We start from the raw sequence: 72,089 nt of genomic DNA on the forward strand, positions 1-72,089 counted from the left end.
CTCCGAGACTGTGATAGGCAGTGAAGAGTGAAATCAAAAATTTACGCCCTTAGAAAGCCTGAAGGCGGTGCTTGGTTTTCGGGGTCCCATACGCGGCTAGGCTCCCAAAAAGTCTCGCACATGTGGTATCCCCGTACTCAGGAGAAGCAACAGAATGTATTTTGGGGTGTAATTTCACATATTCCCATGGCATGTTTGAGCAATATATCATTTAGTGACAACTTTGTGCAAAAAAAAAAAAAAAAAAAAAAATTTGTCTCTTTCCCGCAACTTGTGTCACAATATAAAATATTCCATGGACTCGACATGCCTCTCAGCAAATAGCTTGGGGTGTCTACTTTCCAAAATGGGGTCATTTGGGGGGGGTTTGAACTGTCCTGGCATTTTATGCACAACATTTAGAAGCTTATGTCACACATCACCCACTCTTCTAACCACTTGAAGACAAAGCCCTTTCTGACACTTTTTGATTACATGAAAAAATTATTTTTTTTTGCAAGAAAATTACTTTGAACCCCCACACATTATATATATTTTTAAAGCAAATGCCCTACAGATTAAAATGGTGGGTGTTTAATTTTTTTTTTTCACACAGTATTTGCGCAGCGATTTTTCAAACGCATTTTTTGGGGAAAAAACACACTTTTTTACATTTTAATGCACTAAAACACACTATATTGCCCAAATGTTTGATGAAATAAAAAAGATGATCTTAGGCCGAGTACATGGATACCAAACATGACATGCTTTACAATTGCGCACAAACGTGCAGTGGCACCAAAATAAATACATTTTTAAAAGCCTTTAAAAGCCTTTACAGGTTACCACTTTAGATTTACAGAGGAGGTCTACTGCTAAAATTACTGCCCTCGATCTGACCGTCGCGGTGATACCTCACATGCATGGTGCAATTGCTGTTTACATTTGACGCCAGACCGACGCTTGTGTTCGCCTTAGCGCGAGAGCAGGGGGGACAGGGGTGCTTTTTTTTTTTTTTTTTTTTTTTTTTTTTCTTTATTATTTTTTTGCTTTTTTATCTTATTTTAAAACTGTTCCTTTCATTTTTTTTTTTTTTTTTAATCATTTTTATTGTTATCTCAGGGAATGTAAATATCCCCTATGATAGCAATAGGTAGTGACAGGTACTCTTTTTTGAAAAAATTGGGGTCTATTAGACCCTAGATTTCTCCTCTGCCCTCAAAGCATCTGACCACACCAAGATCGGTGTGATAAAATGCTTCCCCAATTTCCCAATGGCGCTATTTACATCCGGCGAAATCTAAGTCATGAAATGCTCGTAGCTTCCGGTTTCTTAGGCCATAGAGATGTTTGGAGCCACTCTGGTCTCTGATCAGCTCTATGGTCAGCTGGCTGAATCACCGGCTGCATTCTCAGGTTCCCTGTTGAGACAGGAGAGCCAGAGAAAAACACGGAAGACGGTGGGGGGGGGGCATTCTCTCCCACTGCTTGTAAAAGCAGTCTAGAGGTTAATTAGCCGCTAGGATTGCTTTTACATGAAAGCCGACCGCTGGCTGAAAAGAATGATACCAAGATGATACCTAAACCTGCAAGCATCATTCTGGTATAACCACTCAAAGTCGTGAATGCTGTACCTGAAGACAAAAAAATGGTTAACAATAAAGCACAGTAAACGGTAAAGTATAAAAAATTGCATACCTGAAAAGCAAACATGATAAAACATAATACCAATAAAACATTGCAGAATAGAATACAGTAAAAAAGAGCAGAAGAATAGAGAGAGAGAGAGAATAGAGAGAGAACAATAAAACGACAACTATTATTTTTTATTTTATATTTTTGTTTGTGTTTTTTTTTTTTTTTACACTTTTTTTGTAACTAACTTTTATAACTGTAACCGGTTCCAGGTTCGGGTCTCTCAAAATGCGATGGCATCTTGGGAGACCCTGTGAAAGTGTGCCTAGTCTGTGCAATGCTGTACCCTACGCTAATACTCAACTAGTGAATGGTAGCGTTCAAAACATTCACCAATGCAAAGACCAGGATTGTCAGGACAGGAGGGACAATAATAGCGAGTGTCACGCCTATATCCGCGTTTGCTGCAGACACAACATCTTTTTTGGGGGGGTTCGTTGGGTAGGGGTACTCGGGAGGACATAAAAATGGCTCTCATGCAGCCGACTGCATTTGGTTGGGGATGTGAATGGGGGAAGTACGGGCGCTGCAGAAGTGGTGGGTTCCCAATTAGGATTGGCGAATGCAGCAGGAAGGGCATTATGGGCACGACGGGCCTGTGTTTGTCTTCTTGGTGGCAGCGGGACACTATTTGTGCTTGCCACCTCACCAGCTTGAACTGCACTTATGGGACTCGCCACGTCACCAAGTGTTACTGCAGTGCTGGTTTGACTACGACTGGGGTGTACTAGGCCGCTGGCGCTTACCAGTTCACCAAAACGTTACCAAAAAAACTGTTAACGATCGCAGGGATCAGGCCTGACTCTGCGAACGCTGCAGTTATGCGTTTAGTGTTTTGTAAGTGACAGTGATCGATCGATACTGCACTTGGGTGGGCTGGGCCGAGCCGGGCGGAGGGGCAAAATGCAGGTGCTAGCAGGTATCTGGGCTGATCCCGCTAACACTGCGTTTTTGGGAACCCTAAATTGCTGGGGACGCTAGTATAGATCTGATCGGATCAGATATTGATCCGTTCAGATACTATACCACTAAGGGAGGCGTATGCTGCGTGCGTGCGTGGGTGTTAGCGGTACTGGCGCTAATCTGACGCTGCCTGGGGCGACGCATATCACCGCCGGGCGATCAGGGGGCTAAATCTTTATTCGGTAATAAACGGCGGGTGCCCTGACACTATAAAAAATAAACAAACTAACCAGCGTCACCCGTAACGGTTATACAGTGATCAGTGGTGAAAGGGTTAACTAGGGGGCAATCAAGGGGTTAAAACATTTATTCGGTAGTATATGGGGGTCCCTGTCGCTATAAAACGCTGACGGCGAACCTAAATATTTACCTCACTAACTAGCGTCACCAGCGACACTAATACAGCGATCAGAAAAATGATCGCTTAGCGACACTGGTGACAGGGGGTGATCAAGGGGTTAAAACTTTATTAGGGGGGGTTAGGGGGGTATCCTAGACCTAAAGGGGGCATAACACTCACTGCCCTAACACTGTAACTGTCACAAACTGACACCAATACAGTAATCAGAAAAAAAAAAAAAAAAAACAGCTTGGTGTCAGTTTGTGACAGGGGGGGGGGGTGATTGGGGGGGGATCGGGGGGCGATCGGGGGGGGGATCGGGGTGTTTTGTGTGCCTGGCATGTTCTACTGTGTGTGTGTGTGTTGGTGCACTCACATTGCAGTCTTCTCTCCTCGGCCCGGAACGGAAAATACCGAGCCGAGGAGAGATGACATAATTTCCTCTGCCTCTGTGTACAATACAGAGGCAGGGAAATGATCCCATTGGCTGGGAGCGATCGCGAGGGGGGGGCCACGAATGGATGGCCTCCCCCTCACCACCGATCGCCGTGGGAGATTTGCCGACCGCCGCAGGCACCGGGGGGGGGTCCGATTGGACCCCCCACCCACGGGCAGGCAAGGACGTACCTGTAAGTCCTTTTGCCTGCCCGTGCCATTCTGCCGACGTATATAGTCGTGCGGCGGTCGGCAAGTGGTTAATTTGCCTTTTGCTGTCACTTTTTAAATAGCTTTTTTTTTTTTTTTTTTCTTGTTTCATCAGTCTATCAATTAAGGGGTGTGGTTAATTGCTCACAGGTGCCCATTTAACTTGTTGTAGGACTCAGTCTGAGCGTGCTCAGTTTGAAGCTGTGGAGCTTGGTGTAAGTGGAGCTGGATTAAGTGGGAGTTAAAAACAAGTGTTAGAGTATACAAGTCTTGCTGTCTGTTGGTGTGTGTTGCTGTCTGTTGGTGTGTGTTGCTGTCTGTTGGTGTGTGTTGCTGTCTGTTGGTGTGTGTTGCTGTCTGTTGGTGTGTGTTTGCTGTCTGTTGGTGTTTGCTGGGTTGCATTTTGGGGACTTTTCCTTTTAGTTTTTAATTTGCCTTTTGCTGTCACTTTTTAAATAGCTTTTTTTTTTTTTTTTTCTTGTTTCATCAGTCTATCAATTAAGGGGTGTGGTTAATTGCTCACAGGTGCCTATTTAACTTGTTGTAGGACTCAGTCTGAGCGTGCTCAGTTTGAAGCTGTGGAGCTTGGTGTAAGTGGAGCTGGATTAAGTGGGAGTTAAAAACAAGTGTTAGAGTATACAAGTCTTGCTGTCTGTTGGTGTGTGTTGCTGTCTGTTGGTGTGTGTTGCTGTCTGTTGGTGTGTGTTTGCTGTCTGTTGGTGTTTGCTGGGTTGCATTTTGGGGACTTTTCCTTTTAGTTTTTAATTTGCCTTTTGCTGTCACTTTTTAAATAGCTTTTTTTTTTTTTTTTTCTTGTTTCATCAGTCTATCAATTAAGGGGTGTGGTTAATTGCTCACAGGTGCCTATTTAACTTGTTGTAGGACTCAGTCTGAGCGTGCTCAGTTTGAAGCTGTGGAGCTTGGTGTAAGTGGAGCTGGATTAAGTGGGAGTTAAAAACAAGTGTTAGAGTATACAAGTCTTGCTGTCTGTTGGTGTGTGTTGCTGTCTGTTGGTGTGTGTTGCTGTCTGTTGGTGTGTGTTGCTGTCTGTTGGTGTGTGTTTGCTGTCTGTTGGTGTTTGCTGGGTTGCATTTTGGGGACTTTTCCTTTTAGTTTTTAATTTGCCTTTTGCTGTCACTTTTTAAATAGCTTTTTTTTTTTTTTTTTCTTGTTTCATCAGTCTATCAATTAAGGGGTGTGGTTAATTGCTCACAGGTGCCTATTTAACTTGTTGTAGGACTCAGTCTGAGCGTGCTCAGTTTGAAGCTGTGGAGCTTGGTGTAAGTGGAGCTGGATTAAGTGGGAGTTAAAAACAAGTGTTAGAGTATACAAGTCTTGCTGTCTGTTGGTGTGTGTTGCTGTCTGTTGGTGTGTGTTGCTGTCTGTTGGTGTGTGTTTGCTGTCTGTTGGTGTTTGCTGGGTTGCATTTTGGGGACTTTTCCTTTTAGTTTTTAATTTGCCTTTTGCTGTCACTTTTTAAATAGCTTTTTTTTTTTTTTTTCTTGTTTCATCAGTCTATCAATTAAGGGGTGTGGTTAATTGCTCACAGGTGCCTATTTAACTTGTTGTAGGACTCAGTCTGAGCGTGCTCAGTTTGAAGCTGTGGAGCTTGGTGTAAGTGGAGCTGGATTAAGTGGGAGTTAAAAACAAGTGTTAGAGTATACAAGTCTTGCTGTCTGTTGGTGTGTGTTGCTGTCTGTTGGTGTGTGTTGCTGTCTGTTGGTGTGTGTTGCTGTCTGTTGGTGTGTGTTTGCTGTCTGTTGGTGTTTGCTGGGTTGCATTTTGGGGACTTTTCCTTTTAGTTTTTAATTTGCCTTTTGCTGTCACTTTTTAAATAGCTTTTTTTTTTTTTTTTTCTTGTTTCATCAGTCTATCAATTAAGGGGTGTGGTTAATTGCTCACAGGTGCCTATTTAACTTGTTGTAGGACTCAGTCTGAGCGTGCTCAGTTTGAAGCTGTGGAGCTTGGTGTAAGTGGAGCTGGATTAAGTGGGAGTTAAAAACAAGTGTTAGAGTATACAAGTCTTGCTGTCTGTTGGTGTGTGTTGCTGTCTGTTGGTGTGTGTTGCTGTCTGTTGGTGTGTGTTGCTGTCTGTTGGTGTGTGTTTGCTGTCTGTTGGTGTTTGCTGGGTTGCATTTTGGGGACTTTTCCTTTTAGTTTTTAATTTGCCTTTTGCTGTCACTTTTTAAATAGCTTTTTTTTTTTTTTTCTTGTTTCATCAGTCTATCAATTAAGGGGTGTGGTTAATTGCTCACAGGTGCCTATTTAACTTGTTGTAGGACTCAGTCTGAGGGTGCTCAGTTTGAAGCTGTGGAGCTTGGTGTAAGTGGAGCTGGATTAAGTGGGAGTTAAAAACAAGAGTTTAAAACAGGAGGTTATAACAGGGGTCATAGTACCTGTGTAGTGTGAGTATCTGAGTGTTGTCTGAGTAGTGTGTGTGTGGATCGTTAGTACTTTTGTATTGTGTACCTGTGTATTGTCTTGTCGTGTACCTGTGTATTGTCTTGAGTATTAGTGCCAGGAAGCTAGTTGTTAGGTAATTTGGACAGGGTAAAATCCCTAAATCCTCACCAAATTTAATAGGTACGATGCCCGGCGGGTGTGGAGAGGCGACTCTTTGTACATCTTGCCGCATGTATGCATTCCTTGATCATCCGATCGAGGGCGAATACTGCTGTGCAAAATGTAAGCACATTGTTTCCCTGGAAGCCCAGGTTCTGAATCTGGGGAAGCAACTGTCAGCACTGAGAAGTCCCTCCATACTAAAGGTGAGCCAGGAACGTACACGGCAGGTGCCGGCAGGGGCCAGCACAGAGGCGGGTGGAGACAAAGAGGTGCAGGCACTAGCAAAGAGTAGATGGGTGACAGTCAGGAGGGGTAGAGGGGGAAGTGCCAGGGAGGCCGATCCAGGACTGGAGCATCCCAATAAGTACGCTCCATTGAGTGACATTGGTGTAACCAGTCAGGGACCAGCACTGCTGGAGATGAGGGACTCTCCTAGCTGCCAGGGGAAGAACTCCTCCAGTGAGAGTGGGGGGGCAGCAAAGGGAAAGGAAAGACAGATTCTGGTGGTAGGGGACTCAATTCTTAGAAGGACAGAGAGGGCAATCTGTAACCAAGACCTGAAGCGCCGAACAGTATGTTGTCTACCAGGCGCTCGGGTTCGGCACATCACGGATCTTGTGGACAGATTACTGGGAGGGGCTGGGGAAGACCCGGCTGTCATGGTGCATGTTGGCACCAATGACAAAGTCAGAGGCAGATGGAGTGTCCTAAAGAACGATTTTAGGGACTTAGGAGCTAAATTGAGGAAAAGGACCTCCAAGGTAGTGTTCTCAGGAATACTACCGGTACATCGAGCCACACCAGAGAGGCAGAGGGAGATTAGGGAAGTAAACAAGTGGCTGAAGAGCTGGTGTAGTAAGGAGGGGTTTGGGTTCCTGGAGGACTGGGCCGACTTCTCAGTCGGTAACCGGTACTATAGAAGGGATGGACTGCACCTAAATGAGGAGGGTGCAGATCTGCTGGGAATGAAGATGGCCAAAAAGTTAGAGGGGTTTTTAAACTAGGCGATGGGGGGGAGGGTCCAGAGACAGTGATAGCCAGCGCGGAAGATATTCCAGAGGGTAGTATTGGGGGCATTAGTGGTAGGTTAACCAAAGCACAAAAACACAAGGTGAGTATAGTAGCAAGTCCAAGTTGCAATCTTGAAACACCCAATACGAGGACAATATGCGACCGGTCTAAACTATGTGGCATGTTCACCAATGCCAGGAGCCTGGCGGACAAGATGGGTGAACTAGAGATACTGTTGTACAAGGAGGATTTGGATTTTGTGGGAATTTCAGAGACCTGGTTCAACAGCTCTCATGATTGGTTGGCAAACATTCAAGGGTATACCCTATACCGCAAGGATAGAGAGGGTAAAAAAGGGGGAGGGGTATGCCTATATATCAAGAATAATGTACAAATGAATGTGAGAGATGACATCACTGAGGGGGCTAGGGAGGAGGTGGAATCTTTATGGGTAGAGCTCCAAAGGGATGAAGCTAAGGGGAAAATAATACTGGGAGTATGCTATAGGCCCCCTAACCTGAGGGAGGAAGTGGAGACGGATCTCCTATCACAAATTGGATTAGCAGCAAGGATGGGAAGTGTTATCATAATGGGGGATTTTAATTATCCAGACATAGACTGGGCGGAGGGAACCGCGCATTCATTTAAGGCTCGCCAGTTCCTTAGTGTCTTGCAGGACAATTTTATGGGTCAGATGGTAGACGCACCAACTAGAAATAAAACATTACTAGATCTACTGATTACCAACAATACAGACCTGATAACAGATGTGGAAATACGGGGCAATTTAGGTAACAGCGATCACAGGTCAATTAGTTTCAGTATAAATCACACAAATAGGAGACATGAAGGGAACACAAAGACACTGAATTTCAAAAGAGCCAACTTCCCTAAACTACAAACCTTGCTAAAAGGCAATTGGGATAAAAGGCAAATTTGGGATAAAATATTAGGAACAAAGAATACGGAGGAGAGATGGGTTTGCTTTAAGAGCATATTAAATAAGGGCATTAGCCAATGTATCCCATTGGGTAATAAATTTAAAAGAGCGAACAAACATCCTGGATGGCTTAACTCCAATGTAAAAATGCATATAAAAGCAAAGGAGAAGGCCTTCAAAAAATACAAGGTTGAGGGATCATCCACAGCATTCAGAATTTATAAAGAATGCAATAAGAAATGTAAGGGTGCAATTAGGATGGCTAAGATAGAACATGAAAGACACATAGCGGAGGAGAGCAAAAAAAATCCCAAGAAATTCTTTAAGTATGTAAACAGTAAAAAAGGGAGGACAGACCATATTGGCCCCATAAAGAATGAGGAAGGACATCTGGTTACAAAGGATGGGGAGATGGCAAAGGTATTGAATTTATTCTTCTCCTCAGTCTTCACGAGTGAATAGGGGGGCTTCAGTAACCAAAACTGCAGTGTTTATCCTCATGACACAACACAGGAAGCACCTACATGGTTAACAGAGGATGGAATTAAAATTAGACTTGAGAAACTTAACATTAATAAATCACCGGGACCAGATGGCTTGCATCCGAGGGTACTTAGGGAACTCATATTAGAAATGATAGAAGGGTTTGGCGCTGTTCCTATTTAGTTTCCTATCTCCATATAGGTTACTAGTTTAAAATAAATTCTTAGGTGCACCGTGCATATATCAAATATTAAATACATATATCAAATATTAAATACAAATTATTAAATACAAATTAACAAATTAACAATATGGATTCCCAAGTATACCGTGCATGTGTCAATTAAATATTCTGCTACAATATTGTGCAATCATAGGTGATACATAGACATAACTTAACTTTTCCATTTAAGTTATGTCTATGTATCACCTATGATTGCACAATATTGTAGCAGAATATTTAATTGACACATGCACGGTATACTTGGGAATCCATATTGTTAATTTGTATTTAATATTTGATATATGCACGGTGCACCTAAGAATTTATTTTAAACTAGTAACCTATATGGAGATAGGAAACTAAATAGGAACAGCGCCAAACCCTTCTATCATTTCTAATATATCTCAGCTGTCCCCATTTTAGGGTGACTGCCTGTTGGGAGGCAGCAGTTCCAAACTTTACCAATTAAGTCTTTATGTCCACTGCGCGGGTTCAGCATCCCTTTACTTAGGGAACTCAGTCAGGTGATTGCCAGACCGTTGTTCCTAATTTTTACAGACAGTCTATTGACTGGAATGGTACCAGCTGATTGGAGAAAAGCCAATGTAGCACCAATATTTAAAAAGGGCCCAAAAAACATCCCTGGGAATTACAGACCAGTTAGCCTAACATCAATAGTATGTAAACTCTTGGAGGGGATGATAAGGGACTATATACAAGATTTTAGTAATAAGAATGATATCATTAGCAGTAATCAGCATGGATTCATGAAGAATCGTTCTTGCCAAACCAATCTATTAACCTTCTATGAGGAGGTGAGTTGCCATCTAGATAAAGGAAGGCCCGTAGACGTGGTGTATCTGGATTTTGCAAAAGCTTTTGACACAGTTCCCCATAAACGTTTACTGTACAAAATAAGGTGCGTTGGCATGGACCATAGGGTGAGTACATGGATTGAAAACTGGCTGCAAGGGCGTGTTCAGAGGGTGGTGATAAATGGGGAGTACTCAGAATGGTCAGGGGTGGGTAGTGGGGTTCCCCAGGGTTCTGTGCTGGGACCAATCCTATTTAATTTGTTCATAAACGACCTGGAGGATGGGATAAACAGTTCAATCTCTGTATTTGCAGACGATACTAAGCTAAGCAGGGCAATAACTTCTCCGCAGGATGTGGAAATCTTGCAAAAAGACCTGAACAAATTAATGGGGTGGGCGACTACATGGCAAATGAGGTTCAATGTAGAAAAATGTAAAATAATGCATTTGGGTGGCAAAAATATGAATGTAATCTATACACTGGGGGGAGAACCTCTGGGGGAATCTAGGATGGAAAAGGACCTGGGGGTCCTAGTGGATGATAGGCTCAGCAATGGCATGCAATGCCAAGCTGCTGCTAATAAAGCAAACAGAATATTGGCATGCATTAAAAGGAGGATCAACTGCAGAGATAAAACGATAATTCTCCCGCTCTACAAGACTGAATGACCGCAATATACAGGGATATGTATTGTAATACTGACACATAATCACACACATAGGTTGGACTTGATGGACTTGTGTCTTTTTTCAACCTCACCTACTATGTAACTATGTAAGGACCAATACTGGCTGGCAACCCTCCTTGATCCACGTTACAAGGGTAAGGTTGCGGACCTTATCTTGCCGTTGCAGAGGGAGCAGAGGATGAAACATCTTCGGGAGGCCTTGCAGAAAGGTCTGTGCAATGCGTTCCCAGAGACTGGGAGGTTACAAACTCCTGTTTCTGGACATTGTGTTGCTGAGGCTTCGGTCAGTCAAAGAAGGAGCGGTGGAGAAGGTGGCCGTCTGACCTATGCGTTCAGACAATTTTTTAGTCCGCAGCCCCAAGGTATGATCGGTTCCAGCAACCATCGCCAGCATCTGTTTTACATGGTGCAGGAATACCTAGGGGCAAGATCTGACTTGGACACCTTTCCCACCGAAAATCCTCTGGGTTACTGGGCCTTGAGGATGGATCACTGGCCAGAGCTTGCACAGTATGCAATTGAGCTACTGGCCTGTCCTGCATCCAACGTTCTTTCGGAACGCACATTCAGTGCTGCTGGAGGCGTGGTAACCGATTACAGGGTGCGTCTGTCCACCGACTCGGTCGATCGACTGACCTTCATAAAAATGAATCAGTCTTGGATCACCACCAGCTACCAAGCACCTGATGCTGATGTAACTGAATCATTTTTTTTGAAATCTCAGATCCCTTCAAAGACTGCCTATGCTGATGCTGAGTGAATATCCTGAGTAATTATCCTCTTCCTCCTCAATGATCACTCTGATAGCTTGTAAGAACATTTTTGGTTCTGGGCGCCACCACCAGTGCCTAAGGCCTAACTTTTCAGCCCCTGTTTAACAGGGCCGTGTAATTACAATTTTTGATGCAATACTTTGCAGCAGGGCTCGTTCCTGCGTTCCAACTAGACTATCTGTGAGGGGTTGCAGTGTTGTGGCACCAGTGCCTAAGGCCCAATTTTTCTGCCCCTGTTTAACAGGGCTGTGTAATTACAATATTTGATGCAATACTTTGCAGAAGGGCTCGTTCCTGCTTTCCAACTAGAGTATCTGTTAGGGGTTGCAGTGTTGTGGCACCAGCACCAGTGCCTAAGGCCCAATTTTTCAGCCCCTGTTTAACAGGGGCGTGTAATTACAATTTTTGATGCAATACTTTGCAGCAGGGCTTGTTTCTGCGTTCCAACTAGAGTATCTGTGAGGGGTTGCAGTGTTGTGGCACCAGCACCAGTGCCTAAGGCCCAATTTTTCTGCCCCTGTTTAACAGGGGCGTGTAATTACAATTTTTGATGCAATACTTTGCAGCAGGGCTCGTTCCTTCGTTCCAACTAGAGTATCTGTGAGGGGTTGCAGTGTTGTGGCACCAGTGCCTAAGGCCCAATTTTTCAGCCCCTGTTCAACAGGGGCATGTAATTACAATTCTTGATCTAATATTTCACAGCAGGGCCCGTTTCTGCGCCCACCAAGAGCGAGTGTTGTGGCACCAATTTTTGATGCAATACTTTGCAGCAGGGCTCGTTCCTGCGTTCCAACTAGAGTATCTGTGAGGGGTTGCAGTGTTGTGGCACCAGCACCAGTGCCTAAGGCCCAATTTTTCTGCCCCTGTTTAACAGGGCTGTGTAATTACAATATTTGATGCAATACTTTGCAGAAGGGCTCGTTCCTGCGTTCCAACTAGAGTATCTGTGAGGGGTTGCAGTGTTGTGGCACCAGCACCAGTGCCAACAGGGGCATGTAATTACAATTCTTGATCTAATATTTCACAGCAGGGCCCGTTTCTGTGCCCACCAAGAGCGAGTGAGGAGTTACAGTGTTTGGGCACCACCACCACCAAAGGCCCAATTTTTCTGCCCCTGCTCAACAGGGGCATGTAATTACAATTCTTGATCTAATATTTCACAGCAGGGCCCTGTGAGGGCTTAAAGTGTGGTGGCCACAACAACACCTAAGGCCCAAATTTCTGCTGAGTATATAGGGCAGGCCTCTACTTTCAAAAATTCAACTTACAAACAACTCCTACTTGCAAACGGAAGAAGACAACAGGAAGTGAGATGAAATCTACTCCTAGGAAGGGAAATTCTCTCCTGTAAGAGTTAATATGGGAAAAACATTTCTCCTTTCCCACTGATGCTTTATCACCAATCCTTGTTTCACAAAAAAAAACAAATTTTCAAAAAACATTTGTCATTGGGACAAAAAGTGAGGTGAAATCTTCTGAAGAGGAGCACAGACAGCAAAACAAATGTCACAGGAGTGATAACCCTTCCATATGTTTTCCAAAAAGCTTAAAATAGATTTTTTGGCTGGAGCTAAACATGTTAAAAATGTACCAGTTCAAAATTACAAACAGATTCTACTTAACAACAAACCTACAGTCCCTGTCTTGTTTGCACCACCTGTATACTGCTGTTCAGAGTACAGAGCCTGTATACTGCTGTTTCTTTTTTTAATTTGGGTGCGGGTTTCCGCCTAATATCCATACAAGACCCAAAGGGCCTGGTAATGGACTGGGGGGTACCCATGCCGTTTGTCTCACTGATTTTCATCCATATTGCCAGGACCCGACATTACATTAAAGCCGCAAGCAGTTTTAAATGACTTTTTTTCCTTTAAAAATTACATTTTGTGCAGGGACTGTTCTAAGCACGGGAAACACGTGCCACTTTACAGGCATACTATAGACACCCCCCAAGTACGATATTTAAAGGAATATTTCACTTTTTTTTTTACTTTAAGCATCATTAAAATCACTGCTCCCGAAAAACGGCCGTTTTTAAAAGTTTTTTTTGCATTGATACATGTCCCCTGGGGCAGGACCCGAGTCCCCAAACCCTTTTTAGGACAATACCATGCAAATTAGCCTTTAAAATGAGCACTTTTGATTTTGAACGTTCGAGTCCCATAGACGTCAATGGGGTTCTAACGTTCGTGCAAATTTTCGGTCCGTTCGCAGGTTCTGTTCCGAACTGAACTGGGGGGTGTTCAGCTCATCCCTAACTGTGAGCTGTAGGGTCTTATATAGACAGGTGTGTGGCTTTCCTAATCAAGTGCAATCAGTATAATCAAACACAGCTGGACTCAAATGAAGGTGTAGAACCATCTCAAGGATGATCAGAAATAATGGACAGCACCCGAGTTAAATATATGAGTGTCACAGCAAAGGGTCTGAATATTTAGGACCATGTGATATTTCAGTTTTTCTTTTTTAATAAATCTGCAAAAATGTCAACAATTCTGTGTTTTTCTGTCAATATGGGGTGCTGTGTGTACATTAATAAGGAAAAAAATGAACTTAAATGATTTTAGCAAATGGCTGCAATATAACAAAGTGTGAAAAATTTAAATCGGGGTTCCACCCAAATTTTGAACATTATCTCTATGCATTCTCTTCCTTGCCTAGATGCTTACATGCTGTGTAAAAAAATTAAAATCGTCGTAATTACCTTTTATTTTCTAATCTTCTTAGCACTTCCTGGTTTTCCTCCCATGGGAGTAGGCGTGTTTCTAGCCTCTCCCCGACCTCCCACAGTCCCCTGGGAGCTAGTCTCAGGCTTCCCAGCATGCATTGTGCAACAGCGTCATCACAACATCTCGGTGAATGCTGGGAGCACAGCATTCACTGCATCCAGGAAATACATGCTTGTGGGCTTCAAATGCCCACAGTGAAGATGGAAACCGCCTTCAGTGAATTTTATAAGTTATTCTTTACAACGAAATTGGACACAGGCGGACTTATTACACAGAACATGTGAGTAGATAATCATGAGAAGAAAAGTTTGTGAATGAACTCCAAAAAAAAAAAAACGATAGATAGGTGGACTCCCGCTTTAAGGGGGTCTGAATACTTTCTGTCCCCACTGTTTTTATATATATATATATATATATATATATATATATATATATATATAAATTGTGGTTTAAGATTGTAGATCGGGAGGTGCAGGATAGTTAGGTCAGTGCGGTGGGAGTATATTGTAATGGATATGGAACATGGGACACTTGGCATGTATGCTGCCACTGGGATTAGTCCTCCTGCTTTTCCCTTTTAGACACCCCACATCAGTCTCAGCACCTGCCTATGCCTGCTGCGCTGATGTTATTGATAGCTGTCAGCATGCTCTGAGCCTGCCACTGATTCCCTCAGCTGGAGTCTGTCCTGTGCTCAGCCGGAGTCTGTCCTGTGCTCAGCCGGAGTCTGTCCTGTGCTCAGCCGGAGTCTGTCCTGTGCTCAGCCGGGGTCTGTCCTGTCCTCAGCCGGAGTCTGTCCTGTCCTTAGCACTTACTTGCCGAAGGAGGCAGGCAGCAAGAAAGCCGAGTGTATCACTCCGCCAGCAGCAGGAACTGTGAGCCAGGACTTTATGCAAGTGCGGCACTGGTTGTTGTGTAAGTCCGCCTGTGCTGAAAAGGAAAAAAAAAGTCCCTCTATCCTGCAGTCTCCCGGGCCCCTCTGGATGAACTGAATGCCCCCCTCCCCACCCAGGGAATATGATTTACCACCAGTGGACCACAGGAGAACATTACTTGTTCACAGTATGTATGCCCATGTATACTACATTATGAAGATTGAAGCTGCCGGCTCCACCGTTAAAGTGATGGGACTGGGCCCCCTACAAGAGGCCCGATGGTACCCCCATCAGCAGCCTTGGCTGCAGACACCCCACTGGTCTGATGGGGGGTGTTTTTTCTGCTGGACACAGCTATGTTATATATACATATATATATATAGCTGTGTATACAGTATAGCTGTGTCTAGCAGCACTCCCCCCCCTCCGGTTATCAACTATATTATATACAGGTATAATGGAGGGGGGTGCTGCAAATGCACAGCTATATTATATATTATAGATATACATATTATTTACATATATATATATATATATATATATCTGTGTCCAGCTGCACTCCCCCCCTCCCCCCCTCCCGGTTATCAGACCGTCTCAGGGTGGGCAGCTCAGCCACTATACCTGTATATAATATAGTTGATAACTGTGGGGGGGAGCTGCTAGACACAGCTATATATATATGTATATATAATATAGCTGTGTCCAGCAGTAAAAACATCCATCCCCCTTTTAGCACTCCTCCTTCCTACCACAGCAGCTGTGGTCGGCTCAGGTGTGACTGGGTGGCAGACACGATGACACCACCCCCCATTGCAAGAGGTAAGAGCTTACCTTGGGCTCAGGTGGCGGAGGACACCCCCAGTTCGGGGCCAGGGCGGACGGCTCAGGTACACAATACACTCGGGCGGCAGCTGGAGATGACACACAGCCACGCCGCCTGGGCAGAAAAAAGAAGCGACAGGCTCAGGTCAGCAGAGCAGTAGTGAGAGGGGAGGACTCGGAGGAGGAAAACAGAGACCAGGAGCAGCCCCGGCACGCACCGGATGTGTTCAGGCAAAAAAAAAAGAAAAATGCCAAAGGGAGCCAGGGCTGTCTCCACCCTTGGGATGGTGTCACCCGCCCCCCCATAGCGACGCCACTGACACACAGTTAGTAGGTCTGTCACTCAAAGTAAACATAGCATTTTGAAGTGTTCCTGAAGGCAATTTTTTTTAAAATAAAAATAAAGAACATGTTATACTCACCTGCTCTGTGCAATGGTATTGCTGACAATCTCAGCTCCTCCTCTTCTCCGTGTGCCCCCATAGCAAGCAGCACGTGCATGCTTCCAAGTTGTGTGTGTTTATGGAGCTGCGCTCTATAGACACACCCAGCGCTACTTGACCTCCACACACACACACACACTTTCCTATGTCTCTTGCTGTTACTGAAGTCCTTTTGTGAGGATGAAGAATTAAGGAGCGAAGAGATCCAGCCATGCAAAGTGCTGGATCAGTTGAGGACTCAAGCAAGTATTTACAGAGGTGGGGGAGGACAGCAAGCTGTAAAACATTTTCTACCTTAATGCAGGCAATGCATTAAGGTAAAAAAAAATGTGTTGGCTTTAGAACCACTTCAACTTCACTGCAAAGTGCAAACAGTAGCAACCTGCTCTGTTCAAATGTTTTCCATCCCTAGCTGCTTCAGGACTGTCCAACACAGAGTAAGCGTTTGTGATTCAATGCACATATAGAAGTTTTGACTAATAAGCAACAACTAACTCTCTTTGCAAACACTTTGTGATCTGTAGCTAACTACTCCATATCTTCCCCAACACACACTGATAAAAGACTGATGGGAATGGCCTGCCACATAAGAACCCCCATGATGTGGCCCTTCTAAGCCACCCGACCACAGTTCCGAGGCCAGGAAGTTTATTGTTAACTATAGACACAAACAGCCACTGCAGTTCACCACAAATGACACAGGTTTGTGTCAAGCTCATGTTCAACCCCAACTGGAAGCTCATCCCTAGTATTAAGTGTTTAGGTGACCAGTAATGAAAGGAATAATATGCATATAGTTGAAGATGAGGCCTTTCTTTTTTGTGTCAGGGGCGTCTGCTAGAAATGACCTCTGCTTCATTAATTTTTAAGCCAGTAAAAATCTTCTCAGCAGCAGGTCTATGCAGTGGGAATTTATTCCTAGCTGCCTGACCTTTTTTAATAAACATAGAATTATTGACTATCAAAGATTTGTGTTGAGGCAATATGTAAATAATAAATGAATACACCACTAGAGACTGTTGTGTGCATATAGTTTGTTCTTTTTTGCTTCTTGCATGACCTTCGGCAAAAGGTAACAGTGGACATAATTTTGTTTACATGAAAATTAAACCTCAACGTCCCTGTATATTCACAACAGGACTTTGACTAAATTATGCATGTTTGGATTGCCTAATATTTTTCAGGCTTTCCAGCTACTTGGATTTGAGCTTGCTTTTATAATATTCAACATGCATTCCGCAGCGTAATGTTTTTACTTTCATCTATCTCATCGTGGCTCCTATCCCCTTTAGGCAGTGACCTTATTCCACAAACAACCTACAGAAGTTTCTGTTAGCTACTAGTTTATAAACTGCCCACAGACTGATTGCCCTCCGTTTGTGGTCAAGCATCTCAATATGGATCAAAGTTGTAAAATAGAGATTATCTTTTATTGAATGTAAATTTTTTTATTAAACATATGTCATGAAAAAAGTACTTGCTAAAGACATTGCTACAGACATACCAAAAATTAAAGCGAGCCACCAACATATGCTCTGGCATACAGGTAATTACTAAGTAGGTTATGTAACAAGTTTAAAAGTTCACACCATCGAACAGGCAAATAAACAGTTGTGATATGGAGTTCAAACTCTGTATGTCAGTAGAATTAATCTAATGCCACGTACACGCGGTCGGCTTTTTTGTTCGATAGGAGCTTGTTGTCGGAAATTCCAACCGTGTGTAGGCTCCATCGGATATTTTCCATCGGAATTGCCCGACAAACAAAATTTGAGATCTGGATCTCAAATTTTCCGACAACAAAATCCATTGTGGGAAATTCCGATAGTGTGTACACAATTCCGACGCACAAAATTCCACGCATGCTCGGAATCAAGCAGAAAAGCCGCACTTGCTATTGAACTTCATTTTTCTCGGCTCGTCAGGCATAGAGTTGTGGTGTGGTGAGGGAGTTTCTTCAGCTGTTCTGTGCAGTGTTGCCAACCATCAGTATTTTTACTGGCAGCCAGTAAAAAATGGGTACTCTTCTCCTGCCAGTAAATGCCAGTAAAAGGGAAATGTTGCCAGTAAAAAATATGGCTGTGACACTCAGCTCATAACTGCACATGCTGAGACCATCTGAGTGCCTACTATAATGTATTCGGGCAGAGCATGGCGGAGTGCGGGTCTGGCAGAGGTGGTGCCTGAGCATGTCATGTGATGTCATGGTGCAAGGGGGCAGAGTGGCTGGAGCCTCTTGTGCGGGTCTGTGGGACAGGAGCAAGGCAAGCCAAGAGTGGGACTGTCTGTTTAGACTGGAGTGGAGTAAAGGGATCACCTGGCGTTGAGAAAGACTGTCACTGTGACTCAGGAGGGGACGTGTCATGTTGGTGAGGTGTCATCATTATCTGTGCTTAGGGTTGCCACCTGTCCGGGATTCACCCAGACAGTCCGGGTTTTAAATCATGTGTCCGGGTTTCAGTCCACCTGAAACCCGGACACATTATTCAGACAGTAATGTGGCTCAGAACAGGACATGACAGGAGGATGAGGGAGGCACTATGTGTGCCGTGTTACTATTCTCTTTGGAGTGCCCAAAGGTATCCCAGGTCTGTTACATTCCCATAGTGTATATTAAAAAAAAAATAGCTGTGAGCCGCTATAGTGTTCAGGTTTGGCTTGAATAAAAACCCTATCTGTGCTGCTGCATACTGCTGTCAGTGTCACTGTGAGAATCCATTTCATGTGTGTGCCTGACCATTCTAATTTCTTGCACTCCTGAGTTTTGTCCCTGAGCTACTTACTATGGTATATCACAAATAGATCAAGAAATATGTTATATGCCTTAATATTTACCTTAAATCACATTGCTAATTGCATACTGTACTTGAAGAGGGGGATGGTTGGATAGTCCTCATTATGACACGGCACCTCATCCCAATAATTTAAAGTGTATGGAATAGGGATGCGGGGATTATAGCGGTGCCATAAAACCAGAATATAATTAGATAAAAAACATGAAATTTTTATTAACAAATTTTAAAAGGTAATAAATTTGTAAATTGTTACATAGACAAGGTGTGCATCAACATACAAGACATTTAAAACCATTTGTAGCGAGGTTATTACAGGATTCGGCCTAAAAGTGTGGCGGCCACTCCCGTGGATGGGTATTTGGGGGTCCTACATGTTTCGCCAGAAGTGGCTTCCTCAGGGAAGTTGGTTATACCTATGCCGCTACTATATGATCTATAAAGAAAAATTAACAATCAGAAAACAATATATATGATAATCGATTACAGCAATGTAAAATCAATTACATCAGAAACATTTTTTTTTTTTTTTTTTTAAACATGAATAAACATTTAATATGTTTGCGAACTGTTAATCATGATCCTGCAAACAGCACCCAAAGCGCAACATGGGTACCATGGTGTCCACCAGTGAGCCAACCCATCCTCCACCCACTCACCCATCCACCCAGCAAGCAACCCAAGCTACCCACGATGGAAAATGACTACCTGCAAATCACCACGGGCAGGCGCAGAGAGCCTCTAGAGTGGAACCAAGGGTCGGGGTACAGTAAGCAGCTGCAGGGGGCAAATAAGAGGACCTGGCGGAGAATACATACAGTGTGAAGCAGATATGGTGGTTTCAGTGGGTCAGGGTTCACAAATCTACCAATATATATTGGACTAACATAGTCTCAAAGTAATACTTACAAAATTTATATATAGTGCTTATAAACGCAGGACACCAGAGCTCACTCCGATTTTAGCATCAAAAACGGCCACATATAAGATGATGGAATCTGGACATGAATTTTCTACAAATAAATGGTAGGGGTAAAACCTATCAGCATCAGTAAGGCATGTTAGATGATGTACAGGTGAACAGCCAAATGTCATCATATATACACTAATGAAGGCATATGCAAAGGTCCAGATGTATTGATGCACTTACCCAAAATGGATAGTGCTGAGGGCTGGATAGATGGCTAATCCAAAGGATAATGAGTTGGTTACAGCACAGCCTATTGCACTAAGGTAAAAATAAAGGAAAAAAGGGATGCGCATATAGATTTGCTAGAAAGCGACACTTATCATATAGAAGGGTTGCAAGACTTTAATGAGCTTACCAGAGCGGAGTAAACATAGAGCATCCGTGTCCTACTATCCTTGGCGGTGCTGTGGCCAGGGATGCCGGCGATCTTATGCCCCCCAACACGCGTGCAGCATCTGACGTCACTGCATGTGTGAGCGGACAAGAGAAGCCACTGTGCATGCACAACTCAGCAAGGCTCCCAGGCCTACAAGGACCAGGAGACTTAGCGGCAGTGTCGAAGGTCACATGTGTAAACACGCTACAGACACAGCGCTGTATTATGCAGTCACTGGGAGGCGGCAAAACACAATACACTGGAGATGAAGCGATCATGAGATCACCAGATGTGAGTGGCATAGAGCGGGCAGTTGCTGGATTGCAATGCCCTTGGGTGTCCATGCAGCCAGGGTATCCCCATGAACTCGGATACCTGCACCAGAGTGGACCCACACCGCCTGTAGGGACCCAATATGGAAGCCATTAGGGGCTGCTATGGGAAACCACACAGGGCGGAGAGGGGGAAATGAGAGAGGAGGGGAGACAGCACAAAAAGACTCCATGGGAGCGCAGTGGGTGAATGAAAGCAGGTGGGAGCAAGCATAGGACAAATATGGAACTCCAAAACGCCCTGTCACGTACCTGGTAGGTTGTGAGCCTGAAGTGCAGGAAAAGACCTCCCTTACAGCTCCCACTTCCGTTCCCCTGGAATGGAGACAGAGGGCCAGGAGTGAAGAGTGGTATGGGTGCCTGGCAGGATCAACAGTTGCTGAAAGTCCAGTAGTGGTGGCACCCTCTGGAGTCAGTAGTCTGAGGAGTAGACTGAGGACAGAGACTGGAATGCAGGACTGGAACCAGGAACAACAGCAGGTAATAGCAGACTGGAAGCTGGACTGGAACAACAGCAGAAGATAGCCTGGAACACTGGACTGGAACCAGGAACAACAGCAGGTAACAGACTGGAACGCTGGACTGGAACACAGCAGAAGATAGCCTGGAACGCTGGGCTGGAACACAGCAGAAGGTAGCCTGGAACGCTGGACTGGAACCAGGAACAACAGCAGGTAATAGACTGGAACGCTGGACTGGAACACGGCAGAAGATAGCCTGGAACGCTGGGCTGGAACACAGCAGAAGGTAGCCTGGAACGCTGGACTGGAACCAGGAACAACAGCAGGTAATAGACTGGAACGCTGGACTGGAACACAGCAAAAGATAGCCTGGAACGCTGGGCTGGAACACAGCAGAAGGTAGCCTGGAACGCTGGACTGGAACTAGGAACAACAGCAGGTAATAGACTGGAACGCTGGACTGGAACACAGCAGAAGATAGCCTGGAACGCTGGGCTGAAACACAGCAGAAGGTAGCCTGGAACGCTGGACTGGAACCAGCAGAAGGTAGCCTGGAACGCTGGACTGGAACCAGGAACAACAGCAGGTAATAGCAAACTGGAAGCTGGACTGGAACCAGGAACAACAGCAGGTAATAGCAGACTGGAAGCTGATGAACACAGCGGAGGGTCAACAAGCCGGTGGTCAGTAACGTTCGGACAGCAGAGGTACCAGGGGTAATGCAGAGGGATGGTCAGGCAAGCCAAGAGGGTCTGGTGCAGGCAGATAGCAGGATCGTCAAACAGGAAGCCGGGTCAGATAACAGGAAACACAGATCAGATCAGGTAACACTCACAGAATGCTGTAGAGCAGACAGCGGGGATGGAGTGTGACAGGCAGGTTTAAATAGCCCGCCTGACACCAGCGGGAGTGCGCGCACGCGTGCCCGTGTGTGACCGCACCCGTGAACGCGCGCACATGCGCAATGGGACCCGTGGCCGGGTTCCCGTGTGCCTGGGACGCCAGTTACTGGTAGGATCTTCGTGACACGCCCGCACACAATAGGGCGAAAGGGGGGGGAGGGCCATGTCCACAGCGTGTTACCCAATAAAGACAGGACTGGCAATTTGCAAATTACAGAGTCGCATATACATATGTAAAAACATCAATCCACGACAGAACATCACAGAATAATAAGCATACAGGTAATGCATACATTGCATAAAGGTAATTAATGATATTGTGGGCAAAGATGTTCAATGAAAAAAAAGAAGTAATTAAAGTAATAAAAATAATAACAATACCAACCACAAGCTAAATCTTGAACAGACAGGGCCGACCTCTAACGTGGGGAAGAAAAAAGATGGGAGGAACAATAAGGTGGTATCTAACCAATATTTCAATTAGATCAATGAAAAAATATTTAAAGCAATAGCTTAAAGCTAATGTACGCATTGAGCCCTGGGTATTTGGTAGCATCCAGGGTGTGTATCCATTTTGTCTCCAATTGGAGACATTTTTGATCGATATCACCACCTCTGGCGTGTACAGGGACATGTTCGAGAGCCGTAAAACCCATAACATGAGGGTCATAATTGTGTTGATCTGCTATATGTCGGTTAATAGAAGTAGATGTCTTGTGCTTATACAATGGTTTTTTATATGATCGCGAATGCGTACATTAAATGGACGTTTGGTTTTCCCAACATAATAGCAGCCACACATGCAAGTGGCCAAATATACTATGCCTACAGATTGACAAGTAACTTTTTGTTTAATTCTGTGTATATGACCATTTGGAAGCGGAATTTCACGTGAATCGTAGACAAAATCGCATATGTCACAATTTCCACAAGGAAATGTACCAGAAGTCATCAGTATAGATTCTGATTTAAGTGAATGATGGCTGACTATAATTCTGTCTCTTAATGATGGAGATAAGTAATCTCCGGATGGGATTTGATATATTTCTTGATAGTGTTGTCTGCAGTAAGAAGAGGCCAAAATTTATTTAGAATATCTCTGACTTCATTGTGATGTTGTGAGAACTGTGTTATCAAACGAACTGGCTGAAAGGTGTCCATATTTTTGCTAGAGTAAATTAGTTTTTTCCTATCAAGTTTTTTGACTTTATTGAAGGCCTGCTTCAATAGTCTGTGACTATATCCTCTTCTTTTTAGTCTCTGATATAAATCACGAGAGGCCGAAAAGAAGTCATTCTCATGCGAGCAGTTTGATGTGGAGATACTGACTATACGGGATACTATTTAAGAGTGGTTTTGGGTGGGCACTGTTGGCATGAAGAATAGTGTTTCCGGATGTCTCCTTACGATATAAAGATGAAAAAAGGTTACCATTAGGATCCAGTTGAATCTCTAGATCCAAAAAAGTTATTTTCTTCTGGCTGCACTCCATCGTAAATTTAAGATTGTACGATTTGGTAGCTAAAGTGTCGACAAATTTCAAAAGATGTTCTCGAGTACCAGACCAGAAAAAAATCAGGTTGTCAATATACCTGTGCCACGACACCATGTGGCACAGAAACTCGGTAAGGTCAGGATTGGCAAAAAGTTCTCTTTCCCAACCCCCCAGGTACAGATTGGCGTAGGTTGGTGCCCATAGCTACACCCTGTACCTGGAGGAAGTGGGAAGAGCCGAACATAAAATGGTTCCGCTTCAAAATGAAACTTAGAAGGTCAATAACAAATTGGCCATAGGCTTCAAATTTAGGGCCTCTTTCTTCTAACAGTTTGGAGATTACTTTAATGCCATTGTTGTGAGGAATAGCATTATAGAGACTCTCTACATCTAACGCCACCAACCAAACGTTGGGCGGTAGATGTAGGTCTTCCAAAATGCGAAGGAGATGTATAGTATCTTTGACGTAGGAGGGGAGTGATACAACGTGTGGACTCAGATATTTATCCAAAAGAGCGCTGGCGTTTTCGGTAAGACTCTGGCATCCTGACACAATGGGACGGCCAGGAGGAGACTTAAGGGATTTGTGAAGTTTTGGTAGAGCGTAAAATGTTGGTATTTTAGGGTCTTTTACATTTAAGAATTTCCAAGTATTAACATCTATAATCCCTTTTTGGTAGGCAGAGAAAATAAGTTCATAGTATTCAGTAGCAAAATTGTCAATGAGCAGTCGTGAGATAGGTCGGTACCAGTCTTTGTTGTCAAGGATGTTGCGGCACATGGATTCATATGCTGCAACATCCATAACAACCAGGTTCCCACCCTTGTCTGACGGTTTTATTACCAGCCCGGGGTGGTTCTGTAACGCTTTAAGGGCATCCTTATGAGCGAGAGATAAATTCGACGGATACGAGATAGAAAATTCATGGTGTTTGATGGCATTGGTGATTTGTTCTACAAATGCCCAAATATTTGGTTTAGCAGAAAGGGTAGGAAAGGATTTAGATTTAGGTTTGAACGAGGATGGAGGGGGGAAGGAGACACCGGAGACTACAATACCACAGCCATCGATAGATGGCTGGTATTCGTCTTCGGTACCACCCTCTTCCAAAAGCGTTAGCAAATCCTCAAAGGCCTGAATTTTGGCCAATGTAGGAACACTATTTTGTGATGATGGCTCAACGGCTTGGGTTTGCGAGGGTTTGTCATAGATGACCTTATACATGAATTTTCTCGCAAATAAATGGATGTCTTTAATGAATTGAAATTTATTGAACTCGGCAGAGGGACAGAAAGTGAGACCTAGTTGGAGTACCTTGATCTGTTCTTTAGTTAAAGGAAATGAAGAAAGATTGACTACATCTAAGTCGTGGGTTCATTGTGAATGAGGGCTTCTGAGCGCTAAAGTGTGGGACTCTGCAGAGAGTCCAGTGCCTGAGATAAAAAAAGGTGCGTCGGATAGAATCCGTTGAGGTGGTGGGTAGCTCCCCCATCCTTTTTTTGGGGATCCTGTCTTGTGATAGATCACGATATGTAGTAGATGAGCTAGAAGAAAATGAAGTGGAGAAAACATTAGGTACTTCATTGTTATTTCTAGGTACATTTTCAGAGCTAGGTTTGGTGGTAGATTTTTTGGGGACACTCCCGTCCCATCTATAGGCATAGCCATTAGTGTGAGCGAGTTTATCCCGTGTGGCCGTTTTTGATGCTAAAATCGGAGTGTGCTCTGGTGTCCTGCGTTTATAAGCACTATATATAAATTTTGTAAGTATTACTTTGAGACTATGTTAGTCCAATATATATTGGTAGATTTGTGAACCCTGACCCATCTGCTTCACACTGTATGTATTCTCCGCCAGGTCCTCTTATTTGCCCCCTGCAGCTGCTTACTGTACCCCGACCCTTGGTTCCGCTCTAGAGGCTCTCTGCGCCTGCCCGTGGTGATTTGCAGGTAGTCATTTTCCATCGTGGGTAGCTTGGGTTGCTTGCTGTGTGGATGGGTGAGTGGGTGGAGGATGGGTTGGCTCACTGGTGGACAATGAATTGAAATTTATTGAACTCGGCAGAGGGACAGAAAGTGAGACCTAGTTGGAGTACCTTGATCTGTTCTTTAGTTAAAGGAAATGAAGAAAGATTGACTACATCTAAGTCGTGGGTTCATTGTGAATGAGGGCTTCTGAGCGCTAAAGTGTGGGACTCTGCAGAGAGTCCAGTGCCTAAGATAAAAAAAGGTGCGTCGGATAGAATCCGTTGAGGTGGTGGGTAGCTCCCCCATCCTTTTTTTGGGGATCCTGTCTTGTGATAGATCACGATATGTAGTAGATGAGCTAGAAGAAAATGAAGTGGAGAAAACATTAGGTACTTCATTGTTATTTCTAGGTACATTTTCAGAGCTAGGTTTGGTGGTAGATTTTTTGGGGACACTCCCGTCCCATCTATAGGCATAGCCATTAGTGTGAGCGAGTTTATCCCGTGTGGCCGTTTTTGATGCTAAAATCGGAGTGTGCTCTGGTGTCCTGCGTTTATAAGCACTATATATAAATTTTGTAAGTATTACTTTGAGACTATGTTAGTCCAATATATATTGGTAGATTTGTGAACCCTGACCCATCTGCTTCACACTGTATGTATTCTCCGCCAGGTCCTCTTATTTGCCCCCTGCAGCTGCTTACTGTACCCCGACCCTTGGTTCCGCTCTAGAGGCTCTCTGCGCCTGCCCGTGGTGATTTGCAGGTAGTCATTTTCCATCGTGGGTAGCTTGGGTTGCTTGCTGTGTGGATGGGTGAGTGGGTGGAGGATGGGTTGGCTCACTGGTGGACACCATGGTACCCATGTTGCGCTTTGGGTGCTGTTTGCAGGATCATGCCTGACAGTTCGCAAACATATTAAAAGTTTATTCATGTTTAAAAAAAAAAAAAAATTCTGATGTAATTGATTCTACATTGCTGTAATCGATTATCATATATATTGTTTTCTGAATGTTAATTTTTCTTTATAGATTATATAGTAGCGGCATAGGTATAACCAACTGTCCCTGAGGAAGCCACTTCTGGCGAAACATGTAGGACCCCCAAATACCTATCCACGGGAGTGGCCGCCACACTTTTAGGCCGAATCTTGTAATAACCTCTCTACAAATGATTTTAAATGTCTTGTATGTTGATGCACACCTTGTCTATGTAACAATTTACAAATTTCTTACCTTTTAAAATTTGTTAATAAAAATTTCATGTTTTTTATCTAATTATATTCTGTTTTTTTGGCACCGCTATAATCCCCGCATCCCCATTCCATACACTAGTTGCATACTGTACTTGTTTTAAACTGAAATACTGAAATTTGCACTTAAAAAAAACTGTAATTTTGTAACTTTTGTAAATGCCAGTAAAAATTTGGCGGTGCCAGTAAATTTTGGGTGTCATGTCAGTAAATTTCAAACTCGTAGGTTGGCAGCACTGGTGCTGTGTCATCCTTCTGTCCTTACAAGCTGGGCAGTGGTGTTGCTTCAGTCCCCAGTCGCTCCAGTGGCGTCTGCAGCTCCGAGGCTGGAGGGTGTCCCGGCTGGCTTGTCAACAGGCAGCTTCCACAAAGCACGTCAGACGCTGAGAGTGGGTGGGCGTGGCTATAGAGCTCGCGTTCAGAGTATGCGTACTCCGGAGTATGCGTTCTTCAGTCCCCAGTCACCACTGGAGCGTCTGGAGACTGAAGCAACACCGCTGCCCAGCTTGTAAGGGCAGAAGGATGACACAGCACAGCTGAAGAAACTCCCTCACCACACCACAACTCTACGCCTGACTTTCACTGACATAATGTGAGTGCATTGTAAAGCAAATTAAAAGCTGTTGTTTATTAAGTTAATACACTTAGAGCGGCGCTGCTCTCTCTCTTTTTTTTTCTCATAAGCCCCCTGCCCGCAGACCCCCACAACCACAGCCCAGGGCTGTAGGGAAGAGGCCCTTATCCCTATCAACATGAGGACATAGTTGAGGGCATGTGGTTCAGGGAGGGGGGGCGCTCGCTCGTCCAGACCCTTTCCTGACCTGCTGGGCTGCATGCTCAGATAATGGTCTGGTATGGATTTTGGTGGGGACCCCACGCTGTTTTCTTTTTACATTTTGGTGTGGGGTTCCCCTTAAAATCTATACCAGACCCAAAGGGCCCTGGTATGGTTTGGGGAGACCCCCATGCCGTTTCCTTAAACATTTTAGTATTTCCGTTAATGGTATTGTATTTCCGGCAATTTAAATGTCATTTTTTTTTCTTATACACGATACAGAGCCACTTTACAGGTAGACTAAGGGGACCCCCAGGCACTATATTTAATGCGGTGCATCTGTACTGTACTGTCTATAATAATTGGAAAATAATAAAATTAAAATAGAATAGAAAATAAAAGAATAGAAAAGAGTAGAATAGAAAAAAAACAATAGAATAGCATAAAATAGATTATAACCATTTTATGAAATTTGAATGTCGAAAAGAATGAATTTGAATTTGAATAGAATAGAATAGAAAATAAATAGAAAAGAATAGAATAAAATAGAAAAAAAACAATAGAATAGAATAAATTAGAATATAACTTCTGAACTTTCCGAAATTTGAATTTTAAATAGAATTAATTTGAATAGAATAGATTTGAATAGAATAGAAAATAAGAGAATAAAATAAAAAAGAAAAGAATAGAAAAAAACAATAGAATAGCATACATTAGAATAGAACCGTCTTCAGAAGTTCAAATAGAATGAATTTGTATTCAAAGAGCATATATTGGAATAGAATAGAATAAACTAGAAAAAACAATAGACTAGAATAAAGTAGAATATAACTTCCAAAATTTCCTAAATTTGAATTTCAAATAGAATGAATTTGAATCAAAGTAGAATAGAAAATAAGAGAATAGAATAGAAAAGAATAGAAAAAAACATTAGAATAGAATAACTTAAAATAGCACCATCTTCAGAAATTAGAACAGAATGAATTTGAATTAAAATAGAATAGATTAGACTAGAATAGAAAATATTAGAATAGAATAGAAAAAACAATAGAATAGAATTCAATAGAATAGAATCAAATAGAATATAACAATCTTCCAAAATTTGAATTTCGAATAAAATAAATTAGAATTTGAATAGAATAGAAAGAACAATAGAATAGAAGTCAATAGAATAGCATACATTAGAATATAACCTTCTTCTTAAATTCTAATTTCGAATAGAATAAATTTTTATTCCAATAGAAAAGAATATAATAAAAAAAGAGTAGAATAGAAAATAGGAGAATAGAAAAAAAACAGTAGAAAAGAATAGAATAAATTAGAATATACTTGTCTTCTGAAATTCAAATAGAATAGATTGAAATAGAATAGAAAAGGATAGAAAATAATAAAATAGAAGAAAAAAGAATAGAATAGAAAAAAAACAATAGAGAATAGAATAAAATAGAAAAAAAAAATAGAGAATAGAACAGAATAAAAAAACAAAGAATATAGCCATCTTTAATTCAAATTTCAAATAGAATAGATTAGAATAGAAAATAATAGAATAAAAAAGAATAGAATAGAATAAATTAGAAAGAATATAATTCTCTTCCGAAATTTGAATTTCTAATAGAATGAATTTGAATTAGAATAGAATAATAAAAACAATAGACTAGAATTTAATAGAAAGAATATAACCATCCGAATCTTCAGAAATTAGACTTTTGAGTAGAATAAATTTGAATAGAATAGATTAAAATAGAATGGAAAAAATGGAAAGAATACAAAATAAGAGAATACAAAATAATAGAATATAAAAAAACAATAGAATAGAATAAATTAGAAGGAATGTAACTGTCTCCCGAAATTCTAATTTCGAATAGAGTGAATTTGAATAGAATAAATTAGACTAGCATTGAAAATAATAGAATAGAAAAGTATGGAATAGAAAAAACAATAGAACAGAATAAATTAGAATATACCGGTAACCATCCTACAAAATTAGAATAGAGTAGAAAATAGAATTGAAAAAACAATAGTATAGAATAAATCAGAAAGAATATAACCATCTTCTGAAATGCGAATTTCCAATAGAATAAGTTTGAATAGAATAAAAAAAATAGAAAATAATAGAAAATAGGAGAATAGACTAGAAACATGTAGAATAGAAAAAAATAATAGATGAGAATAATTTAGAAAGAGTATAACCATCTTCCAAAATTTGAATTTCGAATAGAATACATTTGAGTTTGAATGCCACTTCAAATTTGATTCAAACTTTTCTAATTCGGTTGAATTGAATTCAATTCGACTGAATTCGAAAAATGCTAATCGAATTTGAAAACTAAACGAATTACAAAAACAAATTAAATTAATTTAATGAATTTCAACTAAACAAAATTATTTAACGAATCTAAACATTTGTTTTTTTATTCCGCATATGTCTATTCTGCATTTCCACTGTGCTCAGGTTCTATTTCTTGTTCTCTCCTGGATATCAACTGTGCCATTATCCTCAGGTTCCTTTGCCTAGGAGTCATGAAAATCCCTAGAAATGTCATAATTTCTCCATCCAATGAGAGAACCCTTATTGTTCACTAAGACACTTTAATTTAATGGAGGGTGGCAGTATGGGGCTAAATCCCAACATCCCCAAAGTCAAATCAGAATCAGATGTCTTTCCAGAAGAAGCTTCTCTGTCTACAAAAGGTAATAACTGGAATATTGTGGTGTCTTTTCTTAGGCAGCACTTATATTTTTAATGTTTTAAATGGCTGATGAATTCGCAATAAATTACTCATAAATTTAGGCCTTTTCATGAAAATAAGTGGATGGCTGTTTCCTAAGCTATACCATTATTATTAACTTTTTATTAAGTTATTTCAAGTAAAGCCAAGCATCACTTTGAGTTCCACATCAAAACATCTAATCCATCTTGCAGGTTAGAGGTTAAAATAGCACTGGTGTAACTTACTGATAGCGTGCCAAAGCATGTTCTGCAGTTTATCATTACAGACAAATACGATGGAAGTTCAAAACTTATTGATTTCGGTACATATTGGTGACTAAATCCCTTAAAAAAAAGTTTGTCCAGATGTAGTCAGATTGTGCATTAAAGAAAATTCTTAGCAAGGAAACAAATACCTAAGCAATACACACAGGTTCTGTCCCTTGGCTCAGTTTCACACACATCATAGATATCCTAAAACCTCCGTAGAATGTCTCATATATCACAATCACTTCTAGACTTTGTGGTAACAAATTACTTTGAAAAAGTTTGTACTTGAATGAATGGATGGCGAGAATGTTGGTTAAAAGAAATATGGTAACCAAATATCTTGCTTCCACTGGGACCAATTAGGGCACCATCAGATTCAGAGGAGGGATTTTTGCATGATACACCTGCAGTAAAACGTTAGGGTAGCTTAAGACTTCATGTGGGTATCACCGTCACATATTTCTGTACACAAATGCCTATGACATATCCTCTCCAGATGTATTAGGAACATGTGGGTCTATTTTTTTTTTTAAGAAATAGCTTCCATATGTAAACACCCTATGAGTGCCCATCAGCACTGATCAATGGTCACAGCTGGACGTTGAGCTGGGACCTTTACTCGTTATGCGTCAATCTGAATTTTGCTACACTCCCAATGGGAGACTTAAATAGCATGCATAGCAATCTGTGCCAAAGTCAGACATGCTGCAGCTGTCTATGAAAGATGCTGTTGCTGCACTGCTTTTTTTCTCCATGCAAAACCAGAAGCTAAACACTCTGACATGTATAATCCTTTTCTGTTACAAAACAGGATTCTTGTTTTATGGAATTTGGAATCACTAATGTGCTTATGTAATTCTATAATGCGATATCTTACATTTTACTCCAGTATTTCCTTGGAGTCTCAAAGAATGCAAAGATCTATGAACATATGAATGAATATATTTTCTAATGCATTACCTGCTAGTCAATACAAGATGCCTTAAAGCTAGATAGTGATGGCTTAACCAAGCCCCAGTAGATTACATTTCTCCACTAGTTCAGGATTCTGGACAAGCCTTGATGGATCTCGCTTGAGGGAAGGGACCAAACTTATTATATTAGTTAAATGGAGCAATGGCTCGTTATGTATTTTGTTACCACCCCAGCTTGACACCAAACGCCATTGAAATACTAGTCTAGGTTTGGGGTGGACAGCCATTTTAACCTGAAATTCATAGAAAATAACAGGGTATCAACTCGTTCCCGTCTGGCCTATGGCATAATGATAACAGGGCTGGCCTCTCCTCCCCCCTGGTGGACATCACATCATATCATATCCTCCCAGATCATGCCTCTCACGGCCTGCGGGAGACACAGCTGACACAGCCAATGACTGATCACTGTACCAGCCCACTACTGGTACCATGTGAACGCTGAAACCAGCCACAGCAGTTCACATGACAGTTTCAGGCCATCCATTGTGTACAATTGGGTTGCTAGCTGTGATTGGTCACAGTGATTACATGGTACAGACTGGGCCAATCACAGCCCATCTGTGCCATGTGATCAGCTGTGACCAGCCACAGTTATTCACAACAAAACAAACTGAATGAATTAATTTCATTCAATAAATTGCTTGCATATAGCAAAGAAATTCATTTCTATAAGCAAACATAATGTGTACAAAATGATGCATATATATTCTGATCACTTCCTCAGAGTAGTTCAATGTTACTATGGTAACATTATACTGCTCTGCTCAAAGTGTGTTAAAAAATAGTAAATAAATATATATATATATATATATATATATATATATATATATATATATATATATATATATATATATAAATAAATTAAAAGCCACCAGTTAGTGTCCCTGATCACCACCTGACCAGTTATATGATGACATTGTACTGCACTTGTGACAGAATGTAAAGAAAAATAATTCTTAAAGTTCCAAAATATTATGACAAAAAAGTAAAAAACTTGCCATGCCTATTACTAAATACCTTGGACTGTCTACCCAAAAAGGGTATTTTGTGGGATATTTGTACTGTCTTGACATTTTTGGACCTCAAGAAATGAGAGCCTGTCAGTGTGTCAGGATTGATCAATTTTCAGATATACTGTAGTATATACCATAGTTTGGGGACTATATACATTTCCTACAGACTAAATAATATACACTGATGTGGGTTATTTTCTCCTCAGGAATGTAGCATTTTGTCCTAAATTTATGAAGAAAGATTATTTGTTGGCAAAAAAATGTAACAGAAACAAAGAAAAACATGTTTTTTTCAAAATTTTCAGTCTTTTGTGGTTTATTAAAAAAAACCCAGTGCTGATTAAATACCACTAAAAGAAGGCACTATTTGTGTGAACAAAATTCTAAAAATTAAGCTTGAGTAAATTGTTTGCATAACCGCGCAATTGTCATTCAAAGTGTGAGAGCGCTAAAAACTGGAAATTGGCCTGGGCAGGAAGGGGGTAAAAGTGTCAGTTATTTAAGTGGTTAAAGCATAAAGTGTATATAAATATATATATATATATCTATATATAGATATATATAGATATATATATATCTATATATATATCTATATATATCTATATATAGATATATATATCTATATATAGATATATATCTATATATATCTATATATCTATATATATATAGATATATATCTATATATCTATAGATATATATATATATATATATATCTATAGATATATAGATATATAGATATATATATCTATATATCTATATATCTATAGATATATATATATATATAGATCTATATATATATATATATATATATATATAGATCTATATATATATATATATAGATATATATATATATAGATCTATATATATATATATATATAGATCTATATATATATATATATATATATATATATATAGATAGATAGATCAAATGTAACTCGTAGCCCAGGCAAAATGTAGATTAGCTTTTAGTAGATTATTATTACTTTTAATACTATTTTTGTCTTTTACTTAAAGTGGTTGGACAGGTAAAACGTTTTTTACCTTAACGAATTCTTGCATTAAGGTGAAAAACTTTTCAACAGCTGCACCCCCCCCCCCAAACACTTACCTGAGTCCAATCCAGCACTGTGCCCAATAGCAGCAGCTCTTCTCTGCTCTCTCTTTTCACAGGAGACCTGGTAGCAGCTGGAGCCATAGGCCAAGCCTGTGAGGAGGGAGTGGAAGTAGGAGTGGAGGGAGTGGAAGGTACACACAGCCCGGCTTGGGATCAAGCCAGCGCTTGTGCCCCCATAGCAAGCAGCTTTCTATGGTGCATTTAGAGAAGAGGAGGAGTCAAGACCGCCAATGGGGGACCCAGGAGAGAAGGTTCGGGTCACTCTTTGCATAACCATTGTACAGAGCAGGTAAGTGTAATATGTTTGTTTAAAAAAAAAAATACATTCACTTTAAATTCGTCAGTTATGGGAGTTATATTTTAGTCACAAGTGGAGCCTCAGCAACTGAGCCAGTACCTGGCTTCTTAAATGTCTCGGATACTCCAACAGTGAAAAGCTTAGGTAGTTTCTTTCCCCTTGCAGCTGAGGGGGTTCCTATCCACCTTTTTCTTTTCCAACTCCTCCTTCTGTATTCTCAATATTATAATTTTTTTTAATCCAACATAGAGGGTTACTACAGCAGTTGTGCAGAAGCAGAAACTTAAACTCAAATCTCACCAAAACAATCCCCAAGTTACTGTAGATAATTTACATTTATTTTGCCGGAATTTACAAAAACAGAAATATCAGTTTTGGGAGGATTAAGACTTTACCACTTGCCCACCGGGCAAATTTCAGCACTGCTCTCCTACATAAATCATAATTTTTTTAGCTACAAATTTACTCAGAAACTTCAAACATTATATATATATATTTTTTAGTAGAGACCCTGGCGAATAAGATGACAGTCATTGCAACTTTTTTTGTCACACTGTATTTGCGATTATTCACTTTCATGAAAAAAAAAAACAGTAATGTGAGCCCAATTTTTTTGTATAATGTTATCTAATGTAACAGATGATGATATGTTGATTAAATAAATAAATCTCCATAGGCGACTCTTTAACATTTTTTACAGGTTACATGTTTAGAGTTATAGAGGAGGTCCAGTGCTAGAATTATTGCTCTTGTGCTAATGTTTGTGGTGATACCTCACATGTTTGGTTTGACGTTGTTTACATATGTGGTTCTGCGTGCAAGCTCGCGGGGACGGGTGCGCTTTAATTTCTTTTATTTTAGTTTTTTATTGTTTATTTTATTTACTTTTTTTATTTTTACACTTTCCCTTTAAAAAAATTGTTTTGATCACTTTTGTTCCTATTACCAGGAATGTAAACATCCATGGTAATAGGAATGGTGCCCCACATCTCTCCTCTAGGCAGGAAAGGCTGAGATAAAAAAAAAATCATGATCCCAGCTTTTCCTGCCTAGTGCCCGTTTTTTTTTTTTTCTTCTGCCGGCCCAGACATGACATCATAATGTCACACCCGGGCATCCGAGTCATAGAGATTGACGGGGACCATCTGTCCCTCGGAAATCTCTATGGCTAACTTCCTCCAGTGGTGGATTCCTTCTCCAGTTCGCCGATCATACGGACGACCCGAGAGAAGCACCGGAGGCCTGTGGGAGGGGGGATGTCCCCTCCTGCTGCCTGTAAGAACGATCAAGTGGCCAAACAGCCACTATGATCATTCTTACGGTGAATGGAAAAGATTGATATCTGAATGATGTCTGTAGCTGCAGGCATCATTCATATATCACCACTGAAAGCCCAGGACGTCATATGACGGCCAGTGGTTGGCAAGTGGTTAAAATTATTTATTTTAAAGCTTTGTGAAATACAAAAAAACTGAAGGTGTACATAATTACATACTTTACATTGGGCATTATGATATAATTACAGATAGCACTTATAACATATTAATTAGTAAACAAGCAATGCTGCCTTCTTAAAGCTTTATAAAAAAAAGAATATAAAATTATGAACTTAAAGGAGTGTTTTTATCACTGCAAAATTCTCCCATCATTCACCTGCTTCTTTCCCACTTTCTTTCTACCAATTTTCCACATTCACGCAGTGTTTTTTGTCCATTTTTAAAGGTATTTTAAGCTGAACTCCTGGGAAAAAAATAAATACTTTCTTGCAGTCCACATTGCAAGAGTAAATTTTCATTCAAGTCTAACATAAGAAGGAAAGCATCTTTACTTACAGGCACCTCCACTCCCACAGGCTCCATGCTGCAAGACCAGCCCCCATAGCCTCTTTTACACGTCAGCAATCACAGGTCATCTGACATCATGTCTAATGCAGAGTCCATGGCCCTGCTCTGGACATCAGGACACCAAGGAACAGTCTACTGCCAGAGTGCCAGCTGCTGCGGGAGCAGAGTATCAGATAAGTAAAACTGCCTAAACAGGCATTTTTACTTGGATTTTTTGCATATGGAGTGTGCTGAACCTGTGATGTTAATATAGGCTCAGAATTTCATGCTTGATCGTTTGTGTGTGTGTGTTTTTTTATTCTTAAAAATTAGTTCCCCCAGTCTTCCTAGTGCCAACCAGGTATCCCCATAGCAAATTAGCAGCATGCATGCATTACCTTCTTATGCTGATACCAGCCCATATGCCCTTCAGCTTTGAGTGGGGATCATTTAAGAGTGGTTTCTGCATTTGGGTAACTTCCACACTTGAAAAATACATCAAATGAGTATTCGTTGGTAAATGCAGATGCAAAGAAGCATCAGTGTTTACAAGCGTATGTCCCTGTACAGCCATTCAGTTATGTGGTACCATACACGGCCTGGTGCAGCTCCTTGGCCATGTGGAAAGGCAGAGAAATTTACTCTAGGTGCATGAAGCACCTACAGTACACATATCCCCTGCCTGTTGGTGATGTGAAGAAAGTGAAGGATCCCTTCTACACATATTTTGAGATTGTCCCAAATTCCGACCCTTCTAGAGCAAACTGAAGAGGCCTATAGACAGAGGTGGTTCTTCTGGTTAGAATATACATGCACAGAGAAACATAAAGAAATAAAGAAGAATAAAGAAACATAAGCCTATCTTTTCAAAGGGTTGAGGTAATAATACAGCATTACCTTTCTGAATACACTTAACAACAGGGCTGAGACACCCAAATTGCTTCCCTTCTTCCCTCAACCTCCATTTATTTATTTATTTTATTTATTTATTTATTTCAGGTACTTATATAGCGCCGTCAATTTACGCAGTGCTTTACATATTCATTGTACATTCACATCAGTCCCTACCCTCAAGGAGCTTACAATCTAAGATCCCTAACTCACATTCATACATACTAGGGACAATTTAGACAGGATCCAATTAACCTACCAGCATGTCTTTGGAGTGTGGGAGGAAACCGGAGTACCCGGAGGAAACCCACGCAGACACAGGGAGAACATGCAAACTCCAGGCAGGTAGTGTCGTGGTTGGGATTCGAACCAGCGACCCTTCTTACTGCTAGGTGAGAGTGCTACCCACTAGACCACTGTGCCGCCCATCTCTTCCCTACCTTCCCCTATTTTTATACTCCCACTCCTGAACGAATTTCACATCTCAGTTTTTGTTTATTACCCACTTCAGCTCCGGAAGGGGGCACTCTTTATATCTGAGGGAAAAAGATCATCTGGAGAATTAATCTCCAAATGCGTTAAGGTTTCTTCACAGTAAGAGCTGTGAAAATGTGGAATAGACTCCCTTAACCTCCCTGGCGGTTTTCCCAAGTGTGGCTCGGGGGTTAAATTTCAGTACCATTAGTGGTAACCCTGAGCCACATTGCATTGGAGGATCCTGGTGCGGTATACTTACCTTGTCCCTAGGATACTGCGATATCCCCCCGCTGTGTCCGTGGGCTCTGTCCTCCTCCCGATGCCTCTCTGTGCCATGCTCCGTTCCCTGCGAGCGTCGCGACGCATGGGGGCGGAGCGTGGTGGCAAATTAAAGAAAATTGAAAAATCATAATACATACAGTACACTGTAATCTTACAGATTATATTACTGTATGAAATAATTTCACATCCCTTTTGTCCCCAGTGCTTTGGCCAATGGCCTTCATGCAGTTTTATACGATATATACTGTTCTTTCTGCCTGGAAACTGGAGATTGTCCATAGCAACCAAAAAGTGCCCCTTAAGTCAAAAGTGGTTTTAGACCAGCTAGAAAACAGTGATAGTAAATTAGAACACTTGCAGAATTGAGCGATAGTGAATCGTGGGGAAATTCTTTTTATTATTATTATATTATTATTTTTTTATAATTATTTATATTTATTTATTATATTATAATTTATGATTATATGTTTCAAACTTTATCATACCCGGGATATTTACTAGACTCTTGTTTGGACAGATTTAAGTGTGTTATTGCTAAGAATTACAGGCCTACAATATAAAACGCCAAATTTCTATGCAAAATAATTGTACCACTTTGAGACGCAAAAATCTGACATAATCATACAGCCAAGGAGGCTATGAGCTGGTTCTGGCCAGCTCAGTAGATTGCTTTAAAAAAGGCCTGGATTATTTCCTAAATACACATAATATAACTGGATACTAACATTTATAGGTAAAGTTGATCCAGGGAATATCTGATTGCCTCTTGGGGGAAGGACATTTTTCCCCTGCTGGAGCAAATTGGCTCATGCTTTGCTGGGGTTTTTTGCCATCCTCTGGAAAGTTTGAGTTCAACTTTGGGTAAAGGATTGTGTACATAGGATTGTATAATTTTTTTCCCCCTTTTTATTGGATGAACTACATGGATTTGTGTATTTTTTTCGACCAGACTTTAACTATGTAACTAACTAAATATGTAACTATGTAAGAAGCAGAATTACTAACATTCATCTACCAGCAGGTGGGTAGCTGTCTGATCTAAGAAGAAGTGGGCAGGGACTTACACAGTTTGGTGCCAACACTTGACCAATTGTGAGCCCCCTTACAACCAGACTGGTGACTGTAATAAAATGGGGTAATTTCTATGAAATGATGGCTCTATGTCAGTGATGGCGAACCTTGGCACTCCAGATGTTTTGGAAATACATTTCCCATGATGCTCATGCACTCTGCATTGTAGTTAAGCATCGTGGGAAATGTAGTTCCAAAACATCTGGGGTGCCAAGGTGCCAAGGTTCGCCATCACTGCTCTATGTTTAACGTAGCATCACCCCCGCCACTTTCTTAGGAGCTGAAAGATTGTAGGGTAGGTGCATAAATACTCCAAAAGAATGTGTGACACAGGTGTGCTGAATGTGAACTCTTCTTCAGCCCAGGTTCACACTGAGCTGCAGGAATGAAGCCGTGCAAGTTCAGCTGAACTTACACGATTTCACCCCTGCATATTAGTCCAGATTTCTGCACAGGTGTCAATGTAAATTACAGCCCGAAAAAAAAAAGTAGTACAGAAACTACTTTATGAAATCGGTGCTGCGCCGCAAGTGCAGCGTCGCACCGATTATGACAATACCATTGCCGCCGATTTGACATGTCAACTCGCATGTCCAATCGCACCAGTGTGAACCAGGGCTAACTACGGGAATGATGTAATTTCTATGACCAGCTGCTGAACCAAGTTCAAGATTTTTGTTGAATTGTTTGGATTGACGTTCTCACTCTTATATTGCTTTTCTTTTGTTGCTAGACCAATGTATACTAACTGTATGACTCTATGTATTTTTTATTAGCCACAATCTCCTTTGCTCCTGAAGGCACGCCTAACATGTTGAGCACATTTCCAATAATGTAACATTGATCTGCTGTCCAACCACATCCTCGGACTCCTATCTACTTTGGATGGACATCCATACGTCCGAGTTTCTATCTATATAGATGGTCTTGTACAGCAGCAACTTCATTAAGTATTTATGCATTTAGATGATTTGTGGTATTTTAATAATCAGTGTTTTATATATGTTTTTTTCAATAAACAATTTTTGTAATTTACCTGGTGTTACTGTGCCTAAAAAGTCTGAAGTCCCTCTCTTCATTTTCTGTTATAATTTTAAAACGCTGTGCTTTTTTACTGTCCATGTATCCACAGTACCACTCTGTGTTATGATAATTCCATATTGATATCAAGTTCAAGATTTTGTATCCAGGGTTTATATGGTCATTTTACTAAATCATTTTAACCAAAATGAATCCTATATGTCTCTCCTCTATCAACCAGTAAAGCCCTGATGTGAATCTTAGAAAATGGATAGGCTTATAATTGATTAGATAATAAATATTTATCTTGGTTTCTCAACAAGTGATGTGATACTCCATTGTTCTTTTGTCCCTGTTTTGTTCTTTTGGTTGTCAGGGGCGGGAGGTTTATTTTTTTTAAATACATAAAAGAAGAAAACTTCAAATATTCCTTTAGATCAGCAGAAGTGAACCCACTGTATTGCTGGGGTGGATATCATGGATTGCCATTCAAGTTAGATTTAAACACGTTTTATTTCCTATTCTTGTTGGAGTTTAGGTACTTTTCAATTAATCCCCAAAGGAAAATATAACTATTTTTAGGATGACAGAATTTCATAAAAGGTAAAACAGAAATGGCTTCAATAATGATAGCAATGCCAGATGAGACGACTGTAAATACTGTTTGTGAGTTGTTGCAGCAATGTATCACTGTCTCTAGATAGGAAGATTATTATGGCTATTGATTACTTTTCTTTTGGCAGAAGAGTTTTAGCAATTATACACAGCACTCTCCCCAGGTATCAGAACCAGCCAATTTTCTCATTACAGGAAGAAATTGGATGGAGGGTAAGTGTTCTAACAGCAGGTTACTTTATTGTGTTATCTGTAGGACAGACACAGAAAGACACATTATTGCTAAAATGAATGGAAAATGTATTTAATGGCACCTTACCATTTACTTTATTTCAATTTGGTTTGGTAAATTTGAAGCTTTTTCATAATGTATTTGTAATTATAGTACATATAATGCCTTTTCACATTATGTTCCTATCAGCTCTGCACTCTAGCTGAATTTTTAAAACCGGTTGAAAGGATGAGTACCTCTATTGGGTGCTATAATAAGAGGAAAGGCAAAGAGCTAAAGTAAACGATTGCTTGATTTGCTCCAAATCTTTTACAGACGATAACTAAAGGTAATACACTAAACATTGGAGATCACCACTCTTAAGAACTAAGAAGCAGGGTTAAAATTAAGGAATAAAGATAAGGAGTAGAGATATTTCAGGCAAAATTTAAATATGTCTCAGAGCAATTGAATAGCAAATTCAGATAATATATGTGGAGGGTTTAGTATCTGTCTCCAGCCTGGGGCAAATTATTATGATGGTATTCTGAAGCAAACATTTAATTTTTGTACTAAGCCTCTGAATATGAAACATTGGTTCTCCCCCCTAATGTTAATAAACAGCAAACAGTTGCCACCATCTCACATGTGATATTAAATATGAAATTGTAAAGGTTACAATCATTGGTAGTACGCTTACAATCAGAGCAACATCACATCAAACCTAGCTCCCTACCACTAACTATTAGCAGCCAATAAAAAATGTACATGTGATTGTGCAATACAATGTTTCTTGAAGTGAGAATCGTCTTAGTTGTTTTAGCCACATAAAAACTGAAACCACAAACAAGCAGCAGGCATCTCTTAAATGTTGAAGCCCCGTTCCCTCAAGAATTGCACTTCATGCAATTATTTTGTATTACATTTTATAACAATAGTAATAGTAATCTCATTGCCTTAGGCTTCGTTTACATTTCCGTTGCCCTCTAAAGAGCAATCCACATTCACACTGTTCTTCAGTAGGTATTTGACAGAAGGCACTAAATCTCTTCCTCCATTAAGCAATGCTCTACTGTATCGTCTAACTTCCCTGACACTTTAGGCAGTGGCGGCTGGTGCTCAAAATTTTTGGGGGGGCGCAAACAAACTGAAAAATACTGAACCCCCCTCCATCAATTGCAGCCTCACTGTGCCCATCAAATGCAGCCCTTATGCCCATCATATGCAACCACGTGTGCCCATCATATGCAGCCACGTGTGCCCATCATATGCAGCCTCTTGTGCCCAGTATATGCAGCCATTTGTGCCCAGTATATGCTGCATCTAATCAGTTTGGTTGCTCTTCCATACACTTTCTCCAGTTCTCCAATATCTTTTTTGTGAACTCTTGCCCAAAACTGAACTTCATATTCCAGATGAGGCCTTAACACAAGAATGTGTTTTTCTAGCTTTAGAAACTGTAGCTTGGCATTGCATGCTATTAAAGGATAAGTTCACCTTTTAATGCAATAATAAAAATAATTAATGCAAAATGTGCATGTATTATTTTTTGTTTTCGGGGCCTCTAATGCATTGCACCAGCCATCAGCAGATCGCTGGTGCAAGATGGTGCCATGCAGGTCTCCTGCAGATCTGCCAGTGTATCTGTGTGCCCATACATCCTATACGGGCAAGCAGATACAATCTGACAGGAAGAGAGAGTGGAATTGAAAACTACAATCCGACAGGCACAAAGGCTGCCATACCTTGTAGATTTCCATTCACAGATTACTGTGAATAAGTGATTTGACCGAGCGGAGCCACGCTTGGCCACTTTTTTTTAAGTTGTGACTGCTAGCCCCCCCCCCCCCCCCCCGTGAAGATCCCCGCTAGCTGTCAGATTGAGGAATTGGGGAATTGGGGGAGTTCAGATGCCGGTTCATTTGTACCATGTTACCCCTTGAATATGGGTGTAACATGTAACATGTTACAAAAAGGTGAACTTATCCTTTAAGTCTATGATCTACCAGAACACCCAGATCCTTCCCAACCATTAACTCCCCAGCTCTTCTCTTCCTATAAGGCATGATGTATGCATGTTTTTGCCCCCAAGTGCATGACTTCATATTTATCAACATTAAACCTCATTTGCCACATTGTTTCCCAATTAAATAGTTCATTCATGTAAGTTGGTAACATCCTGTAAGGACATTTTTTCACCACGTAGCTTCCACGTGTCCTGTGCAAAGACTTAAAGTGTTTGTTACCCCAACACAGCACATTCCTAATATGTGCCTGCTGTACCATGTAATTGTATGAAAAAATATCCTGTTCTCTATGTATTGCTTCCTTCATGTGAAATCTCCTGGTGTTCCTGTCAGTCCCTCTGCTTTCCTATTAAAAACTGACCACACTAAGCAGGAGAGCACACTGTGATCAGTTCTCTAGCTATGCTGGGAACTCAGTGTACTCTCCTCCAATGATCAGACACTCCCCCCATGCACATGCACAGCCATTCACTGGGAAGCTCAGTGTGCTGCTGTTTCTCCTACCACCCCCACCCCAGCTCTTATGCAGCTGAGAACAGAGGAAATGTGATCACTTATATAAAAGGGAAAACATTTATGTATATATTTTTTTATAGCTATACAAACATGTTTTGCCTTTCATTTCGATTTTAAAATGGATGGGTTGTTTTACAAGGTGATCCTTTACAATTACTTTAAATGGTACTTTTCATCCCAATTGCTGTATCATTTATAAATATGGTAAAAAGTTAGGGTCTCAATATTGAACCCTGGTGTGCACCATTAATAACCTTAAACCATTCAGAGTATGAATCATTAATTATTACGCCCTGAATACAGTCTTTTAGCCAGTTTTAAACTGAATTTTCTACTTACTGTACATACTATATATAGCCATGGGTGGCAAATGGTGTCCAATGTTTTTGCAAAATCGAAGTATACTATATACACAGCAACTCTTTTTTGTCTAAGTTTTTTCCTACTTCCTTAAAAAAATAAATCACATGTGTTTGACTACTTCAGTCTTTCCTGAATCCATGCAGTCTATTGCTTAAAATTTTATTTTCTAGCAAAAATTCTTCTATGTGGTCTTTTATTAAACTTTCCAACTATAGACATACCCCACTTTTAAGTACACAATGGGGTTTATTTACTAAAGCTGGAAAGTGCAAAATCAGGCTCACTTCTGCATAGAAACCAATGAGCTTCTAACCCCAGCTTGTTCAATTAAGCTTTGGTAATAAAACCTGGAAGCTCATTGGTTTCTATGCAGAAGTGAGCCTGATTTTGCACTTTCCAGCTTTAGTAAATAAACCCAATTGTGTACTTCAAAGTGGGGTATGCCTGTATAGAAGTTAACCACTTCAGCCCCGGAATATTTGGACCAGAGGACTTTTTACAATTTGGCACTGCACTGCTTTAACTGGTAATTGCGCGGTCATGCAATGTTGTACCCAAACAAAATTTGTGTCCTTTTTTTCCCACAAATAGAGCTTTCTTTTGATGGTATTGATTTGGGATTGATTTGATTTGACAGAAAATTAAAAAAAAAATGATATTTTCAACTTTATGTTATAAGAAAAATCCAACTCAATTTTAGTCATACATTTAGGCCAAAATGTATTCAGCCAGATGTCTTTGGTAAAAAAAAAATGTTGCAACCCCCCCCCCCCCCCAAATGACCCCATTTTGGAAAGTAGACACCCTAAGGAAATTGCTAAGAGGCATGTTGAGCCCATTGAATATTTTATTTTTTGTCCCAAGTGATTGAATAATGACAAAAAATAAAACATTTTTACAAAAAGTTGTCACTAAATGATATATTGCTCACACATGCCATGGGCATATGTGGAATTACACCGCAAAATAAATTCTGCTGCTTCTCCCGAGTATGGGGATACCACATGTGTGGGACTTTTTAGGAGCCTAGCCGCGTACGGGGCCCCAAAAACCAATCACTGCCTTCAGGATTTCTAAGGGCGTAAATTTTTTATTTCACTCCTCACTACCTATCACAGTTTTGCAGGCCATAAAATGCCAAGATGGCACCCCCCCAAATGACCCCATTTTGGAAAGTAAACACCTCAAGCTATTTACTGAGAGGCATGTTGAGTCCATGGAATATTTTATATTTTGCCACAAGTTGCGGGAAAATTACAAACTTTTTTTTTTTTTTTTTTGCACAAAGTTGTCACTAAATGATATATTGCTCACACATGCCATGGGCATATGTGGAATTGCACCCCAAAATAAATTCTGCTGCTTCTCCCAAGTATGGGGATACCACATGTGTGGGACTTTTTGGGAGCCTAGCCACGTATGGGGCCCCGAAACCAAGCACCACCTTCAGGATTTCTAAGGGCGTAAATGTTTGATTTCACTCCTCACTACCTATCACAGTTTTGAAGGCCATAAAATGCCAAGATAGCACAAACCCCCCCAAATGACCCCATTTTGGAAAGTAGACACCCCAAGCTATTTGCTGAGAGGCATGGTGAGTATTTTTCAGGTCTCATTTGTTTTTGAAAGTGAAGAAAGAAAATACATTTTTTTTTTTCTTTTTTCAATTTTCAAAACTTTGTGACAAAAAGTGAGATCTGCAAAATACTCCCCATACCTCTCAGCAAATAGCTTGGGTTGTCTACTTTCCAAAATGGGGTCATTTGGGGGGGGGGGGGTTGTGCCATCTGGGCATTCCATGGCCTCCGAAACTGTGATAGGTAGTGAGGAGTGAAATCAAAAATTTACACCCTTAGAAAGCCTGAAGGCGGTGCTTGGTTTTCGGGGTCCCGTACGCGGCTAGGCTCCCAAAAAGTCTCACACATGTGGTATCCCCGTACTCAGGAGAAGCAACAGAATGTATTTTGGGGTGTAATTTCACATATGCCCATGGCATGTTTGAGCAATATATCATTTTGTGACAACTTTGTGCAAAAAAAAAAAAAAATTGTCTTTTTTCATTCTATGAAATTATTCTATTACTCTATCTAAATTATTCTTTTTTCAATATTCCATGGACTCGACATGCCTCTCAGCTTGGGGTGTCTACTTTCCAAAATGGGGTCATTTCGGGGGGGGGGGGTTTGAACTGTCCTGGCATTTTATGCACAACATTTAGAAGCTTATGTCAGACATCACCCACTCTTCTAACCACTTGAAGACAAAGCCCTTTCTGACACTTTTTGTTTACATGAAAAAATAATTTTTTTGCAAGAAAATTACGTTGAACCCCCAAACATTATATTTTTTTTAAAGAAAAGGCCCTACAGATTAAAATGGTAGGTGTTTCATTTTTTCTTTTCACACAGTATTTGCGCAGCGATTTTTCAAATGCTTTTTTTTTGGAAAAAACACACTTTTTTAATTTTAATGCACTAAAACACACTATATTGCCCACATGTTTGATGGTTTAAAAAAGATGATCTTAGGCCGAGTACATGGATACCAAACACAACATGCTTTAAAATTGCACACAAACGTGCAGCGGCGACAAACTAAATACATTTTTAAACGCCTTTACAGGTTGCCACTTTAGATTTACGGAGAAGGTCTACTGCTAAAATTACTGCCCTCGATCTGACCTTCACGGTGATACCTCACATGCATGGTGCAATTGCTGTTTACATATGATGCCAGAACGATGCTTGCGTTCGCCTTTGCGCGAGAGCAGGGGGGGACAGGAGTGCTTTTTTCTAATTATTTATTTTGCTTTTTAATTTTATTTTTAAACTGTTCCTTTCATTTATATATTTTTTTATCATTTTTATTGTTATCTCAGGGAATGTAAATATCCCCTATGCTAGCAATAGGTAGTGACAGGTACTCTTTTTGAAAAAAATGGGATCTAGATCTCTCTTCTGCCCTCAAAGCATCTGACCACACCAAGATCGGTGTGATAAAATTCTTTCCCAATTTCCCAATGGCGCTGTTTATATCTGGCGAAATCTAAGTCATGAAATGCTCGTAGCTTCCAATTTCTTAGGCCATAGAGATGATTGGAGCCATCCTGGTCTCTGATCAGCTCTATGGTCAGCTGGCGGAACCACCGGCTGAATTCTCAGGTTCCCTGTTGGGACAGGAGAGCCAGAAAAAATCATGGAAGATGGTGGGGGGGGGCATTTCCTCTCACTGCTTGTAAAAGCAGTCTGCAGGCTAATTAGCGGCTAGGATTGCTTTTAAATGAAAGCCAACCGCTGGCTGAAAAGAATGATACCAAGATGATACCTAAACCTGCAGGCATCATTCTGGTATAACCACTCAAAGTCCCAGCAACATGCCAGTACATTGCTGGTCCTTGTTGGGCATATATTGTAATCTTTTTTTTCATGCAGTCTGTGGGCTGCATGAAAAAAAGAGATTGATCGGTGGGTATGCCCACCATTAGAATACCTCCCTTCGTCCACTTCTAATGATGAGCATACATGCACCATTTATATATGCCGAAGCATGGGGGCATCCGCCCCAAAAGTTAGGAGCAAATCGCTCCTCCACCCCTGCTGCAGCCAATTGGCGTACCTGCTAAGCAAATGATGGTTTTTAATAAAACAAAGTAACATTACAGTAAGACATACCATACCTGCAAAGCAAATACAAAAAAAAAAATAGTAAAAAATAAAACATTTTTTAACACAACCTGTGCCTAAAATATATATATATATGCCGAAGCATGGGGGCATCCGCCCCAAAAGGTAGGAGCAAATCGCTCCTCCGCCCCTGCTGCACCCATGCTTCGGCATATATGCTCTTTTTTTAACTGTGGTGGTGATATCACCTCCGACAGCGCTGGAGTCACGGCTTTATGTATCGTGGGAGCAAACGCTGTTGCTGTCAAGATAAATAAATCTGCGCTGCAGCTGAATAGCGTACCTAAAAACAAAAAAATGGTTAACAATAAAACACAGTAAACAGTAAAGTATAAAAAAATGACATACCTGAAAAGCAAACATGATAAAACATAATAACAATAAAAAATTGCAGAATAGAATACAATAAAAAAGAGCAGAACAATAGAGAGAGAATAGAGAAAGAGAGAACAATAAAACAAAAACTATTTTTGTTTTTTTTATTTTATATTTTTTTGTGTATTTTTAATTTTTAATTTTTTTTTTTTTTTACACTTTTATTAGTAACTGTAACTGTAACGGTTCGGTTTCAGGTTCGCTTCTCTCAAAATGCAATGGCATCTTGGGAGACCCTGTGAAAGTGTGTCTAGTCTGTGCAATGCTGTACTCTACGCTAAAACTCAACTGGTGTATGGTAGCGCTCAAACCATTCACCAATGCAAAGACCAGGATTGTCGGGACAGGAAGGAAAATAATAGCGGGTGTCACGCCTATATCCGCGCTTTCTACAGACACAACATTTTCTTTGGGGGGCTCGTTGGGTAGGGGTACTCGGGAAGACATAAGGAAAATGCCTCTCATGCAGCCAGCTTACTGCATTTGGATTGGGAAGGTGAGGTGGAGCACCATCTGGAAACAGAAGGGCTCTGACAATCTCTTCCTGGAATTTAAGGAGGGATTCAATCTGTCCTGAAGCTCTGTATAGCACATGAGCGTTCAGCAAAGCCAATTGAAGTTAGTATACAGACACTTTTTTTATACCAGCATCTGGCCTTACGGGCAACTAGGTACAGCGCCAACAACTGGTCGTTGAGGTCCACCCCTCCCATATTTTGGTTATATTCATGGACATAGAGGGGTTTCTCCACAGCACCAGTCGCCATAGTAATTTGGACCATCGTGTCTGCATGAAGGGAGGTAAGAACAAAAACATTCTTATTACCCCTGCACTTCATAGCGAGCAAGTTATTACACTTCAAGCAGGCTCTCTCCCCCAGCCTAAGATGGGAATCTACAAGCTGCTGGGGAAAGCCCCAGCGATTAGATCATGCTCCAATCTGATGATCAAACAAGTGACTAAAAAGTGGCACGCTCGTGTAATAATTGTCCACGTACAAGTGGTACCCCTTTCCGAATAAGGGTGACATCAAGTCCCACACAATCTTGCCAGCGCTTTCTATGTAGTCAGGGTTTGTTGGCCCTACGTGACTATCTCTTTCCGCGTAAACCATAAAACTACATGTATAGCCTGTGGTCCTGTCACAGAGCTTATACATCTTGACCCGGTATCTGGCACACTTGCTGGGAAGATACTGTTTGAATGACAAGCTGCCAGAAAACTTAATCAGGGGCTCATCAACGCAGACAACTTGATGGGGAGTAAACAAAATGTGAAGTGGTTTACGAGGGGCCAAATTTTGTAGAGCCGATCGTTCCCAGGGTCTCCACAAGGATGACAGAGTTCATTGTTGAAGTACATGAACCGCAAAATCTGCTCGTATCCTGCCCTGGCCATGGAAGCAGAGAACACGGGCATATGGTGAATTGGGTCAGTGGACCAATATGACTGCAACTCACTCTTTTTGGTTATGACCATGAGGAGGGATAGGCCCAGAAAGATCTTAAATTCGGAAACCGTAATTGGTTTCCAATCTCTGGCAAAGGAGGACTGGGGATTAGTGGAGATGTATTGACCAGCATACAAATTGCTTTGGTCCACAATAGATCTATAGAGATCTTCGGAGAAAAACAGCGAATAAAAATCAAGTGACGTAAAATCAACTGTTTCCACCTGAATGCTGGGTTGGTCAGTGAATGGGGGAAGTATGGGTGCTGCAGAAGTGGTGGGTTCCCAATTAGGATTGGCGAATGCAGCAGGAAGGGCACTATGGGCTTGATGGGCCTGTCTTTGTCTTCTTGGTGGCAGCGGGACACTACTTGTGCTTGCCACCTCACCAGCTTGAACTGCACTTATGGGACTCGCCATGTCACCAAGTGTTACTGCAGTGCTGGATGTACGACCAGGGTGTACTAGGCCGCTGGTGCTTGCCAGTTCACCATAAGGAATAGCGGCGCTAGTACTTCTCTGCTCCATACGAGAGCCCTGTGGTTCTTGCACCTCAACAGCAGAAGAAGATTGGGGTCTGGTACTCCTGACCTTGGCAGGGACCACAACTCCGTCGTCAGAGCTATCTGTCATGGAGCCGCTGCTGTCTACAGGTTCGTATTCTGAGCCTGAATCTGACAGATGAGTGACTTCCTCTTCACTATCTGTCATGCTCAGAAACGTGTAGGCCTCTTCACTACTGTACCTTTGATTTGCCATTTTGGGCTCTAAATTTAGTGGTACAGTAGTGAGGCAGACTCACTGATAAAAAAGCTCCTGAATGTCAGCGACTGTATCAAAATGTTACCAAAAAAACTGTTAGTGATCGCAGGGATCGGGCCTGACTCTGCGAATGCTGCAGTTATGTGTTTTGTAAGTGACAGTGATCGATCGATACTGCACTTGGGTGGGCTGGGCTGGGCCGGGCGGAGAGGCAAAACGCAGGTGCTAGCAGGTATCTGGGCTGATCCCGCTAACACTGCGTTTTTGGGAACCCTAAACTGCTGGGGACGCTAGTATAGATCTGATCAGATCAGATATTGATCCTTTCAGCTACTATACCACTAAGGGAGGTGTATGCTGCGTGCGTGGGTGTTAGCGGTACTGGCACTAACCTGACACTGTCTGGGGCGACACAGACCCTATCTGACCCTAAAACCTAACTTATGTCACCCGCCGGGCGATCAGGGGGTTAAACCTTTATTAGGTAATAAACGGCGGGTGCCCTGTCACTATAAAAAACAGCCTAACTAACCAGCGTCACCTGTAACAGTTATACGGTGATCACTGGTGAATAGGTTAACTAGGGGGCAATCAGGGGGTTAAAACCTTTACTAGGTAGTATATGGGGGTACCTGACGCTATAAAAACCTGACGCTGAACCTAAATACTTGCCTGGCTAACTAGCGTCACTTGTGACACTAATACGGCGATCAGAAAAAAGATCGCTTAGTGGCACTGGCGACAGGGGTTAACTGGGGGGTTATCAAGGGGTTAAACCTTTATTGGGGGGGGTTAGGGGGATACCCTAGACCTAAAGGGGCCTAACACTAACTGCCCTGCCACTTATAACAGTCACAAATGACACCAATGCAGCAATCAGTAAAAAAAAAGAAAAAAAAACTGCTATTGGTGTCACTGTGACAGGGGTACAGGGGGGGTGATCGGGGGTGATTGGGGGGTCAATAGTGTGCCTGCGTGTTCTACTGTAATGTGTAGTGTTGGTGCAAACTTACTTGATGTCTTCTCTCCTCGGAAGCCGAAACGAAAAGGCTTCATGAGGAGCGATGACATCACTTCCTCCGCTTCTGTTTACAGTTCAGAAGCAGAGGAAGCTTGTCATTTGCCAGGGGCGATCGTGAGGGGGTGGCCATGAATCAGTAGCCTCCCCCTCAGCATGGCTCACTCCTGGAGCTAATCCGACTGCCGCAGGCACCGGGGGGGAGTCCGATCGGACCCCCGCCTGTGGGCAGGCAGGGACGTACAGGTAAGCCTTTATGCCTGCCATTGTGCTGACGTACATCGGCGTGCGGCGGTCAGCAACTGGTTAAACTAACCGGTCTGTTGTTACTTGGTAAAGATTATGATCTTTTTTAAAAAAAATAAGCACCATATTAGTCCTGCACCAGCCAGCCATTAAAGAGGCTATAAAAGTTAGAAATAATGGCTTTAAAATAACAGAGCTCAACTCTTTTAGGGCATATGGGTGTAAGCCATCTGTTTCAGGTACTTTTTCACCTTTATTTTGGCCACAGGAATGTGCTTCTGAACTATATCAATTTTGAGTCATTGTAGTTCCTTTGGGGCTAGGTCAATACTTTCCCAACTATCAGCTTGAGCTTCCCCATTTTCCTTTGTATACACAGAACTGAGCTAGGTATTTAATACATTTGCCTTGTCTTTCTCCCCAATCACCAACACTAAATTATTTTGTAAAGGGTCTACATGCTCAGACCTGACCTTTTTACTAACAATATAATTAATGAAAGTCTGGGGGTTTCTCCTATTCTTTTTTGCAACCCATTATTCATTTTGATTTTTTTTAGTCTTGATTTCCTTTTTATACAGTATATCCTGATATATTCTCTGTAGCTTTTAAATAATGATAGTGTTCTTCATTTTTATATTTTTTAAATGCTCTTTTCTTATTATTTATAGCTTTTAAACTTTGGACGTAATCAACATAGCTTTTAGCCTTTTAAACTTCTTGCCCATGGGAAATGTCCCCTTGATTCTTCCCATTTATTCTTCCTCCTCACTGCCAACAGCCCAATTCCCCTCATATGCTTCCTCTGTATCCCTGCTGCCTCATTGTATTCCACATGCTGGTAAAGGAGTGGGATGAACTTTTGGGCAAAATAATAAAAGTATACCTGCTACTGCTGAGAGAATTAATTCCACGAGTTGTAATTAGATCAGCTGCAAAACCAGCAGAACATGGGGGTGATTTGTGAACATTGTTTTCTTTTGCTGCAGCAGTTGTGGAAGAGACCCCTGCCTTGGGAAGGATGCTGCTGGAAATGCAGGATGACATGGGTTATGGTAATGCCGCGTACACACGAGCGGACTTTACGGCATACTTGGTCTGGCGGACCAGAGTCCGTCGGACAATTCGATCGTGTGTGGGCTCCAGCTGACTTTTTTTCCCCAAAAGTTCGACGGACAAAGAAATGAAACATGTTTCAAATCTTTTCAACGGACTCGAGTCCAGGCGAAAAGTCCGCTCGTCTGTATGCTAGTCCGACGGACAAAAACCGACGCTAGGGCAGCTATTGGCTACTGGCTATGAACTTCCTTGTTTTAGTCTAGTCGTACGTCATCACGTACAAATCCGTCGGACTTTGTTGTGGTCGTGTGTAGGCAAGTCCGTTCATTCGGAAAGTCCGTCGTAAAGTCCGTAGGACAAAGTTTGCCGTAAAGTCTGCTCATGTGTACGCGGCATAAGCCTGTGAAACCTCTCGAGAGACTTTCCTGCATCACTAAATGCTAAAAATGTTGCTAGGGATGAAGCAGGAGAATGTTGTGTAGAAAATAAGGAACAAGGAGTGTGGGCCTTTTGCTGCTGACGTGTCTCATTAAGGTACTGTTAACACCAATGTGATGTGTTTTCCCATAAATGTGGAACCAAAATTGCCAGTACTTTTAGCATTGTATACCATTCTTGCATTGCTGAAGGGTGGGCAGTCTATGGCCATAGATTTTTCCCCTGCAGCCATTGTCTCCATTGCAATAAATACATGTATGGGAAACTTCGTGGGAAACTTGGAAAGAAGAAAGAAATGGCTGCACATCCAGAACTTCCAATTGCCTTTTATTTTGCTTCACAAAGATAACACCAGAGACACCAAACTGTGGTCACTTAGATGTGTTTCACACATACATCTTGTGCTTAATCATTACCATTTGAAAAAGGAAAAAACAAAAAATAAAAAATAAATATACATACATAAAACGTGAAAAACGATCAACTTAATGAAAAATAATGATATACGCATATGCACATATATGACAATAAACCAATCATCCCATTAAAATGTGTATACATATGCAAGCACACATATCCATGTGAGCCCACACATGTACACAAGGGACATGCATAAAATCATTTACTAACACATACTGGACCAATGAAAAATCCACAACAAAATGCATGTGTATCCACATATATAGGCATGCATATATACATCAAAGGAAGCCGCCTCTATTATAGGATCATAAAAACACACCATGTCCCAGCATAAATGCAGACACAGTGCAACACCCGACTGGTAATGATTAAGCACAAGATGTATGTGTGAAATGCCTCTACTTGACCACAGTTTGGTGTCTCTGGTGTTATCTTTGTGAAGCAAAATAAAAGGCAATCGGAAGTTCTGGATGTGCAGCCATTTCTTTCTTCTTTCCAAGCCAATTCATTGTAGGTTGAGCACTTTAGTGTTATTTTTTAGAATCATGTTTAATCTCTTTTCAATTTAGCTTTTTGATCCTTTGTGGCTGCTACTTCCAATGGTCAATTCAGGCCTACTACTGTTAGATAAAAAAAAATAGGTGACGCAGCTAAAACTACCTTAAAATGTTGTAATGGATCAGATTGAGGTATTTGGTTTAAATACTTGGCTGTATTTAAGCCAAGTTAAATGTTACAGTTAAAAGAAAAACAATGATACATCCAAAATATGATTCCAGAATATGGTGCTGCTAACATGTTTGTGACAATGCTACTGTTCCAGAACACTATAAACAGTCTAAAGACAACTCCAAAGCATGTCAATTAGAGATTGGTGTATTTTCCACGTCACCCTCTAAGTCACATTAAAAGGACTCTCTCCCCATTGTTCAGTACTTGTCACACACCTGGTTGAGGCCGAGTTGACGAGAGGGCTTCCTTTACATTTCCCCTGGGGTTAATGACAGGATATAACAGGGCACAGAGTGGCACAGGTGCCTGTAGTAGATCTGGGCTATGATATCTTGTAGTAGATGCAGAGCTGAAGAGTTTGCAGCAGAGAAGCTGGCAAATGGCAGATGCTGGATCTGAGATTCATGGTCAGGCAGGCAGAAGTCAGCAACAGCCGGGCAACAGACGTACAGAATCAGGAACCAGGAGCAGAGTCAGAGCCAGGCAAGAACATTATCGGGTGAACAGAGAAGGTACCAGAACAGCACGCAGGAGGCTAGGTCAAGTCACAGGCCAGAGTCAACAACAGAGTTTCAGGAGTGAGCGGAGTCAAACAAGCCAGGTCAGAACATTGACGTATACACGGGAAAGGATCACAGGCAGTAGAATCTAATAACCACTCAGCGATGATCCTGAGTCTTGTAGCGCTTTAAATAGGTCATTAGGCACCAAAGTCCATACAAATGTGCATGCTCACACTCATAAGATGCACTTACGATCCTGATTCTATGCCCAGTTCTGTGGACCTTTATGTGCACATTCGCATTTTTTTGAGCACGGGCATGAATTTGGTTTTCCTGGCAGCAATTTTTATACTTTGCTTTGTTAAATGTCCTCCATGGCGTTGCCAAGCTACTCATCCTTTTTTTTCTTACAATAGCTTGCCTATTAGCTTTGAAAATATACAGAATTTTCTTGCGCACTATCACGGCTCTCATGGCGATTCCCCACTTTATCCTGGATCGGCCGTATCCATGCGGTCAAGATGACCATTCTCCCAAAGATTCTTCACTTTTTTCGAACTTTTCCTATCCGGGGCCCTGCCTTCTATCTGTGGTTACTTCAGAACAGACTTCTTACCTTTATCTGGGCACATAAACGCCCCAGGGTTTCCCACTCTACTCTCTATGCTCATAGGTTACGGGGCAGGCTGGGCGTTATGGACGTTGCAAAGTTTTATCAGGCAGCTCCAATTTGCCAACTCTCTATGCTCCATGCAACATCTGACATCCCCCTATGGGTTCTTCTGGAGGTACCTAATTGCACGCCGGTCCCTATCCCGGCCTTATTGTGGCTACTACCTAAAATGCAACCGCCTTCAGCCAGCCCCCTCATGACACACAGTCTGAAATTATGGGAATCTATACGATACTCAGGCAAAATTATGTCCCCATTCCTATCGCTGCTTCCCCTCTTGAATAATCCTATGTTCCCACCTGGCTTGGTACAACCCCACATTTTTTTATGGTGGCCTGCCCATGGGTTCTCCCTGGTCCATCACTTTCTTAATACCCATGCCTTCCCCACGTGGTCCTCGTTTCAAGAGACCAATGAAGCTCCGCCTGCCGAACTCTTCCGTTACATCCAGCTGCGACACTGGATAACATCCCTCTGGCGCCTTGGCTCTTTTCCAAATCAAATGACTGCCTTTGAGCACACCTGCCAGCATTGTCCAGGTGCTCGCTGCACCATCTCTATGATCTACTCCTTACTAACTGCCGGCAGCACTTCCTCTACCCTTTCCTATGTGCTTAAATGGAAACATGACCTGTCCCCCATAGATCTTGCAGACTGGAGTAAGGCCTGGTCCAGCATAGCAAAATGCGCCTTTAACACTGCCACGTTGGAGGTGGCCTATAAGGTCCTCCTGCCTGGTACAGGGTCCCAGCCCGTATCGTCAAGTCAAACCCATCATGCAATGACAGATGCTTTCGGAGTTGTGGTCAACGAGGAGATGAACTGCACACATGGTGGTCTTGCCCGTCTTGTGGGACCCATGACGTCAGAGGGGGGAGGGGTCACCTGTTACGTAACCCCGCCCCCTTCTGACATCACAGGGAATGCCACAGGGAAATCCCCGTCAAGTCCCCGTGCATCAGCCCCACCCCTCATTATTTAAGAACCATCAGAAGAGGAGAAGCGTCACACAGCGGGAGCCTCCCATCATGCCCTCATGTATGTGGAGCGACCCGAGGAGAAGAAGGGAAGAAGACACCGCGGAGGAAGATGCCGGACGAGAACACCAGAGGAAGAACCAGAAGAAGAAGAAGATGGAGGAAGAAACCGAAGGAAGATAGAAGATATAAGAAGCATTTAAATAAAGGCATTGTCAAAAACTGTCTCTTGTCATTTTTAACATTTTTGACACTTTTTTGTGAAATGGTAGGGGTACTTTTGTACCCCCTTACCATTTCACACAGGGGGGAGGGCCGGGATCTGGGGGTCCCCTTGTTAAAGGGGGCTTCCAGATTCCGATAAGCCCTCGGCCCGCAGACCTCCACAACCACCGGGCAAGGGTTGTGGGGATGAGGCCCTTGTCCCCATCAACATGGGGACAAGGTGTTTTGGGGGGCTACTCCAAAGCACCCTCCCAATGTTGAGGGCATGTCGCCTGGTACGGTTCAGGGGGGCGCTCTCTCGTCGCCCCTTCTTTTCCTGCGGCCTGCCAGGTTGCGTGCTCGGATAAGGGTCTGGTATGGATTTTTGGGGGGAGCCCAAGCCATTTTTTAAAAAAAGTTTGGCACGGGGTTCCCCTTAAAATCCATACCAGACCTGAAGGGCCTGGTATGGAATTTAGGGGGACCCCTCACGTCATTTTTTTTTTTTTAATTTTGGTTCGGGGTTCCCCTGTGAGGAATTCCCATGCCGTTTTTATCAATTAACTTTTATGTGTATTGTCAAACAGGCAATTCATTAATAGCCGCGAGTAGTTTTAAATTACTTTTTTTCCTTTTTTTTCTTTTTTCATTTTGCTGTCAGACTGTTCTAAACACGGGAAACATGCGCCCCTTTACAGGCATACTATAGCCAACCCCAAGTACGAAATTTAAAGGAATATTACACTGTTATTGTTTCACTTTAAGCATTATTAAAATCACTGCTCCCGAAAAAAGGCCGTTTTTAAAACTTTTTTTTGCATTGATCCATGTCCCCTGGGGCAGGACCCAGGTCCCCAAACACTTTTTATGACAATAACATGCATATAAGCTTTTAAAATTAGCACTTTTGATTTCTCCCATAGACTTTTAAAGGGTGTTCCGCTGCCTTTGAATTTGCCGCGAACACCCAAAATTGTTTGCTGTTCGGCGAACAACTGATGTTCGAGTCGAACATTAGTTCGACTCGAACTCGAAGTTCATCCCTATTCACCACTACTGTGTGCTGTGGTGCTCATTATGCTACATTTGCAGCATATTATACCAGTCATTACGCACCAGTGCTGCGTGGCCAGCGCCATATAACCATATTGTGAACTTACTGTTTGTTAATTGCTGTAAGCTCTACAGCATTCATAGGCAGTTAAATTTTACATTTTAATGCCCTGTACACACGGTCGGATTTTCCGATGGAAAATGTGTGATAGGACCTTGTTGTCGGAAATTCCGACCATGTGTAGGCTCCATCACACATTTTCCATCGGATTTTCCGACACACAAAGTTTGAGAGCTGGATATAAAATTTTCTGACAACAAAATCCGTTGTCGGAAATTCCGATCGTGTGTACACAAATCTGACGGACAAAGTGCCACGCATGCTCAGAATAAATAAGAGATGAAAGCTATTGGCCACTGCCCCGTTTATAGTCCCAACGTATGTGTTTTACGTCACCGCGTTCAGAACGATCGGATTTTCCGACAACTTTGTGTGACCGGGTGTATGCAAGACAAGTTTGAGCCAACATCCGTCGGAAAAAATCCTAGGATTTTGTGTCGGAATGTCCGAACAAAGTCCGACTGTGTGTACGGGGCATAAGAGGTAACTTTGGTCTGTCATTGCAATTTTGTGTTGAAAAAACTAAAAGTGCATATATGTGTAGTCACACAATCCATCTAGTTCTAGTAATGCCGCGTACACACGATCGGACTTTACGGCAGACTTAGTCCGGAGGACCAGACTCCGTCGGTTAATTCGATCGTGTGTGGGCTCCAGCGGACTTTTTTTCCCCAAAAGTTCGACGGACCTAGAAATGAAACATGTTTCAAATCTTTCCGACGGACTCGAGTCCGGTTGAAAAGTCTGCTCCTCTGTATGCTAGTCAGATGGACAAAAAAACGATGCTAGGGCAGCTATTGGCTACTGGCTGTGAACTTCCTTATTTTAGTCATCACGTACGAATCCGTCGGACTTTGGTTGATCGTGCGTAGGCAAGTCCGTTCATTCGAAAGTCCGTCGGAAAGTCCGTCGAAAAGTCCACCGGACCTAGTCCATCAAAAAGTCCGCCCGTGTGTATGTGGCATTAGTGTTACCATCATTAAAAAAGTAAACAACTTAGTGTACGTACAATTGCAATTACACAATCCCTCCGGTTATAAAGGGGATCTGTCTGTCTTTTTTTTTGTCTGATTATCACAACAAGTAAGTGTCAAACACATTCAACACTTAAGAACAACATTTCTTTTTCAGGCAGACCGAAAGGAAAGAGTAGGTGTGGGGATGGTAGAGGATGGGGCAATTGGCTCATCTCCTGCACAACCAGATTGTAATAGGGTTTCATAGCTTCCAAGAGGCCAGGCATGCCTGCCATTCCTTACATGTGGTGTTGACCATCTTTTACAATTGAACCACATTGAAGATGTAGTAGAGTGGATGACCCAGCATTGGTCACCTCAGACCACCTCTTCCCCCCAGACAGAGAGCTGCCAGTTTGCACTGAAGTGAACAATAAATAGACTACCTCTATTTCTTACAGTGAAAAATCTAGACACACTGAAGCCCTGCGGCATGGTTGTTGATGGGGACTTAATACAATAAGAGAGAGAACCGAAAGATACTATGCACTGATGACCATTCCTTTCATCTGAGGAAGAGGAGGAGGCCCTGCCAAGGGAGCAAAAGCAGGGTGGGTAAGTAACCATATGAAAAAAAAATCACCCAGCTCCTACAGAGGGCCTACAGAGCAGCTGCCTCCTCCTGCTTCTTCTCTTGCCTTTGAAGCTGCATCTTTCTCCTCTATCTTCCCCCTTGCTCACACCAAACAAATAGCTTCTGCTGCTATTTTTCAGAGGGAGGCAACTTTGTCTAGGGAGTTTGTCAGGAATGTAGCCTCATCAACCTTTAGCAGTGATTAGGGGGAGGGTGGCCAGGCTTCCTATCTATCATCGGTCTGCATCCCTGGGACACCGATGGAGAAAAATGAGGAGGGGGTTGTTGGTACAAAAGAAGAAAAGGAAGGCTACACAAGTGCCATTCTATTTACTACAAACCCCAGCTATTGTTTATGGATGGGGAAGCAGCCAGAGGACATTGCTGAGCTGCCTGAGCCTCAGGAACTTGGGTCCTCAGCAGAAGGCAGTTTGAGGCACGTGAATTCCTTTATGTTCCTGTGCTTATAAAATAACCCTCTTAGATCCATTGTACAAGACCAAAAAAGCAGAATTCACCTCATCAGAGGAGGGTGAAGCTAAAATACAATACTGTGAGAGAGTAATTTTTAGGTGCTTAAACAAAGCCTTTCCTGATGGCAGCAGGGATGCATCCCTGCATAGTTGTTGCAGTACCACAACCCATAGCAAGCAGGCAGGAAGCAGCAATAGCACCACCATCTAACAAAGGTGTTGCAAAGTTTTTTCAGGCCACAGAGGCCAGAACTAGCTCCCGCTAGCACTCATAGGCACCACTTGTCTAAGATGGTTAACGAATGTGGCAGCTTCAGCTTGAATACCTTCAATAGCTTTATAAGTAAAGAACCCATGAATTACTTAGTGTCTGAGATAGAACAGTGGTTGGAGCTTGTAGAAAATGTGCTAGAGGTGCTTGCCTGTCCTGTTACAAGTGCCTTATTAGAAAGGGTGTTCAGTGCAGCTGGGGGGGTGGGGGAGACTGACTGACACATCTGCTTATCCACAAGCAATGTGGACTGCCTGACCTTTATCAAGATGAACCAGGCTTGGATCCAAGATGACACCCCCATTCCAGTGATGGATTCCACCGAGCATAAAATTAAACAATGGCAAGCACTACCTAGGTGGTAGCTGTTGTGGTCATTGCTGTGCCAATATTCCCCTTACTACAGCTTATCTGTATTCATTGTGAATAATTAATGGTGCTGCACTGACCACCAATCCCAGTACCAACCTAACCAAATCCTGGCATTGCGTTTATTCTCCTCCTATCAACCCATCCTCTCCCCTCAAAAAAAAGGTTTTTGAAAAGTTCAAATTTTTTTCAGAAAGATGTCTCAAAAGGACTTCTGTCTCTGCTCTGAGGCCTGGGTAATATTTAGCATGAATAAATGTTAGTAAGGTCCTTTGCGCTATCAAAGTGAATGTATAATATAGTACTCTGATAAATTTCAGCTAGATCTAAAGTGTATAAGTGCACTAAATTGGTATAAAATAAATAAGTGATCAGCGCAACTTAATATTATAAATATAGATGATTTAGCGCTGTGCAGTAATTTGTGCAAAAATTGCTAAAAAATGCAACTGCGCAAAAAAATGCTAAAGATGCTGGGCAAAATTGCTAGGTGCAAATATGAGCTTGTGCTCAAATAAAACAATACCAATGAACGCTCATACTATAAATATATGTAAATGATTTAGCACTGCGCGATAATCTGTGCAAAAAATGCTAAAAAAATGCAACTGTGCAAAAAAAAAACCGCTAAAGACGCTGTGCAAAATTGTTAAGTGCAAATATGAGCTCGTGTTCATATAAATCAATACCAATGAACGCTCATGGTGCTGTGCAAAATACAAATATGAATCTGTGCACATAAGATGATTTCAGTGCAAAAAAATTATATAAATATTAATAATAAGATTCCTATGCATATGCAATATATCAATGAGACACATGTAATTATTATAGATGAATGTAGCAATAATCCGTATAATCTCTCTTTATCACACTGCTGACACAACAAATAGTGGTGGCCTAATGATTGATGATTTAGCACTGTGCGATAATCTGTGCAAAAATTGCTAAGTGCAAATATGAGCTTGTGCTCAAATAAATCAATGCCAATGAACGCTCATACTATAAATAAATGTAGATGATTTAGCACTGTGCAAAAATCTGTGCAAAAATTGCTAAAAAATGCGACTGTGCAAAAAAACGCTAAAGATGCTGTGCAAAATTGCTAGGTGCAAATATGAGCTTGTGTTCAAATATCAATGAACACTCATGGCGCTGTGCAAAATACAAATATGAATCTGTGCACATAAGATGATTTCAGTGAAAAAAAAAATATTAAAAAAATATTAATATCAATAATAAAATTCCTATGTATATGCAATATATCAATGAGACACATGTAATTTATATAGATGAATGTAGCAATAATCCTTATAATCTCTCTTTATCACACTGTTGACACAACAAAAAGGTGGTGCTGCAATAGTTCATGAAGTGAAGATAAATAAAGTCTATGACAAAATAGAGTGCAGACAGTGCTTCAATAAATGCTCTTCAATAAAATCGCCAATGTGTCACTCTTCGTGTGTATCACTCACTGTTCACTAGACTCTTACCTCCATATGGATAGCGAAAAGCAGTGGAGATGGGTATAGCTGGAGATCTTTCCAAGATGTTGTGATGTGATTAGCAAGGCCTTTTTTAAGTCATTCTGAGGCCTGGCTAATTTTTATTAGTAGAAAGACCCCTGGAAGGGCCTTATGCCTCTGCTCTGAGGCTTGGCCATTTTTTATTTTTTTTTAATGACCCCTCCAAGGGCCTTTGGCCTCTGCTCTAAGACCTGGGTAATTCTTTAGTAAGACCCCTGCAAGGGCATTATGCTTCTGCTCTGAGACTTGGTAATTTTTCTTAGGAAGACCCCTTGAAGGGCTTTTGCCCTCTGCTCTGAGGTCTAGCTAACTTTTTTATGAAGATCCAGCAAGTTCTTTATGCCTCATGGTCTTTATGGCTTGTCGGTGCTGCTGTCCAAATGTCCTACCAGCGGCTGACAAACAATCATTTTGCTACCATGCAAATAGGATGCCACATGATACTTTAGGGGTGAATCTTTTTTTAGATTGCATGACAAATGCCTACAGTGAAGTGTATGCTTTTAAACCTTTTTACAGCTACCAAGAAAACAACCTTTTTGCCCAATGCTAATGTTGAAATAAATGTTTTTTGATGAGCAGACCAATGCATGGCTAATATTGTTTATGCCTCAGCTACATACAGTTTATACAGCAAACCCAGAAGCCGCAGATGTTAATGAAGGAAACAGCACACCTGAATCAATGACATGTACAGTGCCTTGAAAAAAAAGTATTCATACCCCTTGACATTTTCCACATTTTGTCATGTTACAACGAAAAATTTAAATGTATTTTATTGGGATTTTATGTGATAGACCAACACAGAGTGGCACATAATTGTAAAGTGGAAGGAAAATGATACATTTTTTTCAGCCCCCTGAGTCAATACTTCGTAGAACCACCTTTTGCTGCAAGTCTTTTTGGGTATGTCTACCAGCTTTGCACATTTAGAGAGTGAAATGTTTGTTCATTATTCTTTGCAAAATTCTTGAAACTTTGTCAGATTGGATGGAGAGTGTCTGTGAACAGTAATTTTCAAGTCTTGCCACAAATTCTCAATTGGATTTAGGTCTGGACTGTGACTGGGCCATTCTAATACATGACTATGCTTTGATCTAAACCATTCCATTGTAGCTCTGGCTATATGTTTAGGGTCATTGTCATGCTGGAAGGTGAACCTCTGCCCCAGTTTCAAGTCTTTTGCAAACTCTAACAGGTTCTCTTCTAAGATTGCCCTGTATTTGGCTCCATCCATCTCCCCATTAACTCTGACCAGCTTCCCTGTCCCTGATAAAGAAAAGCATGCCCACAACATGATTCTGCCACCACCATGTTTCACAGTGGGGATGGTGTGTTCAGGGTAATGTACAGTGTTAGTTTTCCGCCACACATAGCATTTTGCTTTTAGGTCAAAAAGTAAAATTATGGTCTCATCTGACCAGAGCACCTTCTTCCACATGTTTGTTTTGTCCCCCTCATGGCTTCTTGCAAACTGCAAACTGGACTTCTTAAGGCTTTCTTTCAACAATTGCTTTCTTCTTGCCACTCTTTCATAAAGGCCAGATTTATGAAGCGCACGACTTAAGGTTGTCCTGTGAACAGATTCTCCCACCTGAGCTATGAATATCTGCAGCTCCTCCAGAGTTACCTTGGGCCTCTTGGCTGCTTCTCTGATTAATGCTCTCCTTGCCTGGCCTGTCAGTTTAGGTGGACGGCCATGTCTTGGTAGGTTTGGAGTTGTGCCATACTCTTTTCATTTTCGGATGATGGATTGAATAGTGCTCCATGAGATGTTCAAAGCTTAGGATATTTTTTTATAACCTAACCCTGCTTTAAACTTCTCCACAACGGGGGGCGCATGCGCGGCGCGATGCGGGACGGAAGCTGCTGAGCTGAGCTCCGTCCGACGAGGCAGGCCAGGCACGATACCCGGGGCTATCCCCAGTTAAAAATAACACCATCCGACCGATCACCCCCGCGGGATCAACTTGTGCATGCCATCCGGCAAAAAGGAGCGACAGAACCGCTCCCAACATACCCTCACAAACTACCTCATTAGTATGGAGAGGAGGATGACCCAAAATGGCGCCGGCCATCATGCGGCCTCCAGCGGTCCGGAACACACAGCTAAAGACAGTGAGTACCCTCAGCCCCTTTCCAAAGCAGACCTTGATTTCCAAAGCAGACCTTGCAAGCCTCTCAGCAATCTATGACAGATTTGTGGACAAACTAGAAAGAGAGATTCACAAATCTACCACTGCTCTCTCACAGGAGATTGCCAGCATAGGAGGCCGCACTGACCTATTAGAAGCCAAACATGATGAACTAGCCATTGCACATAATGATCTCAGAAAGGACTATGAAACATTGGCAGACAGTTTTTCTTTCATGCAAGCTCATATCGAAGACCTCGATAATAGAAACAGAAGGAACAATATAAGAGTGCGTGGTGTTCCAGAGTCAGTCACTGACATAAATAAAGTTATTACAAAGCTCTTCCATGATCTCGTACCAGACAAACCCCTCTCTGCTTTTGCTTGTGATAGAATGCACAGGGCCCTGCGCCCAAAACCTACAGCAGATAAACCTTCAAGAGATATAATAATGTGCATGAAGGACTTTCTTACCAAAGAAGATGTAATGCGTGCCGCCAGGAATTCCCCATCCATAGAATTAGATGGAACAAGGCTCCAGATTTTCCCTGATATCTCCCCTGCGACTTTAGACCCAAGACGCAGAATGAAAGAAGTCACAAATGTTCTTCAATCTGCCAGAATCAAGTACAGATGGGGATTCCCATTCAAATTATCATTAACCCATAATGGCAATTCCTACACGGTCTACAACGTCATTGAAGGAAAAGATTTACTCATTAAACTAGGTCTGCTAGACCCACAACCATCACAGCGTTTACCCGCCACTCCCAGATCTTCACCTTCTACCTGACGCATCCCAAGAAACCAAAGAAGATGGCAACAACACTCCCCCCAAGATCGTGTCGCCTGATCTGTTTACACAGCAACCAAACCTGCGACTTAGCGGTCACTCACATGTGATGACCTTCTAACTTCAGCTTCGACCTTTCTCCCCTGTCTAACTCCCCAGTGGAGTATAAACCCTCATGCTTACTGTGAACGCCCCTGATTCCACAATCAACTCTGGCTCAAACCTTTAGAGCAAATCACTTGATCAATCTCCTACCCAGACGAACACTACTATTTTTGTTTTTTCGTCCTAATCTTTTCATGGACCTTTTGTTTCTAGGAGGAATAAATTTGTAAGGGGTCGCAGCGGGGGGTGGTGGGTTTGGGAAGGGTAACTCCCATGTTCCCATGTTCCCATTATTTTCTATATATAATGTTCTGGTTTTTTCCTTTTTGGTTTTTTTATTTCATCTATTCAGGTATCCTGCTCTTATATTCATCCTCTCTACTTAAGATTAGACATTATTGTTATGTCGCTCTAATCCAGATATAGTAGGGTAATGGTAGAGAGACATAACCTATTATAAAAATGCTCTCCTCGTTTATTTCTTGAGGACTTATACCATTTAGTGATACACTAATGTTTTTTATATTATGTGTTTACCATGCACTAATCTTTTTTCTTGGTATCATACCTAGTTTTTATTTTACTAATGCCTGGCCTATCCGCCGTCGCTAGTTTGTCCCCCATTCTGCCGGAGGGGCCTGCGGCCCTGCCTTCCCCTAGTGGGGTGCTGCGACCCCCGCTGGCGGAATTTGGACATTCCTGTCCTTTGGAAAAATTTAAAAGGCTGAACGACCTTATGTCCTTCAGTCCCCTTTTTCTTGTTATTTTAATAGTTGTTATTTTTGCCCTTATGGCAGTTTATGCAAATATTATATTTTTTGGAAGACTTTTTATTGCAGTTCATTTAATTTTGGGTAATTTCAATTGTTTAACAACCATTATTCATTGTAATAATATACTGAATTCAAGCCTTAAAACAAAGCTATTGATCTCATTTCGATTTATGAAATCACATACAACCTATTACTTCAACATCATCCAACTAGTACTCCTTCCCCTATTTTGGTATATACCGATCCTTATCTATATAATTAGAATTATTATCCTCAACTAATATGGGTCTTAAAGTATTCTCCCATAATGTCCAAGGCCTTAATTCCCCCAATAAACGTAAAAAAGCATTCAAACAATACAAAAGATTGGGTGCTGACATAATACTAATGCAAGAGACCCACTTTTCTACTTCCAATCACCCACAATATTTTGACAAATCATTCAACCAATCCCACTATACTACATTCTCCAACAAATCCCGTGGTGTCGCTATTTTTATTAAAAATTCCATAATTTTTGAACCCCATTCTATCTACAAAGATGTGGACAGTAGATTTATCATACTGAAAGGCTGTATAAATAGAAGAAATATCACTATAGCTTCTATATACGCCCCAAACGAGGCCCAGACAACATTCTTCACCAATTTCTTCAACGTATTAGAACAATATATTTCACCTCATTTGATAATTGGAGGCGACTTCAACCTTTCTGCACACCCTGCTCTTGATAGAAGTAAAGTGGCCCCCTCCTCCAAAGCTTTTAGTAAAACTATAAACTGCTCTCTTAGCAAACTGCAGCTTATTGACTCCTGGAGGGCCCATAATATTGGTATCAGGGCATATACCCACTATTCCCACCCCCACAATTGTTTTGCCAGGTTAGACTATATTTTCTGCACACCAATCCTCTTAGCAAACTCTTCTAACACTGATATACACCCATGCCCATGGTCAGATCACAACATAGTAGAATTTGATACCTCCCATATTGGCATGACTCCCTCCCCTTTTAATTGGCGCCTTAATGATTCACTCTTATCTAACCCTTCCACTGTCCAACAAATAAATACCCACATAGAAGAATACTTCCACATAAACACTTCAGAGGATGTTCTCCCTACCTCAATCTGGGCAGCCCACAAAGCTGTTTTGCGGGGTCATCTGATTAATATTGCCGCAGCCAGAAATAAATCTAAACTGACAGAAATTAAATGTCTTACAAAGGAACTGCATGATCTATATATTAAATTAAACCACAATACCACCCCAGATATAGTAAATCTTATTCAGATAAAACGTAAATCCCTAAACATTTTACTTTCTGAAGACACAGAGAAATCCCTCAGATTTTCCAAAGCCAAATTCCTACTGCACGGTAACTCTTCCTCATCAATGTTTGCCAGGAAACTAAATCAAGATACTAAACCCCCACACGTATATAAACTGCGAAACCAAAAAGGCAATATCGTAACGCACCCCCAAGATGTCCTAAACATTTTCACCTCATTCTATAAAAACCTCCTTTCTGGCCCCCAAACACACCCACCTCCCACCACGTTAGCTTGGTAAACTCCCTTCAACTCCCTAAACTTACCCAACTCCAGGCTTCTTTATTGAACGATCCATGTACGGACAGCGAAATTCTCAATATAATAAAATCCCTCAAAACATCGACAGCACCAGGCCCAGACGGCTTCACCACATCATACTATAAAAAATTGCCTCTTTACTGACTCCTAGCCTTACAAAAATGTTCAATTATATCCTATCAGGTGGTCACTTCCCAGAAGATATGCTACTGGCCAACCTATCGTTAATTCCCAAACCTGAAAAAGACCATTCCCTTCCCCAAAATTTTCGCCCTATTTCAGTCCTCAATAACGACCTCAAATTATTTGGCAGATTGCTGGCAAACAGGCTTGCCACAGTTATCACATCTCTGATCCATACGGATCAAACGGGATTTATCCCAGGCAGACAAATAGTCGATAACATTAGACTTGTCACAAACATTGTTCAAGATGCCAACCTCCATTCTCGCCCCCTCTATCTTCTTAGCCTTGACATCCACAAGGCCTTCGATAGCGTTAATTGGTCCTATCTTAATCACCTCTTACCTAAATTCGGCATATCAGAAAAATTTATACATGGATTTAATGCTCTTTACCATTTACCCCAAACCAGAATTAAAATTCCAGGGATCAACTCCGATTTCTTCCCCCTAAGCAGAGGAACCAGACAGGGCTGCCCTCTCTCTCCTCTCCTTTTCGCCTTAGCCATAGAGCCCCTTGCAGTTGCCATCAGAAATAACCCTAATATTAAAGGCTATCCAAAAGTTCCATATGACTTTAAACTCAGTCTTTATGCAGACGATGCACTTCTATTTTTAACAGACCCACTAATCTCAATACCCAACCTCCTCTCAGATCTCCATTCATTCCATAAACTTTCTGGTCTTTTTATTAACACCAACAAATGCTCCATTTTACCTATAAACAGCCCTCCAAACCTAACCTTACTTCTGAAAAAAAACTTCAACTTCCTTTGGTCTTCACACTCCTTTAAATACTTAGGAGTCAATATCACAACATCCCATAATCTATTATATAAAAGTAACTACCTTCCCCTCTTCTCACGAATCAACTCACTGTTAAAAATCTGGTCCTCTTACCATATTTCCTTCCTCGGAAGGATTTGTGCCTTTAAAATGACAATCCTTCCAAAACTATTATACTATTTTAGAGCTCTTCCCATTAATGTACCCAAAACCAAACTGGAATCCATACAACGTGAAATTAATAAATTTATTTGGAACAACAAAAAACCCAGGTGTAGTTACAATCTCATGCATAGACCACAAGATAGAGGTGGGCTGGGACTTCCCAACCTTTGGCTTTATTTCTTAGCAACCAAACTAGTACAAATGGCTCAGTGGTCTTCCCCTGATGCAAACATCCCCTGGTTGACCTTTGAATCCACCTCTATTCATCCATTGAATATCAGAGGAATTTTGTGGTCCAACACAAAACTACACCATATTCTTAATAAAAAATACACTTTAATTGCCCAACTTATACTCCTTTGGAATAAAATCAAAGATAACTTCAAACTCCTCTCTGCAACCCCTCCATTAGCCTCATTCTTGGGGGACCCCAGATTTCCACTCGCTTTCCTTGATCACACACCCTTTTACAACTGGATCCAAAACAACCTTACTACCTTAAAGTCTATCACACTCAACTCTATATTTCCATCTTTTGCCTCACTACAATCCAGATATGATTTCCCCCCTTCGGAGTATTACCAATACACCTTGGTCCGCGAGTTCTACTCTACATACTACTCACTATCTGTTAATTCCCCCAGTACATTATTCGAACACATCTGTATCTCTTCACCTAGAGACAAGGGACTAATATCCTTCCTATATAGCAATCTCAATAACTTTCTCCAACCCGAAAAAACAGGCCCCATGATTAGATGGGAAGCAGAGATTGGTAGCTCATTCCCAACGGACTCGTGGACCGAGATGATTAAAAACCTCCGCAAAAGTAATTGCGCGGCTGCATTTAGAGAATCCCCAATAAAACTTCACATCAGGTGGTACATGACTCCATCTAGGATACATCCCTTCTACCCCTCAACCTCCCCGAACTGTTTCAGAGGTTGTCTCCTGGAGGGCAGCTATGTGCACATCTTTTGGAACTGTAAATTTCTGAAACCAATATGGGATAAGTTAATCAACATACTAGAAAATCCTCTTAAGAAAAAAATTTCCCTATCCCCCCAAATATGCCTATTATACGCTACAGTTCCAGATGTTCCAACTCCCTGTAATAGATTAATCCACTCTCTAATCAGTTCAATACACTGGATGATAGCTTTTAACTGGAAATCACAAAACTTACCATGGCCCCAGGTGGAATCTAGAATGGAATCACTTAGACTTTCCGAAAGAATCCATCATACCCTATTTGACACTATGCATATTTATAATGAAAAATGGAAGTTTTGGCACTTATCAAACCCTCAACGCCTATAATTCTTCACACCATACTAAAACTCATTCCCATATATTGTTGATTTTTATGATAACATATCCTCTACACTCTAATGATTGAATAATGTTACCCATCCTACTATACCAGCTTTGTTTTATATGTCCCTTACATCTTTATACAATGTCTTCACTGTATTCTATTCATTAACCACCTAACTTTGTATATTCTACATCTATTTCCCACTCATGTTAAACCATATTGATGTACTCTGCAACCGTTTTATTATATGTCTTTCAAATAAACTTTTGTAAACAAAAAAAAAACTTCTCCACAACTTTATCCCTGACCTGTCTGGTGTGTACCTTGGCCTTCATGATGTTGTTTGTTCACTAAGGTTCTCTAAGAAACCTCTGAGGGCTTCACAGAACAGCTGTATTTATACTGAGATTAAATTACACACAGGTAGACTCTATTTACTAATTAGGTGACTTCTGAAGGCACATGGTTCCATTAGATTTTAGTTAGGGATATCAGAGTAAAGGGTGCTGAATACAAATGCACGCCACACTTTTCAGTTATTAATTTGTAAAAAAATTGGAAAACCATTTATCATTTTCCTTCCACTTCACTATTATGTGCCACTTTATGTTGGTCTATCACATAAAATCCCAATAAAATACATTTACGTTTTTGGTTGTAACATGACAAAATATGGACAATTTCAAGGGGTAGGAATAATTTTTAAAGGCACAATTGTGTCACAAATTTTTCTATATACATGTCATTAAATAAGGTGTGCTGAATCCTTCATATATATGAAGGATTCAGCACACCTTATTTAATGACATGTATATAGAAAAATTTGTGACACCATAGTGTTTTGATTAGCGACCAAGTAAGTCATGTGGGTAGAGGTGTCAGGGTATATTTTACCTGAGAAAGCCTTTTGGATGAGTAGTGAAAACTCTTTAGCATTACTAAACGAGGCCAGTTGAAAATATCTTGCTACTACTGGACATAATATGACCTTGATAACATAAGACCTTGATAAGCATTTTGCTATTTGCATTAGTTATATAGAACTCCAGCCAAAATCTTTTTCTTTAAGCTTGTAGAGAGCGGGGAAAGGTTGGAACTTTTGTCACATTTCTATTGTTTTGTGCCCACCAGTAACATCACCCATAATTTCATTTGGGCAAAAATCATTTGCCACAAAATTCAGATTTTGTTATTGATAAAAAAAAAAAATATTCCTTGTTGACATCAATGCATTTTGACAAAATAACAAAATTTTGTAAACCCCCTAGTTTTCCCTGAAGTTTCAGGGAAGTTAAAATTCTTATGCCCCGTACACCAATCGGACTTTCCGCCAACAAAACCATGGATTTTTCTTCGAAGGATGTTGGCTCAAACTTGTCTTGCATACATACGGTCACACAAATGTTAGCCAACAATTAGGAACTTGGGAACGTGGTGACGTATAAGACGTACGACAAGCCAAGAAAAAGGAAGTTCAATAGCCAGTGCGGCTCCTTCTGCTTGATTCTGAACATGCGTGAACTTTTGTGCTTCGGACTTGTGTTCACACGATTGGAAATTCCGACAACAAAGTTTTGTTGGTGGAAAATTTGAGAACCTGCTAGCCAACATTTGTTGGTGGAAAGTCTGACAACAAATGTTCGATGGAGCATACACACGGTTGGACTTTCCGCCAACAAGCTCACATCCAACATTTGCTATTGGAAAATCCAATTGTGCGTACGGGCATTAGTTTCATGGATTGCTAAACCTGCTAAATGTTCCCTATTATACTAGTAATAAGATTGGAGACAGTCACTATCTGTACCAATACAACAGTAAGTGAAGAGAAAACTCCCCAATACAGACAGAAATAATCCTCCTTCTATAGTCACACAATCAACCCCAGTGTTGAAGAGCAACCGTGATCCATTTACATTTCTGGGGAGCTACCCTTTAATAAACACAGACCTGATACTGTTGAGTCCTTCTGCTTCCAACTGTCCTGTGCTACAATAAAGATGTCTGTGCCTTGGTTGTATCTGAACTTTCTACCCTGAGGACACAGGCCCCTCCTCATGCACTGACACAGGCAGCAAAGCAATGTGTCCAGCTACTTCTGCACATGGCTAATGAGCTACTCAATGGAATGTAAAGGTCCATCACAGAGACAGCTGAAAGGAGAGATCCACGTTTGATCAATGATGCCAGCTTAACTCAGCGTCATCATTAAAATTGTGAAAATCAATGTTAAAACAATCAGAATTATGCTGTTGTTGGAGGAACGAGGCCAGACGGCCGAGCCCTGACATGCAGAGAAGGAATTTGTAAGATCTGCAAAAATTAAATTAAATCCCAATTATAAAACCTCTCAAAAGAGAGATCAGTGAGGATTTAATTAGGTACAACCTTAACATCAAAATGGCCACAGAGGTTCCACTAAACATTCCTGTTTATTATCTGCATATTGGCTGAACAAAAGAATGCTCTTAAAGTGACTACAGATTAAAAACCTACCCGATGGTGAGTTTTAGAAAAGAGATATCATAAAAATAAAGAGAAATAATAATTTTACTGTTTTACAAACTTAAACAAGTAAAATACTCTCTTGTATCATATCTAGTGAGTTTTACAGATATTTATAAAAAGCAATGTGGATCAATCATATTGAACTGGTAACAAATGTGTGTTGATCATGATGTGTAGATCATCATGAAATAATGATCTACACAGTTATATCACAATCCCACTCACATACCTGTTTGTACAGTGGATTTAGGTGCCGCAGGATAAAAGTGGCACCAGGCAGAAAACAAATTAATAATGCCAGTATAGAACATTGTTTGTATCTTGAATATTAATGCCACTTATCATCTGGTTTAACTCTGGTATCTAGATTTCTGAATTCAACTAATATGTGAATAATATGTTTCAATTCAGGAATCGACATAGTGAGAAACTAATAAAGCTCGAAGGTAGATCAACTAAATACATGGAAGAATGCCCCCCCCTTACATTGGTGGCCAATGGAAAGAATGCTCCTTACATCGGTAGTCAATGGAAAGAATACCCCTTACATTGGTGGTTAGTGGTAAAAATTTGCCTTACATTGTTGGTCAGTGTGAAGAATGCCCCTTACATTGGTGGTAACTGGTAAGTAGGAAGAATGCCCCTTACATTGATGATCAGTGTGAAGAATGTTCCTTACAATTATGGTCAGGTGGAAGAATGCAACTTACACTTATGGCCAATGGGAAGAATGCCCCTTATATTCGTGGTCAGTGGAAAGAATGCTCCTTACATTGATGATCAGTGGGAAAAA

Source organism: Aquarana catesbeiana, linkage group LG09 (assembly GCF_042186555.1).
Source record: "Aquarana catesbeiana isolate 2022-GZ linkage group LG09, ASM4218655v1, whole genome shotgun sequence".
Lineage (NCBI taxonomy): Eukaryota > Metazoa > Chordata > Amphibia > Anura > Ranidae > Aquarana > Aquarana catesbeiana.